This window comes from Balaenoptera borealis (genome assembly GCF_965194805.1).
Source record: "Balaenoptera borealis genome assembly, chromosome: X".
NCBI classification, from domain to species: Eukaryota; Metazoa; Chordata; class Mammalia; order Artiodactyla; family Balaenopteridae; genus Balaenoptera; species Balaenoptera borealis.
In genome coordinates this window covers 57575614-57647335 of record NC_138881.1, presented here as the reverse complement: position 1 = coordinate 57647335, position 71722 = coordinate 57575614, and the positions used below count along the sequence as shown (strand labels likewise).

At 47.9% G+C, this 71722-nt stretch overlaps 1 protein-coding gene across 1 annotated transcript; it reads right to left on the bottom strand.

Annotated features, from left to right (window-relative positions):
- Positions 1 to 23093: 23093 nt before the first annotated feature.
- On the bottom strand, positions 23094 to 49725 carry NALF2 (NALCN channel auxiliary factor 2; the record flags this gene model as incomplete). Its single annotated transcript, XM_082376658.1, has 3 exons — positions 23094 to 25972; positions 26377 to 26548; positions 48868 to 49725. 3 exons carry the CDS (start codon positions 49723 to 49725, stop codon positions 25587 to 25589), a joined length of 1416 nt encoding a protein of 471 aa, XP_082232784.1. The 3' UTR covers positions 23094 to 25586.
- Positions 49726 to 71722: the final 21997 nt, after the last annotated feature.

Genomic DNA, 71722 nt, shown 5'->3' with positions numbered 1-71722 from the left:
TCTCATTTAACCCTTGTAGCATCCCAACTTGGTATCTCTAACTTAAAAATGAGAAAACTGGGGCTCTTTGAGATTTGGGAACATGCACATTCACATATATATTCAAGGTAGGGGCAAAGGTGAAAAAGAGTAAAGAACTGAAACTCCCTAGGGGATAGTCTTTCCTCAAAAGGGCCCCACCCTGAATCCTCATCAGCTCTATCATGCCTTCAGGCCCAAAGCTCTCAAATAGTGTTCTATCTAAAGACCACAGTCATGTACATCCCCTTTCCATGAGGGAAATGTCCGGAAAGGACCTTAATCTCATAGAAATGGTACCTCTCGATCTACCTCGGTTTCATCTTCTCATCCCAAGACCTCAAGTGGCCAATCACAGCCACCTCCATTCCTCCTGTTTGGGAGATTGATCATCTTCCTAGCTGTCTTGACCTGTCTGTGGCCAAATGCCTTTTCACTTGAACTGATCTGAGATCAGATGGGAGTTTGCAAAAGAAATATTTTTCAGCAATTGAGGGGAACACACAAATTTTTAAAAATTCCAGAACCCTAGAAATAAATGAGTTTATAGAAGACATTCCTTTTCCTAATGGAACTCAGATCTTTCCACTGATGGGCTTGGCTGGCACAGTTTATAGGGCACTCAATCCCTATTCCTAGTCTTGGCCTCAATCCTGTCTCAACCACACTACTCAGACTCATTGCCTGGAAAGTTTGGGTTGGTGCCACCATTAGGGCTGATGGGATTCTCTGTCCTTTCCAGGACCTGCTTTGTTAATTTAGCTTTGGACAGGGGGTGAGGTGGGAACATTTCCAGATTATCTCCTGGTCCTAGGAAACTTTATACTTGTCCTGAGTAGCTTTGCTGGCCCCTGAGAGAACTACCCTGGTTCCTGGTCCCATGTATGAAGAAAGCACTTACTTATCGAGCGCTCAAGACGCCTTTCTTGCACTTCAGGGGCCCTTGCAGGGGTTTCTGTAACTCCCCTTAGAGACCTCTATGGCTCTGGTCTCTGAAAAGCCTACCTTCACCCCATCCTGTTTCTCTTGGTCCCTTTTGGTTTTCCTGAAGCATATCTAGGGTAGACACCTCCTGGGGTGGTGATTTGGCTCACAACAACATGCTTGTGACAGTCACTGCTGATTGTCTAGCCAATAGCTATTTCCCCACCTTTTTTTGCTAACAGATGAAAATATGCTGGGTCCTTGATGGTGAATTAACCAATCCCAGCACTCCATATTCCTAGACATGATATTGGTAAAACAATGAATTTTCCTCCTAGCTTAAGTCACTTCTGATGTGTTTTCTATTAATTGCAGCTGAAAGCAACTCTGAGCATGCCCCAATTCACAGGCTTAATAGTCAAATCTGCCCTATGCTATATGACCCTGTCCTCCCTCCATAACTTATTGTTCCAGGGTTTAAAAATTTGTTCCAAGTTGGTCCAATCAACTTCACTCTCTGGGGAGTTTGATAATGGGAGACTCAAAGCAACAAAGCTTGGGTGCCAGTCATTGGAGCTGAGTCTCATGAGTGGCAGTGCTCTTGTGAGGAAGGGTCACAAACTTCTACTGTTTAGGTCTACAGAGATGTCCTGGTTCCTTCCCCTCCTGAGGGCAACTCTTCCTTTTGTTACTTGCAACCAAAGAGCCTTAGATAATGACATCTAACCGATTAGACGTTAGAACTACTTCTACCCTTTTGTGACACACAGCTGTTATTCTAGGCCTGAAATTACAAATTGCTTTCATTTCCATGTCAATTGCTGCCTAGAGTGCTCAGTTTAAGACGGATTTTGAGGTTGAGTCAGCACTGAAGTTGGGGTGCAGTGACCAATTAGTAATGTCCACCATAGGCACAGGAATGGGTATAAGGCACTATATACAATCGTCCCTCTGTATCCATGAGGAACTGGTTTCAGGACCCCCATGAATAGCAAAATCCGTGGATGCTCAAGTTTCTTATATAAAATGGCATAGTATTTGCATATAACCTATGCACATCCTCCCATGTACTTTAAATCATCTCTAGATTACTTATAATACCTAATACAATATAAATGCTATGAAAATAGTTGTAAATACAATGTAAATGCTATGGAAATAGTTGCCAGAGCAAGGCAAATTCAAGTTTTGCCTTTTGGAACTTTCTGAAAAATTAAAAAAATATATTTTCAATCTATGGTTGGTTGAATCCTCAGATGCAGTATCTGCCAACATGGAGGGCCAGCTGTATTTGCAGTGGTTAAGTGGCACCAAGTATTTGCAGACCTTATCTAGGCTAACACCTGGGGCTGTTCTCTCTAGTGGCCTATGTGGCTTCTTTCAGAAGCCCGTCCATCTGCCCAGTTCACTAACACAACTTTGTGACCTTGGCCACATCACTTTCTTTCTCTGAGCTCTAGTTCTGTAAGTGTAAAATTAAGAGGTTGGATCAGATGATCACGAGGTCCTTTCTAGTTCTGTGACTCAGGTCAGGCCCCTTCAAAGGTCAGTAGCAGACTCTCGGTCTCTTCCCATTTCAAAACTCACTCCCCTCCCCCTATTACAGCACTCACTGAGTTTCAGTGTCTTGCCTGAGAAATGCCTCCAGTTCTTAGTCTGTTGGCAGAGGAGAGAGGATTGGCAGGTCTCGAGCCCAATGAATCATCAGGCCTTACCCAGTTCAGGTTATAATCTCCACCTACTTCCCCAGGGTTTCTCTGATGATTCATTCAGGTGTCCCTCTCCTATCCTTGGGAATGACCTTCCAGAATTTTATCTCTCCAGTTTTGCAGTAGAAAAATACTTCACATGCTGAGTTAAGGTAATAGACCATCTTCATAAACAGTAAAAGGGTGATTCTCTCCTGCCCTCCCTCCTCTGCCCCGCCTCCATCATCCACACCATGCCCCACTCTAATCAGGCCTTCACCCCACCCCTTGGCTGCCATTGCACCTCCCCTTCCTCTCTCCCTCCAGACACAGTTCTGCATTCCTGAGGATTTCTTCTCTTATATGCCAACTGCCTGCACCTCTCCCTTTTCCCTACATTAGGCTCTGGCCTTTGGTGGCAACTCAGCCTTTACCTTCTCCCCACCCTGCCACCCGGTTCCAGCCTCATTGCCCCCCTTGAGGGCCTCTCCCACTGCAGCTGTTGCAGTCTGAAGAAGCACAACAAAAAAAAATGACCACATGTATTAAAGTGAAGCTCTTGTTGGACAACTGCAGATTTCCCTGGGCAGGATTTCAGTTCGAGGTTCTCAGGGTTCCTATGCAGCCTGAGTTTCTGCCCAGACCTGCCCCACCCCCACCCCAGATGTCTGGGTCTGTAGGGAACCAGAGCCCTGGCCTGTCCCAGAGGACCAACACCCCAGAATTTCCTTGCCCCCCAGTCAGGGGCCAAAGGAACAGAGAGGGCAGGGGAAAGTCAGCCAAATGGGCCAGGGAGCAGGCAGCTTGCCCTGTAGAGGAGTTTAAGTCAGAACTGGGGGCCTGAGGGCAGGGAGCCAAGCTTCCCCTCACCGAAGCAGAAACCAATCTTGCAAATAAACACATAAACAGATTACCAGTGAGTCAGTAAGGGCTGCTAAAGGGGTTGGAGAGTTGAGCTGTCCCCAGCCCCACCCCCGGCACTTCCCCCAAAGCTTAGGCCCCTGCTTTGCCCAGGAGGGCCTGGAAGAGGGATTGGGTCTCCAAAGCATAGGCCCCACCCAGCCTCTCAGTTGCTGAGGGAAGTCCTGAGCTTGGCCAGGCCTGGGCCTCTCTCCACTGTTGCCCCCTCTCTCCCTGCCTTCTCCTCTTGGAATCCCACTCCAACTTTTTTTTCTTCTCAAGCTTGGACTCCTGCCCATCTCGCTTGTGTGCACTTCTGCTATCTCTTGCCAGTCTTTCCCTGCTCCCAGCCACTTTCCCAATCGCCCTCAAGCACATTTCCCACCATGCGCCTCCCTCTCTGGGTCTCCTTTCCAAATACCCACTATGAACCTTGAAAATGGCCCCAGGTAATGCTCACTTTACCTCCTCTCCCTACGCTTACTGTTCCAGAAGCCCAGGCAATTTCAGTTTGGGCCTCAGTCTGTCCCAGGATGCTGAGACCCCTGCCCAGCCTCCACAAGCTTGCTTAAGGGATGTTGACATGCTATGGTACAGAATTGCGGTGTGCAGGCTCTGAGCCTCAGAGAGATTTTCCCAGCCTGGACCTTTCTGCCACTCTCATCACAACCACTAGGGAATGGCACCAAGCCTTCAGGTGCCCAAGGAGGGCCCAAGGGGATTTTGATAACAGATCAGAAAGCATGCCTCCATTTGGCCAGAGGGAGGGAATACTGCCCTTGGGCTAGGCTGTAAGTTCCATAGCTCTATCTGTGCTGTTCCTGCATCCTCAAGGCCTGGGTGTCTGGCACATAGGAGGCACTCAACAAATAGCTGGGAAAATGCGTGCATACGTATCTAAAAGAATAAAGCTTATAGTAACAAACTTCTAGGGCATGGGATGGTGCTTCCTCATAGGACTAAAACCCCAAGCAGATTAAAACAATACCTATTTATTAGCTCACAGTTCTGTAGGTCAGAAGTTCGGATGGGTTCTACTGGGTTCTCTGCTCGGAGTCTCATAAGACCAAGATCAAGTTTTCGGCTCGCCTAGGCTCTTATCTGGAAGCTTGAGTAAGAATCCATTTCCACGTTGATTTAGGTTGTTGGCAGAATCCACTTCCTTGTGGCTGTAGGCCCTGTTTCCTTGCTGGCTGTCAGTTGGGGGCCCTCACTGCTCTGACAGAGGTCACCAGCATTTCTTCTCATGTGCCCCCCTCCATCTTCAAACGAGCAACAATGTGTCAACTCTGACTTTTCCTTCTGCCTTCTCTTCGGCCACCAGCTGGAGAAAGTTCTCCGCTTTTAAGGGTTCCTGTGATTAGATTAGGCACATCTAGAAAAAACTCTTTCTTATTATGGTTAAAATATACATAACATAAAATATACCATTTTAACCATTTTTAAGTGTACAATTCAGTATCATTGAATACATTTATACTGTTGTGCACCCATCACCACTAATCATCTGCAAAACCCCAAACTGAGACTCTATATCCATTAAACAATAATCCATTCCTTCCTCCTCCAGCCCCTGGAAACCACTATTCTTTCTTTCTCTATGAATTTGACTATTCTAGGTACCTCATATAAATGAAATTATGCAATACTTTTTCTTGGGTGACTGGCTTATTTCATGTAGCATAATGTCTTCAAGATTTATCCATGTTGTAGCATGTATCAGAATTTTCTTCCTTTTTAAGGCTGAATGATCTTCCACTCAGTCTCCCATTTTTTAAGGTCAACTAGGCTATATAACATAACACAAGCATGGGAGTAATATCTTATCACACTTACAGGTTCTGAGAATGAGGACATGGAATCCTGGGGGCCGTTCTTAGAAATTCCACCTACCACAGGCTCCAATTCAGGGATGTTGAGTATTGCTGTCTTCTACCCAGAACAAACAGATCAGTGTGTGTAGTAGTCAGAGCATGCATTGGACCTGGTGAAAGTGGATGGTGTGGGGAATGGGCTGAGAGATCCAGTGAGGAAGGGCACTAATATTTATTGAATACCCACTCACTATGTGCTAGGTGCTGATAGGTGTTTTTACATGCATTTCATTTAACCCTCACAACACCCATGAGAAATATATATTATAGTCTCCATTTGACAGATGAGGAAGCAGGCTCAGCGTGTTTAAATGATTCTCCCAAAGTCTCACAACCAGTAAGAGGAAACACGTGCCTGACACCAAAGTCCATGCTCCTTCCACTATACATACCACTTTCCAATACTTGAAGTGAGAGTGATCAAGCCTATGAGGGCATGATTAGATGGCTTTTGCCCCCACTCCTCTCCCACCTCGCCCACCTGTAGTGGAACAGTATTTGTCAATGCTGGCAGCACAGCAGAAGGTGACTGTTAAGGACTGAATGTTGTGTCTCCCCAAAATTCATATGTTGAAGCCTTAACCACCAATGCAACTGTATTTGGAGGTAGAGCCTGTGTAGAGGTAATAAAGGTTAAATGAGGTCATAAGGGTGGGGCCCTAATCCCACAGGCTGATGTCCTTATAAGAAGAGGAGATGACCCCAGAGCTCTTTCTCTCTTTCCTTTCTCCCCCCCACCCCTCTCTCTGCCATGTGAGGCCATAGTGAGAAGGGCAGCTGTCTGCAAGCCAGAAAGAGAGCCCTTTCCAGGAACCAAATCTGCTGGCACCTTGATCTTGGACTTCCCAGGTTCCAGAACTGTGGGAAAATAAATTTCTGTTGTTTCAGCCACTCAGTCTGTGGTATTTTTTTATGGTAGCCTGAGTAGAGTGAGAGAGTGACCATGGTATTCAGTGGCAAGATCGAAAGAAAGCTCCCAGCCCACTTGTGTAATCCCACTCTATGTCTTTGACCTTTCTGGTATACACTGAGAGCCAGCCTTGGTGTCTTCCCGGCCCTGGCTCTGGGGCCTAGAAGGAAGGGGAAAGGAGCCAGTTTCTGAGGCTCAGGTTGGCTTGATGCAGCTGCCTGTGAACTAGATAGGGCTGCTCATGCAGCTGGGGCCCTGGGTGCGAGGCCACCTCCCCAGGCAGGGCCAGGAATGCTGCAGGAGGAATTAGCTCCAGCTGAAAATCTGCAGCAAGAAGCAGGGCAAGTACATGGTGCCATCAATGTGCAATTCATTTGTGACTGTGAACAGCATATTTGGGATGTGACAGCAGACTGCAGGGTCAAGCAGCCAGCAGAGCTGGGTTGGTTTGGAGGCAGTTCAAGACTCTAAACTGAAAAACCATATTTTTGGGGAAAGACCATGAGCATCTGTTTCAACTCCAAGATTTGCCCCTCCCCACTGATGTTGCTGATCTCTTTTGTCAGAGTGTATAGGTCTCAACTGTGGCCCCTAGAAGAAAAGCTCCCAGTTGTTCAATGGCATCTCACCCTCGAGTCTCTACCTTAGTTATCTTTTGCTGGGTAACAAATTACCACAAACTTAGTGGCTTAAAACAACAACAAATTTATTATCTCATGGTTTCTATGCATCAGAAATCTGGGCAAAGCTTAGCTGAGCCATCTGTCAGGGTTTCACTAGGTTGAAATCAAGGTGTCCACAAGGCTGCAATCTCCTCTAAAGCTTGGAGTTCTCTACCAAGCTCACTAGTTGTTGGCAGAATTTAGTTCCTTGTGATTGTAGGACTTAAGTCTCCATTTTCTTGCTGGCTGTTGGCTGGGGATTACTCTCAGCTCCTAGAGGCCACCCTCGGGTCCTTGCTACATGGCCCTTTCCATAAGCAGTTCATAACATGGTGTTTTACTTCTACAAAGCCAAAAAAGAGCATCTGCTTGGCCCTCTCTGTCTCTCTGTCTCTGTCTCTCCCTCTCTCATTTTTAACTTTTTACTTGGAAATAATTATAAAATTGCAGGAAGTTGTAAATATAGTACAGAGAAGTCCCATGTATCCTTATCCAGTGTTCCTCAGTGGTTACATCTTAAATAATTATAGTACAATGTCCAATCCAGGCAACTGACATTGGTGCAACATATGCATATAGTTCTATGCCATTTTATCGCATGTACAAATTTGTGTAACCACCACTGCAGTCAAGATTCAGAACTATTTCATCACTTCAAAAGTCTCCCTCCTACTACTCCTTTATGGTCACACCCACCCCTTTCCCTCCCACCATCTCTAACTCCTGGCAACTATTAATCTGCTCCCCAACTCTATAATTTTGTCATTTTGAGAATGTTATACAACATACAGTATGTGGCCTTTTGAGACTGGCTTTTTTTCACTCAGCATAATACCCTTGTGATCCATCTAAGCTTTTGCATGTGTCTATTGTTTGTTCCTTTTTATTGCTGAGTAGTATTCCATGGTCTGGATGTACCACAGTTTGTTTAACCACTCACCTGCGAGGGACATCTTGGTTGTTTTCAGTTCTGGCTATTAGAAATAAAGCTGTTATGAACAATTATGTGCAGATTTTTGTGTCAACATAGGTTTTCATTTTCTTGGAATAAATATAAGAGTACAATTGCTGAGTTACTTGGTAAGTGTATGTATAGTTTTTAAAGAAACTACCATAGTCTTTTCAAAAGTGGCTATATTATCTTACATTTCTATCAATACCAGCAGTATATGAGTGATCCAGTTTCTCACCTCCTCACCGGCGTTGGTGTTGTCACTTTTTAAAAAGTTGTTGTTGTTGTTTATTTTAGCCTTTTGGATAGGTGGCTTTAATTAGCAATTTCATAATGGCTGCTGATGTTGAACATTTTTTCATGTGCTTATTTACTATCTGCATATTCTCTTCATGGAAATATCTCTTCATACCTTTTGCTTATTTTCTAATTGGATGGTTTTTTACCATTGAGTTTTGAGAGTTCTTTATACATTCTAGATACCTGTCCTTTATCAGATACATGGTTGCAAATATTTTCTCCCAGTCTGTAGCTTTCTTTTCTTTTTCTTAACAAGATCTTTCACAGAGCAAAAGTTTTAAATTTTGATGACATCAATTTTGTTAATTTTTTTTTCTTTTATGGATCAGGTTTTTCATGTCAAATCTAAGAACACTTCACCAATTCCTAGGTCCCAAAGATTTTCTCCTATGTTTTCTTCTAAAAGTTTTATAGTTTTACATTTTATATTTATATCTACGATCCACTTTAATTTTTATATAAGGTACAAAGTTTATGTCAAGTTTAATATTTTTTTTTTGGCTATGGATATCCAAATGCAGCAGCATTGTTTGTTGAAAACACTTCTTGTCTCCTTTAAGGGCTCACCTGATTCAGTCAGCACTCAGAATAATCTCCCTTTTGACTAACTCAAAGTCAACTGATTATGGACCTTAATAACATCTGGAACATCCTTTTTAAAATATAGTAGCATAGCCCATCATATTTAATAGTCCCACCTACACTCAAGGGGAGGGGATTATATGGATCACTAGTGGGGAGGGGTCATCCTACAAATCTGTCTATCACATGCTGGGAACATCCATTCACACTGATTTTTTTTCTCCCCCTGGGTTTGAGAAAGACTACCTAGCCTTAGTGTCTTGTCTAGGTGAGGTTTGGCTGTTTTGGAAAGTTCTAGAGGGAGCTGAAGGTAGGTAAGGGTGCATGTGTGATGCCAGGACCCAAGAAAAATATGATTTGGCTGTTCCTTCCCAGAGTTAAGGCTGGGTGCTTTCACTCCGCACTAAACAGCTATGATGGTGAGGCGAAGCACGGGATGGGAGAAGGGCACTATTACATGAGCCTTTACTTTGAAAATAGAGCTCGGATTAGCCAACTCAGAGCAGAAGCTTTTCCTAGGCCCAATTAACGTAGGAAATGCCCACTCTCTTGCAATCTATTTTCTAACTTTTACCAGAGTCAGTATTCTGTCTCTGCTCTATTCAGCTAATAAGCGTTCTAGTCAGCTAATCATCAGTGTTTCGGGCCCAAAGGTGAAACTTCTTTTAGCTATGACTTCTTTTAGCCATGGGACTCCTTTTGTCTCTCTGCCCTTCTCTTGGAGACATCTACCACATCTCTTCTGCCTGAAAGAATCAGGTCTGAAGAAGGGAATACCCAATGGGAGCCTTGTGGTAAAAGACTCAACAGCCTCTCTGAAACTGCAGACCAGCCACTACTGTAGAGGGACTGGGTTGACTCTCTGACCTTTGAATGCAAGGTGATGTGGTGAAGTCAGGTCACAATGGTGTTCTTTCAAGCTGGGGCCCACCAGGAAATTGTAAGGAGTAAGTGGCCAAGAAGGTTGAGAAAAATTCAAGAAAAAAGATGCATTGAGAAATGTAAGGGGAAGGCCATTAGAAGAGACCCACCTGAAATGAGTGGGATCCAAAACCTGTTTGTTTATCAGTCCTTCATGAAGCCAAAAACAAACAAACAAACAAAACAAAACTTAAAGCAAGAAGAGTGAGAAGAATCACAGAAGTCTCATCTGGTCACATTCTTTTATTCTCTCCCATACTGCTCTGGACTTTCTTCCTTACCAAGCCCATCATTCCCAATGTGAATGGCATCCCTGGAGCTGAGCAGTGTGGCAGCTCTGATTCCAATGTGTGCTCTGCAAATGCCACTCTAAGGTAAGCAAACTCCCCTACACGTTCAACCTCTTCTCAGAGTGCACCCTGTGCCTCCTGCACTAACTCCTGAAACCAGGCTCTTTGTGGGCACAGTGCTTTCTCTACAACTCAGCTCCTCCTCCCACATCCCACCAGCACATTGCCTCCAAGTAGGGTCAGCGTCACCTAAATCCCTGCAGCTGCTTCCAGACCACTGCCCCCCACTATTGTGTAAAACCTCTTCCTCCTTCAATACTCTTTCCGTCTGATATTATCACCCTCTATCCTCCTCCCTCCACCATCGCTGTTATCCAGTCTCCCACATTCTTAGAGTATTTTGATTCTCTCTGGTTTATATATTCCTTCCTCATTCCAACTCCCATTGTCACACTGGCTGATTTCAAAATCCATGTGGATGATTCTACCTGTTTATGTAGCCCAGTGGTTCTCAACCTGCATTCACTTGGAAAACTTAAAAAATACTGATGCCTGGGACCAACCCAAACCAATGGAATCTGAATGTCTGTGGATGTGGCTTTAGCATAGTTTTATTTTTAGCCCCCAGGTGATTCTAGTGTGCCAGAATTGCAGTGAAGATTAAGATTGCCATTGCAAGCCAGGATTGAGGACTACTGCTCTGGCCTCACAGATCCTTGACATCCTCAATTCTAATGACTTTCATTTCCACTACACTTCAGAAAGCAATTTCATGGTCATATCCTGACCTTGGCATCACCTGGAATCCCACTACCTCTGAATTCTGTCATCCCAAGAGTCCCACTACAATCTTCCAGCTCTCATGCTTCCCTACTCCCATACCTCTTCCATCTCATTACAACTTCTGACCCTTAAACCCACCATTCTAGTTTATTAGCAATCCCCCATCCTTGCTTCTTTCCCTACACATACTGGCTTCCATGACTGATCATCCTCACCAGTATAACTTCACTACACAAGCTCTCTTGCCTATTACACTTACCTTACAAATCCCAAACCCTGATTCAACTGGAAAATCTGCCTCATCTGTTCTTCTGCCAGAACTTCTGGAGAAGAATTGGATGCCAGTCAAATGGGTACCACTACAAATGTGTGATTTCTAATTTTAGTGGTTTTCTGAACACTGTTGATCCTTTGATTTCTATTCAACTCTCTCTCCCATTTCCCTTGGCCACAATTCTAAACCTTTGCCCCTTTTTTGAATAGAGGCCATAGGTATGAGCTCCCCTTCCAGAACTACAAGCTTTTTTGCATCTCCTGGTGTCCTTTTCTCTTTCCTTTTGCTCTCAGAGGAGTGTTCCTTTTCCTGCACAAGGCTGATTCTTCTTTCCATGTTCTGGATCCAATCATCATGCCTCCTTCTTTATTGACTCTTCAATCTCTGCTGGCTTCTTCCCTTGAGACTACACACACACACACACACACACATCAAGTCTCTCTCATCTTCTAAAAACTCTCTCTTGAGCTTGTATTTTCCTTCAGCTACTATCTTCATGTGTTTGGTCTCAGCTAAGCTTCTTGAAAGAGTGGTCTAATTCACTGTCTCCATTTCCTCACCTCTCAGTTACTTCTCAAACCACAGCTACCAGGCTTCTGCTACTACGCTAACTGCATGGGCAACGGTCAGGGCAGAAGCCACAGGGACATTTGCAATCTTTCTTTGATTGGAACGCTTCTCTACACCATCTGTGTTAACTACTTCTGCCTTTTGAAAACCTACCTTGGGTCTCATGATTCTCCCCTACCATGGCTCACCTCCTACCTCTCTGACTGACTGCTTCTTCTCAGTCTTCATTGCTGCATCATCCATAGTCTTTTTTTAATTGAAGTAGAGTTGATTTACAATGTTGTGCTAGTTTCAGGTGTACAGCACAGGGATTCAGTTCTATATATATATGTGTGTGTGTGTGTGTGTGTGTGTATATATATATATTCTTTTTCAGATTCTCTTCCATTATAGGTTATTATAAGATATTGAGTATAGTTCCCTGTGTTATAAGTACTTGTTGTTTATCTATTTTATACATAATAGTGTGTATCTGTTAATCCCAAACTCCTAATTTATCCCCCCATACATAGTCTTTTATATGTATTTTAAAATTTGGCAGATTTGAAGGTCCTGTCCTTAATCCTCATTGCTTCTTTCTATACCTTCTCCCTAGGTAGCTTCATACTAAGGAGTCCTCAAACTCTCAGTCCAGTCAAGCCTCTTGGCTGAGCTCTAGACCTATATATCCAATTGCCTATTGGCTCTCCCTTCTTCCTCCTCCTAGTATTTTACATGTCCCAAACAAGCTCTTTACTTTCCTGAATCCTCTTCCATCAAACTATGAAACCAGAGCCCATTGTTTCTCATCTTTATTGGTGACGCTATTATCCACTAAGTAAGTCTCTCACAACAGAAACCCTGTTGTAGCTATCTAGACTGTCCTCTCTCCCTCAATGCTCACATCCAATTAATCATCAAGTCCTATCGATTCTACTTCCTAAATAGCTGTCCAATGTGTCTACTGCTCTCCATTGCTACCGCCTTCATTCAGGTCTTTATATCTCGCCATAACTAGTGATACAGCTTCCTAACTTGTCACCTTGTCTATAGCCTTGCTCCTCAGTGATTGCTTCACCCAGCAGCCAGAGCGATTAGATATTCAGTAAAGTTTTGTTGAATGAATGGAGGTCCAAATTCTCTCCAAAGTGGTATACAAAGCCTATTCTTACTTTCCAGCCTCATTTCCTCTCTTGCAATTTAGGTTCTAGCTAGTGAGTGCAAGAACAGATCTCACAACAGGACTTCTGATTCCAAGTTTGAGTGCTCTTTCAACTACAGCCCAGCTGCTTCCCTTTCAGCCTTGGAAGTCCTAAAAAACCCTCTACTTCAGAGCATTTGGATACAGTCCCAACTGGAGGCAAGAGGACAGACAATATATGTCCCCTTGTCACTTCCTGTGAGGGAGTGCTATGATGTTAGACGTTCAAGGGAAGGAAGTAGATTCTGTCGAGGCGTAAAGCATGGAAGAATTCAGACCATAATTACTGCATTCATTAACTCATTCACATTCATTTATTCAACAGACATTTACTTTGTGCCAGGCTCTGAGGGTATGATGTGGGTTCTCCTGCCTTCAGGACTATTGATGGACGTGATGGGAAGTTTTTGACATAGTGGGAAACACAAGAGGATGAGCCAGTGGAGCATGACCTTGGTGGTGGTGGGGAGTGAGCACCTCCCATGTCCAGGGGAGAATGGCCAAAGGGCTGCTCCAGGATGTGTCCTGGCCCACTGAGGTACCACGACAAGGTGACATCATGAGATGGTGGGCAGAGAAGGAGTCATGAGTGTGGAGCAAAACATTACTGTTTTAGCTCCTCAATCCTTGCTGTAACCACCTCTTAGAGCAACAATGACCCCCATCTCCCTCGATACCTTGGATGTGGCCAAGTCAACCTTCCAAGATAGGCATCAACTTCCCTGGGGAAATGTTATTGTATGGAACGGAGCATGTCCACCGAGGGACAAGTTGCCCAGAATTCTCAGTCTGAGTTTCCTCCTATAAGCTTCTAGCTCTTCACTGGTGACTGACTCACTCAGGTGTCCCCCAAGGAGGATCTTTTATCCAGAGTTTTAGAACTTCTTGGACAGTGTTTGAAAAACCATTTTATATACCAGACAACTGCTGCCAACATCGTTGGTGGAGAAGGGTTGGCCCATCACACAGTCACTGCTCTGGGAGGACTAGGGCAGGCAGCGGGGATTGAGGCTGCAAAGCTTAGCGGGTGGAGGAATGTCTGTACTGTGACCCTCTGCTTTCTCCTCAGGGGTCTGAGCCAGACCCCTAGGCTGGTCTCCTCTGTGCCCCTCCCCTCAGCCCCCACCCTTTCTGGGCATGGCTGTACCAGACCCAGAAGACACCGCCCCAGGGGCTCATAACCTGAGCGAGACAGTCCAATTATCTTCAGTTTATGGAGCTCAGTTGGAGTGAGTTCAGAAAAGAGCAACCTGAACAATTAAGGGACCAGAGGGCTCAGCTTCTGGGGCAAGATAAAAGGCAGGAGGTCTGAGGCAGCAGTAGTGGTTTCAGGGGGAGTGGTGACTAAGGCGGAGGGCCCATAGGAATGTCTGCCAGCAAGTGAGCGTTGAAGGGGTCCAACACCTGGGAGGAAGGGGGTGGAACGAGCAGGAAAAAGACAAGGGCTGCGAGTCCCCAGGAAGGGTAGGCAAAAGGCTCAGAGCTCAGATCCAGCCTTTGGGAGTCAAGCCATGTTGAGCAAGTAATAAATATCAGCTTTCCTAGTCCAGGCTCTGGCTTGAGGGACTCTCAGGCTGCCCCAGAAAACAGAGCAAGTAGGAGGGTGGTGCCTCTGACAGAAAGAGGCCTAGACCTGGGGCCTGTTGAATGCTCAGGCCCCATAAGAAAGCCATATGATGGAGAAAATGGTGGTTTGCTAGGCTGGTTGAGCTCCAAAGTATCCTGGAGCCAGGATCTGTTCTAGCCATGTTAAGATCCCATAGGGAACGATGCTCTTAATCCAACTCAATTCTTAAATCAGATTTTGTATTCAATACTTAAGAGGTATAGTGGGCATGGCCTAGTACTGGTTGACAGGGGGCCCTGCTTCTGGACCAGACTCTGCTCCTGCCAGGTTGTGACCTTAGGTAAGTCTTTTCCTTACTCTGGGTCTGTTTCCTTTTCTGTCAAACAAGGAGACCCTTCTAAGGCAGCTGAACCCTCCCTTTTCATGAAATCTTAACAGAACTGTACTAAATAAAACAGATCAAAGCAGTGCTTTGTGAATAGAAATGTGTTTATTGAGTTCAAATTTATCTCATTTGCCTTATTAGAAAGTAAATCAAGCAGAATTATGGGGCGATTTTGATCCAATTAGTGATTTGAAATGAAGGGTTATGGCTCTTGGTTGCTGTCTGATAGCTACCAACACATCCAATGTTTGCAGAACACCCGAAGCTCATCTCTAAAGCCCGAGGCCTGCACAGAACTCTGGGCAAAAGCCATCACCTCAGTTATCTCTCCAGATTCTTTCCAACTCAGACGTTTTCAGAATCTGTACTGTGAGTCTCTAGAAGGCAGGTGCTCTGTCTCCTTTACCTTGCTTTCCCCGTACCTCAGGACCTTTACACCGGTCCAGGGCTTCACACAGACTTTTAAAAAACAAAAAGGAAAAAGAAAGAAGTCTGTTGGATCAAATTGGGGACCTTTGGTCAGGTAAAGGAGGGGGGCCTTGGTAGGGAGGGTGCCCTACTCAGATGCAGGCGCCCTGCCCACTTCGAAGCTCCCTCCCAAATGACTGGGAGAAACGCTTTCGGAGAAGGAGGGTTTAAGTCCTGGTCTTCTGGTGCATTTCTCTTGCCAACCCCTTTTTACTTCAGCCGAAATCCCCAGAAGGCTTCACCTCTAGGTGCCAAGGAGGCAGCCCAAACCTGGACTTCGTAGAGGTCTAGTAAAGCCAAGCAGACCAGAGTAGACCAGGTGGCCTGGGCAGGAAGGAGCAGAGTGAAACTGACTTAATTACACTTGGACATGGATGACTGTGGTAGTGACTTCACCAAGTAGTTTACTAAGCAATGGTGCACTCCAGCGGAAGAGGGAAGATTCTGTTCCAGCAGGCAATGGGGGTCCACTAATGCCAGAACCGCTGAATATTTAAGAAGATAGAAATCTGGATTTTATGTGAACTCTCCCTAATCTATATACAATAAAAATAGTAATAGTAATAGCAAGCATGCCTATAGCACTTACTACATGTCAGGCACTGTTCTAGGTGCTTTAGATATCCTAACTCAAAATTCGCTGTAACTCTATGAGGTAGAGGACTACTGTGTAGCTCCATTTCACAGATGAGCAAAGTGAGGCACACAGAGTTTAAGTAACCTTCCCAGGGTCACACAGAACAAGTGGCACAGTCAGGATGCAAACCCGGGCCATGCTCTTAGTGACTATACTCTTACTGAACTTTTATTTAACACTCTTATTAAACCTCTTATTGAGGAAACTGAAGTCAAATTTAAGCACTGCACAGACCAACACTGCCAAGCCAGACAAAATGCTTTTGGAAGCCTCCCGTTGGAGACCTCAGCTTTAGAGGCTACCTGGCAAGAGGATGGCTCTTGCTCTGTTGGTCCTGCAAACCTCAATATTGACTGAGTTCCCCTGCCATCATTCAGACCCAGGCAGGGTGTCAGCACAGCCCAGGATCCAGGTGAAAGCCCTTTCCTCTGTTTCACTCACGCTACCTGCGTTTTCAACTGCTCTTGAGAACAGAGTGACGGTACAGGGCCTGGGCCAGTTGGCTTACCTTTGGGTCCTCAACAGGTCACCAAACTGTGGGTGAAAGGGTACTGGCACTGCTCTTGGAGTTGGAATCTTGGCTTCTAGTCCTGGCCGTTTGCTCTGCGTTTTATTTATGGTTTTCTTTCTCTTTTTTTTTGGTGGTGGGGGCGAAGGTGGGGCTTTTAGCCTCTCTGAGCCTCAGTTTCTTCATCTGTAAACTCAAACTGATAATCCCTATTGCACAGGGTTATGGTGAGGAGCACCAGACGCTGTGTGTACATGTGTGTTGCAAATGGAAGAGGATATTCTTAGCAGTAGAGCTTGTTTAGGGGTCAGGAAGCTGCCATTTCCCCGGGGAAGCTACCCTGAGATGGAGTCAGGGAAGATGAGATGTCTCCTCTTATCCCACCCTTCTCAGGGTTATGTTTTTGATTCCAAGTTCTTTCTTCTATCAGGCCACTCCTAAGACCATGAATGAGCCATATCTAACTCTGGGCACGGATTTCAAGGGTGCAAGGCAGCCTGAAATTAACCATCAGTGCTTTGTTTGCCAATACATCTGCCTTTGCCAATTTTCCTGTTCACTTGTATGCTTTTCCATGTTAATTTCCATGTTTACGTGCTGGGTTCAACAAGGCTAAATTCAATACAGGAGTCTCCAACCTTTCCTCACGAAGAGCTACCTATAGTCTTAGCGTCTGTGAATATTAAGTTACTCAAGAAAAAACTGCTGAAAGTGAGACTCAGCATCACGGAGAAACCTGGTCATGCATGTCATCAACCACTTTGTGAAAGGATGGTGTGCCCTTGATGAGTAAAAGCCTCATGGACCAGCAGGAGGGGCCTAAAGGCGTGGGCAACGTGGATGGGAAAGGGGACAGGGAGATGGCAGGAGAGCAAAACAGATCCAGGGGACAGGGGAGACAAAGGGAGGGGGCAAAGGAATAAACATGGATATGCTCCCATGCTCTAGGGGAGGCAGGTGCTGTGTTCTCTGCATCTCTCCAGCTGTGACAGTGTGATCATGAGTTAAAACTGTTCAAACAGATGCCTATGGATCCCTGTACAGAGTCCCACAGAGCCTCCCACTGTGTTCACTTCCCCTTCCAGCTCCTCTTCTACTCAGGGCAGCTTACCAGCGGCAGGCCTTTTACTCTAGATGTAAGTTGAGGAGAGGCCAAAATAGTGAGGTCAGTGGAGGGTCTTGAATGCCAGCTTCCCATTTTTCCAAACAATGGGACCCATTACAGGGGCAACATGCCAGGCCGGTGTTGCTGGAGGCTCCTGGTCCTGTGCAAGGAAGTCTCGGCTGCAAGCGCAGGAGGCTGGAGGCAGGGAGGCCCGTTGGGAGGTAATGAGGAACTGGGCAGACGACAGCAGTGAGGATGGAGGGATCAGTTTAGGATATAGAATATGCACAGAGATATCGGATACCTGGGCCAACAGTAGAGGAGTAGAAGCGACCAAAGGAGGAATCCCAGATGACTGGCTTCTTGTTTGCTCCAGGGGCCGAGAGGAAAAGCAGAGCTGTTAACACAAACGGGGAATTGGCCCCTTCACGGCTGGGGCCCCTGCTCATCAAAAGGCTGTCCCTGAATCCCTGACATCCCTTTAGTTCGGGCCTGGCTGCACCGGGCGGCCGAGCGGCTCAGGGCGGCGGCCGCGGAAGCTCTCTCTCGTCCCTGGGGTCCAGGGAGGCCTGAGGCCCGAATGGGCTGAGAAGGGAGGGCGCCCCTGGGCCCCACCCGCCCCTGCGCTCCGCCGGGCCCCCGCCTCTGGCCCCACTTTGGCCTGGCGGGTCGGAAAGCCAAGGAGAGCCACAGGGGGAGGAAAGCGGGTCCCACGGGCTGGGGTGGGGGCGGGGACGGGAAGGGCCTGGACGCGGGGCAGCGCGGAGGAGGGAGAACGAGGCGGACTAGGAAGAGCCCACTGGGCAGGCGCCGACGGACCCCCGCGCCAAGGCCCGGTTCGGCGGTTGCGCCTCCGCCTCCCTGGCGCCTCCTGCCCGGGTAGGAGGAGCCACAGCGCCACCCAGCGGCCGGTGGCCGGGAACGGCAGTCAGGGCTCTTGCGTGGCCCCAGAAGAGTGAGGGAGCTGAGTGGACCAGGGCAGCGGAGGAGGACCTAGAGGGGAGCGAGTGCGAAGGTGGGGCACATAGTGGTTGATGGGCTCTTAAACCAGACCCTGCATTCGCTTCGCCCACCAATCCATACGGCACGTGGCACTAGATGACTCTTCCTCCGGGTCAGCTGATAATACTCCTCTTAAGCTCAACCATCTTCCATGGCTTCCCATGGGCCTCGGTGTAAAGCTCAAATTTCCCAGCTTGACCTTCCAGACCTTCCATGTTTTGACCTCAGGCTGTCTTTCAGGCTTCATCTTTTGCCACCCACTCCACGCATCCGACCACCACTCACGCCTGCCCATATGAACCACTGATCCGCATCCACATCCATTCACTTAGCGAACCTTTACTAAGGCACTGGGGAAACAGGGAGCAGACAGAAAGCGCTTGTCTACTCAGAGCTTACATTCACGTGAAGAGAGAGGCAACGAACAAGAAAGACGATGTGTAAACAAGATCATTTCAAATAGTTACCAGCACTAGATCATATAGAAACAAGTGGTATGATAGAGTGTCTGTGGGCAAGAAGGGCACTACCATACCTAGAATAGTCAGGAAAGGCCTTTCGAGAAAGTGGCATGTAAGCTGACATCTGATAATAAGAAGGAGTCAGTCTTGCAAAAATCTAGGGGAAGAACATTTCAGGCTGAGGAAGGGCAGGTACAAAGGTCTTGAGACATGAGTAAGCTGAGTGTATCAGAGGAAAAGAAATAAGGCCAGGTGGCTGAAGGAAACTAAAGGGAGTGTACTGGGCGATTGGAGGTAGGCAAGTGACAGGTCATGTAGGGCCCTGTGGGCCATGGTAAGGGGTTTGGATTTTATTCCGATTAAGCTGGGAAACTATTGGAGGGTTTTGGCAGGGGAGAGACATGATCTGATTTGCATTTTTGAAAGATCACTATGGGTGGACTATGTGTGTGTGTGTGTGTGTGGGGGGGGGATGCAAAATTGGAAGCAGGGAGACCAGTTAGGGTGCCATTGCAGTGGTCCAGGAGAGAGTTGATGGTGGCCTGGTCTAAGTGGTGACAATGGAGGTGGGAGAAATTGTCAGACTCTAGAGGTATTTTTGAGCAATTTCTGTTCATGTGTTTTCTTCCCAACCAACCCAGGAGCTTCTTGAGGGCAGATTCCTTGTCTGAGTGATCTTTGGAGTCCCACTCTACACCCCCAAACAGTTAGTCTAATAGGTGCTCAGTGTTTAGTGACTAGATCTCTGTGACAGGAGGGAATGATAGTAAGATAGAAACTTTGGCCTAGGGCAGAAGTTCTGGGCATCCTTTCTAGTTACTCTGATGCACATCTCCTCTTTCTCCTTCTTTGTCCCTCAGCGTCTTCTAAAAGAATCTAAGAATGTTTTTGGAGGGAAGGAAAATCAAGGGTTATGAATTCCTCCTCTGTGCTAGGAACTGTGCTCAACGCTATCACATATACTACTTCGTTTAAGTTAATTTATTTAATTTTTATAACGACATCTAACCCTATCCTTTTATGTTAGAGATAAGTACATTAAAAACCCCAAAAGGAAACAGGACTTTATGAAAGGCAAAGTCGTCATAGCACAAAGTATTCACTATTTTGAGTCCTACATGTAAGTCCCTTCCCCCCCATTTCACAGCCTAATACAGTTTATCCAAACCCATTATGCTAAGGTCTTTTTCAGCCTCTTGTTAATTGCTAGTATTACACAATGCAAATATATTTCAGAGTGAAACTGAAGGTCTTGAAAAAGATATAGGGTTTCATGAAGTCAATGAAAGTGACGTAGAAGACCATCTCTAACGTCATGTGGAGTCATTGATAAATGGAATTTGGCAGAGAGAGACCAGTTGCCACCAGCAGAAGAGAAAATTGACTTGGGTAATGACAGGATCAAGGCTTCAAAGAGAATGATTCAACTCTCAAAGGATTACACGAGGTCCTTGGGATAATTGAAGAAGCTCTCTAATTCTGGAAAAATAAAACAAAATTCTGTTTACGATTGTGTGGCAAAAGCCAATATTGTGTTGTCATGCACATCAGTCAGGAAAATTGTTATCCCCCAATGCTTGATTCATTCTTTGTTCATTCTAAGAATTAGTGCATATTTGCAATTATTTACACATTTTAAATTTAAACAAAAATTTTTTCACCTTTCCAATTTTACTTTCCAAGATAAAGTCCCAGTCAAACCCTTTCCTCCTTTTCCCCCACTCTATTGTGAAATGTTGGTCCCCACTTCAAATGGACTCATTGTAAGTGGCCTTTTTCTAGCACCACTTATCTGAGAATAACAAGGACTTCACATAGCCCCAGCCACCTCTTCATCCCATGATTGGCAAGCCTGGCTGCACATTAGAATCTCCTGTGGAGTTTGTTAAACAATACTGAAGCTGGGATCCCAACCTGGGCTAATTCAATTCGAATCTCTGCTGGTGGGACCAGAGCGGAAACTCTCCAGGTGATTCTGTTGCATGGCCAGGGGTGTGAGTCACTGCTGCCGCCCCTCCTGCACATGCTGAGGCTGGAAGAGACTGAGGCTGCCTGCAGTTGGACTGCCCTGAAGGGAGAGCACCAGGGCCTAGGCCCAGCGCGTGAAGGAGTCGCTCAGAGGAGCAGCTGCAGGGCAAAATCCAGGAGTCAAAGGGCAACGTGTAGGGTCGCTTCCTTGGCATAGCCATTGTGCCCTTTACTCCCTTAGCACTGTGAGTATATAGCCTCCTCCAGTCCCTTGCCTCTCTTTCCTATGCTCAAGGCCAAGAGAGTCTGGCTCCCTCATGGACATGTGGTGAGACAAAAACTTGAACGTTATAGTAAGCATATGATGGTTGCTGAACACATGACATCATGTTATCTTGTGGACCTATAACGTGTCTGTATTTTACTGCTATTCCCAGCACCCAGCATAGTGCTTGACTTATAGTAATTGCTCGATAGGTATGTTTTGAATGAATGAATAAGCCGAATACAGGCAGGATGTGATAAGTACCATGATTAAGGTACACAGTGTTACAGAAGTACAGAAGAGGACAAGAGAGTGTTCAGCTTGGGAGAGGGGGAATGTGCAAGTTTTCACAGCAGAGGTGGCATTTGAACTGGACTTTGAAAGGCAGTGATGGAAGAGATGGAGAGAGGACATCCCGGGGAAAAGAAACCATGTGAGCCAAGGGCAGGAGGTGAGAAGGTGCAGAGCTCATTCAGTGAAAGGTGGGATGGGAGTGTGTGACAGCCTCAGACTGGTAGGATGGGATAGGAGTCCAAAGAGCCTTGAAAGTCATGCTGAGAAGTTTACACTTGACGCTACAGGCAATGTGGAACCATCTGATGTTTCTGATCACGGGTGTAATATGTTCCCGTTGGGAAGGTTAGGTGTGTGCTTTATGGCAGCAGTTCTTTCACAAAATATTTATGGTGTGCCTCCTAAGTGCCGAAGTGTGCGGTGCTGGGGAAGATGGATCGAAATTGGAGTAATTGAACAAGAGATTAGTTGGGAGGTATTGTAGTAGTCCAGGCAAAAGCTGCTGAGGGCCTGAAGCGGCTGAGAGGGAGCGGGTGGAAAGGAGGGGAAGGATTTGACACATTTTACACAGGGAGAATTGACGGAACTTGGTGACTGTTTTAGGTGGAAGTCAAGGAAAGAGAAGAAAGACCGGGTGACCGATGACAATAATAATGATCAATAGTTGAGCGGCTCCTTCATGCCAGCTGTTGGGCGAAGCGCTTTATGTCCATCATCTAACTCTCACAATAACCCTTTTGCTAGATGGGGACACTAAGGCTCAAGAAAGTCAAGGAACTCACGCCAAGTCGTGAACTCATTCACTCGGGCTCCAGAGACCACGCCCTAAACTCCGTGCTCTGCTGCTTTCTGGGGAGTTGAGGGACTTGGGTTTTCTCAGTGAAGGAATTCGGCAGCTCAGTGAGGACACCAGATTCCCTCCCAGCTCATGCTCTCCCCTCTCCTGGGTATGTGAGAAGGTGGCAGTGGTGGAGGGCTCTGTCTGTCCCCTCTCCTGTGCTCCCCAAGCGCCTTCCTGCCTGGGATAGGAAGATGGGCCTGGTGAGGCAGAGTGCGAGAGATGAGGCTGGGAGACTAGAAGCAAAGGCCGTGACGAAGGTGAAAAACTGCTAATCCCCAGGCCATGTGGGGTCTGCAGACATATTTAGTCCACACAGAGGTATGTGGGATCTTTTTTTATACTTGAGCCAACATTTTGAAATTAGAGGCTTCACGTAAAAACCTCGAGTCCTGATGTCCCTTGAAGAATGAGAAGACCTGGCAACGCTGGGCCCACATTCCCACAAGTCAACCCTGGGCTTGAGCTGCCCCTGTAGACACCCACACCCTGCACTTGTCACCACTTCCAGCCTTGGCGTCCATACTTCAGCCCAGCCCAGCACACTTCCTTCACTCACACTTATCTGCCTGATCCCTGCAGGGGGTTGAGTTTGGACTTCCTTCTCTAGAATGGCCTACTACAGAGTTCCCCCTTTTTTTCTGAGACTTGAGCCAACAAGCGGTGGCACAGAGGTTCAGCGTCCTCTGGTCCCGCCTCCTCCCCAAGCCATAGGCTTTTTCCTTGGGCAATTTTTGACGCCACAGAACAAAACCATGAAGGGAAGGTTATCATCAAGTCTTACCATTTATTTCTTTATGGGGTTAAACAAGAGCAGAGAGGCTTCTGCCCCACAATGCAACAAAACAGAAAGCAGTACACATACAGAGACACTCACTGAAACACAGAGGCAGGGGAAGGGCGACAACTGAACCATAGCCAGGTGAGGGAGGAAGGGACGGGGACTACTAGGAATCCAGCTTGGAGACTCAGTCATAGGAACTAGTGCAAGAAAGTCCTACTCATGAAGCACAGTGTAGAAAATGGCGTAAGAAAGCTGCCCAGCTCTGCTGCCTGTGACGAATGGCAGGGGCAGCTGGAGGGGTGGTGGAAGATCTGGGCAGTGGGGTGGATGGGGACAGTCAAATGACTTCGAGGTGGAGTGAGGTGCCCCTTTCCCCTGCCACTGGGCAAGGCCCTGGGCTGGTCTGAGCCAGGGGTCTCCTGGGCACTTGGTGAGGGGGAAGAGGGGATGGGAGTCTCCAAGGGTCCATTCCCTGGGGTCCTAAGGTCCCCCTTTACATCCCAGTCCCTTTTCCCCTCCTGAGGATGCAGGAGTTACAAGGCAGTACATAGGGTCTCTCACATCTACAGAAGCATCTCTGGAAAGGAGCCAGCACCTCTTCCCCTCCCCAGCTGAAAAGAGCACTCTAGGGATGGGGTATGTGGCTAGGCCTGAAATGCTGAAGGCCAAATATGGAGTGTGTGGGCAGGGCACAGGGCTCGGCGGGGGGAGGGGAACACGCTGTGAGAAATGAGAAAACTGGCAGGGAAGGACTCCCCGGTCTCACAAAGCCTATTTGGGGACCCAGCTGAGGCCCTTGAATGATTCCCTCTCTACTAGTGAGGTTTCCCATTTATCCCCCAGCCAGCCGATTCCAGCTGTCCCCTCCCCCTCCCCCTTTTGGTTTCCCCTAATGCAGCTCCAAGCCCACCCCTCCCCTTAACTCACTGGCATTGCATCCCAGGACACAGGCCCTTCTGGCACTGAAAGCCGCTTGGCCTGTCCCAGGAACACAGTTGTGGCTTCCTTTCTCGTCTGCTCCTATTGGCTTGTAGATGTCCCAGGCCATGTGGCCTCCCACTCCTAGGAGATCAGCACAAGGCTAATGGCCCCCAAGGGGCTCTCCAGGCCTCTTCTCTCGTGCAGCTCTCTAGCCTGACTAAACACTTCAAGTCTCTCAACCAAGGGACCACAGCGCATCGTCTTTATTTAGCGGGTCCTCTTGCCAGTTTCTGGACTTTCTCCAGCTAGGGGCAGGGGTGGCTGGATTAGGGGACCTGCTACAGGGTGAGGAGCAGTCTGGTGGTTCCACAATTGGGATAGTAACCCATGGGGTCAGGGATGAGAAGGGATGAATACTCTTTGGTAGGCTGGGGACGGGGACAGGCTGGGGATGGGGGAGGCTCATCTCTGGAAAGCTCTGGGGCAACGCCACCAAGGTTTCCTTCATGGAGGCCTGGGCTAGGACGAGATGGGGGAGTCTGGGGACCCAGGCCAGGCCTGACCCTCTTGGGCTTAAGTCCCTCCTCCCCATGGAGATCAGAAATGGAAACATCTTTGGCCCCAAGGCCAAGATCTCCAGGGCAAGAGTGGCCCTTGGGAGTATGTGCACCTTCTGTAAGATATGGCCCTTCGGACAGCGGCAGTCCCTGTGCTCCTTCTCCAGAGGGCTCCTTACGCAACCCTTTCTGATTTGGGGACGTGTCCTCGAGCCTGCCTCAACACTGATCATCTGCCTCCCCAAAGCCAGGTGGTGACAGCCCATTCAGCCATCTCTCTAAGCCCTCTGCCCACCTCTCTCCTCTCCTCTCCCTCTTCCCTATCATCTCCACTCTCTCCCGCCACTCATTCTGCACCCCGTTCCTATACCTCATCGCCTAGGGTGCTGGGGCACAGCTTAACTGGGGCCCTGACCTAGCTGCAACTGTGTACACCTCATGTCCCAGCCTGGCCCTTCCCTGTGGCGGCCCCACATGGGACAAGGTGCGCTGGAGCGGGAGGAGGGCCGCTGCATCGTCTGCCGTTGCCTGTAGGGGTATGGGCAGGAGGGAATTAAGGATCGTGGCAACAAAAGGAATGCGGAGGGGGGAAAGAGCTTCTCCCCTCTGTGCCCCCCAACATTCCCTGAAGGGCCAAGGCTGGGTAAGCAGCCTCCTTCCTTGGGGTCAGGGCTCTCAGTGGCGGTGGGCATTTCCACCCCCCACCCTCCCCCTTTTTTTTTGGCTAAGCCCCATAGATGGGGGCCTGGGAGGGGGGCACCTGCTGCTCCTGCCTTTTTCTCCCAGTGAGTTTTGCAGCTCCCTGAGGCCCTCTGGCGGTTCTGTTGGAGCTGCTTTTGGAGTGGGGGTTGGTAGGGGGCGATGTGTGATTGCCCCATTTCCCCCGCCCCCCACCTGGTCCTACACCTCCCACGGGAGGGGCCCCCTCCCCCTCCCCCTGAGGGGGGCGCTGGAGCTGATGTCGGTGTGTGGTGGAGGTCTGATCTCCCTCCTTGCTGTCACTCTTCCCGAGTCAGGCCCTCGTCTAGGGCAGGCAGTGCCTCCAGGCCCGGTCCCCCACCACCCTGGCCGCTGGAGAAGGACACCATGGTATGGAGGAGCATGAGAACAAGGACGTAGAGCCGGATCCTGCTGGGACTGAGGCGGGAGCCCCCAGAGACCGGCAGCAGGGAGGACTTGTGGCTGAGGCGGCCTGGGGGGTCGTGGCGGGGGTGGTAGTGGGGGTACTGTTGGTGGTAGTGGTGGAAGTAAGAGTGGTGGAATTGCTGGTGGTGGGTTTTGGGGGCTTCAGACTCCTTGAACTTCTTCTTCTCCGACTCACAGGAGACCCACTGCACGTCACAGCACTTGGCTTCCGGCCGCTTTGGCGAAGTATCCAGCAACCCTGCCAATGGATAAGCAAGGCGGGGTGGGGTGCTAAGGGGGCTGCTGGCTATGCCTTTCTCAGAGAGGTGATTGTCAAAGCTGGGGCTGCTCTGGTAGTCCTGCCCAAGACTCTTCCCCCTGCCCCTTAGCACCACCCCTTTCTGGACACATCTTCCAGGGACCCCAGACAGTTTCTCTGGGATAACTCCCTGGCCAGGTATGTTTTGGATACAGATGGCCACTCTGCTCTCTCCCCCTATTCCACTTTGCCCCATCCCAACCTGGGGCCTCACTACCTAATCCTGCAGCCACTAACCTTCTCCTGACCCAACTTCCTTGTTGTCCTCCCTGCTCCCACAGCCCCGACCTGGTGCCTGCTCTGGGCCCCTGGCCTCCTCCCTCCTCCCAGGGCCCTGCCTTTACCTGTACAGATAAAGCCAGGGAGCCCTCCGTACACCATTTCCTCATTGTCAGGGAGGATAAAGGGGCACCGGGTCTGCACCTCCAGGCAGTATTGCTTGCAGGGCACCCAGCGCTGGCATTCCTGCTGGGTCACGCTGAAGTATTCTGAGCACAGCCAGGCCTTGTAGACAGCCTGTAGGGAGAGGAAAAAGCATCAGCCCAGGCGCCAGCCCCTTTCTGCCTCAGAGGAGAGGGATGAGGAGGGGTGTAACTGTACTCTATAGGGGGAGGGTACGGTGTGCTCACCAACCCAACCCCAGGATCCAGGGGGTGGGGAAGAAGGGTTTGGGTCAAGACCACTACCTCCTACCCTAAAATCTCCCATTTCATAGCCAGAACTCCCAAGTCCCCAATCTGCAGTCATCCAAGACTTTGAATTTGTTCATTGGTAAAATCACAAAATGACTCCTAAATCAGAGCTGGCAGAGGCCCATCCAACCATACCATTTTATAGCTGGTCCCAAGAGATGTCCTGACTTGTCTGAGGTCACCTATATGGAGGTAAATTTCACTTCCATTCAATTCAGCAAACATTTCTTTGGCTGATGGTGTTAAGTTTCTAAACTCAAGAAAAGAGATGGAGAGGATAATCTTTGCTTTACCTCATTAGGGTGTTGTGTAGATCAAATAATATGACACATATGAAAATGTTTTGTAAATTCTATAGTGCAATACAAATGTGAGGGGTTATTTTTAATAAAAACAGGAATCTGCCTTACCAAGCACCACATGTGCCTTCAAGCTCTACTTAACCCATGCTCTGTTCTGTTGGCGTCCACCCTGGAGTGGAGCAGACACCACATTTCATTTGGAAACTTTGCTTAGCCGTTTCACTTCATGGGTATACTTCCTGCCCCTCATCTAGCCCATTTCCACCAGGCACTTGGTCCTGGCTAAGAAAGGTTCCCTGCTCTATACTCTTTGGCTATCATCAAGACCAGAGTTCCTCAACGGCGACACTACTGACATTTTGGACTGGATGATTCTTTGTAGTGGGGGCTGTCCTGTGCATTATAGAATATTGAGAAGCATTCCTTGCCTCTACCCAGTAGTTGCCAGTCACATCCTCCCCCTCCTCATTGTGACAACCAAGAAATGTCTCTGGCCATTGCCAAATATCCCCTGGGTGGGGGGCAAAATCATCTCCCATTGAGAACCACTGATCTAACTCCTTGCTACTGAAAGTGTGGACCTGGACCAGCAACATCACCATCACTTGGAGCTTGTGAAAAGTGCATAATCCCAGGCCCTGCCCAAGACTTGACAAGTCACACCTGCATTTTAACAGGATACCCAGAGCCCTGCCCACATCCATTCTTCATATTTTCAGGGGCACCTTCCCATAGTTGCTCCTTGTAGCGATGGTTCTCCGACTTCAGTGTGCCTCAGAATCCCCTGGGACACTTGTTAAAAAGGCAGATGGCCCCCTCCAATTCAGCTTCAAGAGGACTGAGGTGGGCTCAGGAATCTGCCTTTGGAACAAGGGTCCAGGTCATTCTGCGGCCAGAGGCCTTTCAACCACACTCTGAGCAACGTGGTCAGGGCTTCTTACACAGACTTTAAACATTTACACTCAAATACAAATAACTCCACTGTGAACATGGACTTGGGCAATGTAATCCCACACTGGCCTTTTCCAAAGTGGGGGCAGGGGCATGGTGATGGGTGGTAGTGGTGGGTGGTAGTGGGTTGTGGTGCAAGTTACCCCCCTGAGGAACACAGATTTGATATCTCACTGGCTTCTCAAATTTAACATGCTCTAAATCTTAAAATTCAGTTCTTGTTTTTTTTACTCCAAATCTGCCCACACCCCTGAGTCTTGACCACTTAGGTTAAGTGCCATGACCATCCACCTGGGTATTCAATCCAGAAACTTAGGTGTCAGCCATCACTCCTCTCTTTGCCAGCATCCCCACACGCAGTCCATCAGCAAGGCATGCCAATTCTACCTCTACTTCCACGACTCTGTGCAGGCACTGTCACTTGTCACCTGGACAACAGTCTCCTATGTGGCCTCCCCGCCTCCACTCTTGCTCTTTCCAATGCACTGTTTACACAGGAGTAAGAGCGATCTCAAAATGACATTCGATCATGTTACTCCCTTGCTTCAAACGCTTCAATGCATTTAGAATAAAACCCAAACTTTCGACCACAGACTTCAAACCCCTGCATAACTTGGCCCCTGTCTGTCTCTCCAACCTCATTTTCTACCTCTCCCATACGGCTCATAACGCTCCACACGCTGAGGTTTTCTTTCTTTTCCTTGAACATGCCCTACTTCTTCCCACCTTGGGGCCTTGGCACACACTGTTCTCTTGGCCTGATATGCTCTTCCCCCTGCCCCCTCCCCCACTTTCGGCCTGGCTAGGTCCTTCTCAACTTTGAAGCCTCAGTTCAAAAGTCACCTCCTCAGAGAGGGTCTCCCTGACCACTCTAGTTAGAGAATGCCCCCTCATTATTCTTTTTCTTAAATGTTTCTTCACCACAGTATGAGTTTGTCTGCATCCTTGTTTTGTTTTTCTCTGTCATCCTCACTAAAATGTAAGACACGTGAAAGCAGACGTGGGTCGGTCTTATTGACCATATTGAGTACTCAGCACAATATATGTAAAAAAACAAGTCTGTTGATGGAATGAACCAGATGAGTAAATGAGGACATGTCCCTACTCTCAAAGAAATTTCAGTTTCATGGATAGACAGATCTAACTTGAAACTATGGCACATTTTCTATACTATAAGAGAAGTTAAACCACTGGCCACTGGAGTGAAGCAAATAGAAAAGCCGGGAAAGATTTCAGTGAGGGTATGAGTTGAGCTGGGGGAGTTCCCTGGTGGTCCAGTGGTTAGGAATCCACCTTCCAATGCAGGGGGCGCGGGTTCGATTCCTGGTCGGGGAACTAAGATCCCACATGCCATGGGGCAACTAAGCCCGAGGGCCGCAACTACTGAGCCCACGTGCTCTGGAGCTCACGCGCCACAACTAGAGAGAAGCCTGCGTGTTGCAACGAAGAGCCCGCACACCACAACGAAAGATCCCGCGTGCCACAACTAAGACCCGAGACAGCCAAAAATAAATAAATAAATATTAAAAAAAAAAAAGAGTTAAGTTGGGACTCAAAGTAGGATTTTAGATGGGATGGGCAGAGATGAGACAAAAGGGCATTCTGGACTGAGGCAACAGCTTAAGGAAAGGTACAGATGTGAGCACACGCATGGTGTGCTAAAAGAATGGAGAATGGTTTCATATGAATGAAGTGCAAAGGATACCAATCTCCCGTGGATGGACATTTAAATTACTTCCAGGTTTCCACTATCACAAACAATGCTTCGGTGAGTAGGTCTGTACACACCTCTCTTGAACACTTGTGTTATATTTTATTTATATAAACTCTTAAGAGTGAAATTATTGGGATAAAAGGTATGTGCAATGGAGTGAGAAGGGAGTGGAAGGAGGTGGAAAGGAACAAGTAAAGGTAAGAGGCAGGGGAAGAGGGAGCTAGAGGGGTAGGAGAGGGGCTCAGGGGTTGGATAGAGTGGCAGTGGAGTCCGGGGGCACAAGGGAGGAGGGGAGGAAGAAAGAGAGGGTAAGAAAGAGTAGGGAGTTGGAGGGTGAGAAATAGTGGTAATAGTGGGGGTAGGAAAAAACAGCGTTGGGGAGGAAGCAGGGGAATAAGAGATGGAGGGTGTAAGGGAGGTAAAGGGGTACAGTGAGGGTGAGAGAAGATGAAGGGTAAGAAAGAGCAGGGGATAACAGGGTGGGGGACAGGAGATGTGGAAGACGGGCTGTGAAGAGGAGGGGTAAGGAAGACGGAGGAAGAAAGAGGAGGGTTCAAGAGCCAGCAGGGGAATAAAGGGGGGTAAAGAAGATGGGAACAGAGGAAAGCCGAGATGAGAAAGTGGGATAAGAGAGCAGAAGGAGATGGGGGAGACGGAAAGAAAAGTAAGACAGGAAACAAAAAGGATATCCCTAACGCTAAGGGCCCCAGTACCTTGGAGACCCCCCCCTCCATCTTGTGGGTCCCAGGGTGCCAAGAGGCGGCTCTGCCCACAGCCTCTGCCCCAACCTCTGCAGCCTGGACCCAGAGTCCACCTCCACTCTCACGCTGAATTGTGTGGAACAGCCCAGTCCTCCACTGCTGGGGTTCAGAGGCCCCTGCGGGATTCTCCCTGGGCTCTTCCGGTTCAATATTCCTGCTCCCAGGTGAGGCTGCAGTGGAGGGCCGGCCCTCCTCCCAGGCAACTGCAATTAGCCTAATAGCAGGCGCTGGTGGCCGGGCACACCCCGCCTCTGCTCTGGGAGAGAGAGAGGGAGTTGAGGGAGGAGGGGCTGGGAGAGGGGTGGCCTGACAGTGGGAGGGAGGCCTTTCTCCTTAGCTAGACGGCCCTCCCTCAAGCCCCACGGCCCCAGAGTCACCATGGCAACAAGTGGGCGAGCAGGTTGCCAGAGGAGGACACCAGGCCTGTGGGTGGCAAGACAGTGAGAGGAATGGAGGAAGTAGAGTGACAAGGGGCTGAGAGGTAATCCAATTCCTTAGCCCCACATATGGCCAGCTGAGGTCATTGCTGGCCCACGTGCTTTAAAAAGGGGCTGGGGTCTTTCTCAGATGAAAAGTCTGGCTCTCAGGGCTACCACCTGGACAGCAAGCCTGCCTTAGTCTCTGTAGCCCTCTTCCCTAGGCAGGCCTAAGTCACTTGCCCCATCTCATCAGTGTTAGGACTGAGCCAGAGGGGACCGGGTTGCTTGGGCAGTTGCAGGGGACCTGGGCACTCAGCCACAAGGATGGGGAAGAGCCAGGAGAGCTGCGTTCGGAGAGCTGCGGGGCTGGCTGGAGGCGGGGCATGCGGGGCAAAGGAAGAAATGTCTCAGAACCAGACAACAGTCAGTTGGGAGACCCTCGCAGGTCTTTTGCTCTAGTTCCTCAATTCTGGCTGCATATTACAATCACTCAGAGAGTCTTTTAAAAATGCTTCTGCTTGGCCCACATTGCACTCCAGACCAAGTCAGTCAGAATCCCTGTGGGTGGGGCCCACACATCTAGAGTTTTTCAAAACACCTCAGTTAATTTTAATATGCAGATAACTTAGCCCTGCTTCATTTTATAGCTGAGGAAACTGAGGCCCAGAAAAGGGGAGGAAGGACTTGTCTACAGTCACATAAAGTAGTGGCAGAGGGAGGAACTTGAAACCCAGTTTCTCGACTCGAACTCCAGGGTTCTTCCTACTGGACCATCCTACCAGTGGCTGCATTCCAAACTCAGGGGGCAGGACACAGAAGCGTGGGGAGGGGAGGAGAGCTGAGGAGAACCAGGCCTGCTCTTGGCTTTCAGGCTCTTCAAACTCCAGCCCTGGCAGGAAAGCCTTCTTCATCATGCCCTGTCCTCTGAGCTTAACCATCCTGGACCCTCAAGGTAGCAGCAGATGATGGGTGGGGTGGAAAGCCTTGACCTGACAGTGCCCTCCTTTCCCTACAGAATCCCCTTCCCCACCTCCAGCAGGCCGCCGCTGGGCTCAATCAAGTTCTGGCTGCTACAGCCAAGTTGCTATGGGAACTGGGAGGGGAAGGAAGCAGGGAGTAACTAGAGGGAACACCAATTAACCCAAAAAGGAAGCTGAGAAGGCTATCCCACCCCTCCTCCCGGCTGGGCTGTTAAACCACTCTTTTTTTGTTTTTGTTTTTTTATAATGTCTTTTAAAAAAATATTTATTGATTGATTTTGGCTGCACCAGGTCTTAGTTGCGGCACACGGGATCTTTAGTTGCAGTATGTGGGCTTCTTAGTTGCGGCATGCCTGCGGGATCTAGTTCCCCGACCAGGGATCAAACCCAGGCCTCCTGCACTGGGAGCACAGAGTCTTACCCACTGGACCACCAGGGAAGTCCCTTAAACCACTCTTGAAATGGGAGCAGGTAAGACGAGGGGCATCCCCACCCATCCTGGGCTCTGCAGCTGCTAGTTTAGGGAGGAGTGGGAGGACCTGGAGAGCCTTACCTTCCTGCTCCCCGGCTTGCAGCCTTGGCCAGGGCATTCTCATCCCTACGCTCCTCTGGGAAGAAGCATGTGACTTCTCCTGGCCCCCAGGGTGCTACGGGAATGCATACAAGTGCGTACCTACAAACACAGCCCACAGCCAAGACTCAGGGCCAGAGGGTTTAGAAAGAGGAGGCCATCCTGGACTCCTCGGTTAGGGGGCGGGAAGACCCTCCAGAGAGGAGAGCTTCAGTTCCTGCCAACCAGGAAGTCGGCAGTTTTCTTCTTGGATTCCAACTTGCTTCCCTCCCTAGGGCCTATTTCCCCATCCAAATCCTCCCTACAGACCTCTTCATCGCTGTTTGTTTTCCTAATGCACTCCTGGGACACTTGGCCAGGAGCTGCAGCTGCAGAGACCGTGGAGGCAGAGTGGCAATCTGGGCTGGGCTTGAGAATGAAACCCACTGTCCACAGCACACAAATAACCACCCTGCCCCTAGGTTTCGCCTAGGTGGAAACTGAGGCTCAGAAAAGGGATTTGGTTCAGCCAAGTCATAAACATGCAAGAAATCAACTATAAAGCCAGGATTAGAAGGGAGGTACTCTGGTGACTAATCCCACGTCTCTCTGTGCTGCATCCATCAATACACATAGCACTGTGTGAAGGACCTCCTTGGGCAGGTCTGAAAAGAGCCACATGCTCCTATTCCTGATTCTGGGCTTTCAGAGAGTTGGATCAGAACAGGGTAAGGTCAAAGTCAATCTCTCCAACCCAGGGGAGGGACATCTTGGACGTAACTCTGGGAGTAGTTCCTTGGGATTGGCAGAGTCAGACTGAGATTAGAGGCATTACAGGGCAAATGCAGGTGGATGACATGGCTTTACTTAAGTGGCTGTAAAAATAAGCAACAGCTTTCCTGCTGCTGAGAATGAGCAGTCATGAGTCAGAGTGGCCTGGCCTGGCCTGGCCTGGAGGAAAGGCGGGGGAGATGGCTTGAGAGGTGGATAAGAACCCAGAGCCACTGCAGTTCCAGAGGGTCCAGTCACCTCCAAGCCTCTTAGGCCACCTGCTCCAAGGCCAGGGGCAGCCTGGTTAGTGGAGAAGTGGCGTCCCTAGTGCAGGAGCAGTTCTCTGAAGGAGCCTAGATGACCCATATCAATCAGGTGAGCAGAGGAGGCAGGTTCTTGGAAAAAATGGGTAGAAGTTCACTGGGTGGAATAGGGCAGGAATAAGTGCACTTAAAGCAAAGGAATAAGCAGGTATAAAGGCCTGGAGGTGTGAAACAGTGCCGGATTCAGGCACTGTCGGTAGTTTAGCATAGTTAGAGGGTACAAAGGGGGCCATGATGGGAGATGAGGCTACGGAGGAAGGCCATGCCCATATTATGGTATGTTCTGCATGCTAAGGAGGAGCCAGGCTTCATCCTATAGGCAACGGACAGCCTTTAGTGGATTTTAAATAACTGCTTTTTAAAAGATTGCTTATCACTTCTAAGTCAGTGAAAAGTTAGTCTTATCACTGACTAACTTTTCAGACTTATGTTCTGAAAGTGTGGACGATGGAGCATAGGCATCAAGACTGGAGGTAGGGAGACCAGTTAGGAGCCTATTGCAACAATCTGAATGAGAGATGATGGGGATACCAGGTTTCTGGCTTGGGTGGCAGGATGAATAGTCGTTTCATTCATTAAAGAAGGGAAACCAGGAGGAGGAGTAGATTTGGGGGTGAAGAAGATGAATTCAGCTTTTGGTCATGCTGACTTTGAAACATAGGTCAGTATACACTAGGCTAGGTAGAAATGTCAAGGAGGCAGTTGGACACAATGGTTTGAGCTCAGAAGGAGGGTCTGGGCTAGAAATAAAGGTTTGGTCTGAGCTCAGAAGGAGGGTCTGGGCTAGAAATAAAGGTTTGGGAGTCATCAAGGGTTAAGGAGTTAATCATCAGGAACATAGTAGGACTATACTTTCCCACACCCTTTGAAATTAGGCATGGCCATAAGACTTACTTTGGCCAATGAAATGTGAGTTGAAGTGACATGGATCCCTTCTGGGGAGAAGCTTTAAGAGCTGGAGTACGATTTGCCTCTGCTGCTGACTGTGGAAGTGGTGTTGAAATGGACCTTTTACTAGCCTGGGTCTCTTGGTGACTATCATGAACAGATGCTCCCTGCTGACCTATTTTGGACATGTATTATGAGCAAGAAATAACTGTTTGTTGTGTTAAGCCTCTGATATTTGGGAATTGTTTGCTACTACAGCGTAACCTGGCTCACTCTGACTGATAAAGCAATAGTGGAAGCCAAGGAAGTAGAGGATATTGCCTAGGGGAAATTAACGCACAGAGAAAAGGACCAACAGTGGATCCCTGGAAAACACTAACATTTAAGGGGCAGGTAGAAGAAGGGAATCTGATGAAGATGCGGGAGTGGTTTAAGAGCTTGGAGAAGAAACAGAAGAGAGTGGCATTCTATAAATTAGGGGAGAAGAGTTTCAAAGAATAAGAGTGGTCAGCAGACGAGGACATGCTGGCAGTCTCATCATGGTGAGATCAGTTTCAGTGGAGCAGTGGGGGCAGAAACCAAATTGAAGCCAATTTAAAAGGGAATGTGAGGGAAGAAAAATGGAGAGAGCTATGTGTAGACTACTCTTCCAAGAAGCCAAACTAGTTTTTCAACTGTTTTTTGGGATGTGGTTTCCAGTTCTCTGTTCTACCCTGGTTGTTCCTATTCAGACAAGTTCCTATTTTTCTATGTCCCTTGCAACTGAATGCAATCCCCAGACAGAGTTTATCAACACAGAGTCAAGTAGAAGTATCAGCCCTCCTATGCTAGAAGCTCTGTTTCTTTTAATGCAGCCTAAGACCACATTTGCTCTCTGGGAGACTGTATTGTATTCCTTTGGTAATTCAGTGGAGATGGAGAGGGGAATTTCTGCCTGGAGTGTGGGATCAAAGACACAGCCTAGATCAAAGTCCCTGGAAGGAGCTCAAGCCTTCTGGCAAGATATCTGAATGAATTAAACATCCTTGAGATGGTAGGCTCTCTGAGGACAGGGACTGTGTCTTATCTGTGTATTTCCCTCAGGACTTCACATGGAATTAGGTATACAGAAGAGATGCCTGCTAAGTACTTGAAATCCAAGCACTTGAAAACTAAGCCTCCAGCAACTAGCTCAGACTGGAGTAAGGTGGAGATCTCCAAGAAAAGGGTGAAAGTAATGGGTTATGTAATGTGTTGCATGAATTTTACAGCTTTGATGGAGAAATTGGGGATGCATTAGCAAAAAAAAAAAAAAAATCATAGAAAACTAAGCAAATAGAAAAAAAAAAAGAGGCAATTATTAACTCCAGGAAAACAAGTTGGCCAAGGAAGAAAATGTAATCACAGTATTCTACATGACTCAGCTGTGAACAATATTTATAATCCTTATAATGTAAATATGGAATACTGTTAAAACCAGAAATTGTGATATGACAATATTCGATATATGAGGGGAGTGCACATACAGTGCTGCTGGTAGTAAGAGAGCTAAATCCCACTCTAAAAAAATAAAAAGGCAGTACATATTTAAGTCAGAAAAAAAATCAAGAAATGACAGTATTGGTATATCATTTAGAGATGTGGAGGTAAATATTAGAAGAAACAGCTAAGAGGTTTAGAAGTATTTGACTTCTGAGTGAAGCTTAGGGTTGGAGCAGAGGGCTTCTGTTTTAATCATAAGCAATGAGCTCTATATTTATCATTTAAAAGATATTACATTATATATCATTTAAAAGACAGATGCTACAAGAATATATATCTATATATGGAATAGATATACATATGTGTATACATGTATATATATGTATATGTGTGTATCTTTGTGTGCACAAAGATATTTCAAACAGAAAAGTCAAGAAATAGCAGTATTGGCACACCATTAAAAATGTGACAATAAATATCAGAAGAAAAAGCTAAGAGAGTTTCAAGTGTTTAACTCTGAAGAGTGACTATATATATGTAGCTTATATGTCTTTTAAAATTATGAACATATATTACTTTGATAAAATGAAAATAAAATAAATATATAAACTGATATGCAGCCATGAACCTCAAAAACAACAAAACAAAATCCCTAAGACTTGACCTGACCAACCTTGCCAGACTCAGCCACAAAACCCCAGGCCCTATTGCCCAGTCATGGATCGTCTACTCCATCACCACTGTCTGGGGCATGGGCTTAGGTCAGGTCAGCTTAACAGGCCAGCAGAATTAATGAGTGGCCCCATAGCCAAAGAGAACTAATATGAGAGGAGGGGAACTTTAAGGGCCTCTGTGCCCAACAGCTGTGCAGGCCACCCACCATAGAAATGGTGCCAGTGTGACATGACAACCATAGCTTCATTTGAGCTGCACACAAATGTGTTTGGTATAAAATCCCGCTGCCCCCTCCCAGGGGGCACACACTGCTAGTCTGGGCCCAGGCCCAGGCAGAAATCTCCAGCTTCCTGCAGGGATCATTGTGAAACCAGCTCCTTGCCCCTACCTTACTTCTGTCCCCAAACACAGTACCTTGCTAAACAGATGAGAGGCTGGGGAGAGACCTAATAAAAGGACCTGTTAGTTGTGCTTGGTCTCTGGGGGTGAGGTAAATCAAGGCTTTGGAGTCCTTCCATCTCTGGCTCTTCCCTCCCCTACCTGAGCATATCTCTGTGCTCTCATTCACTAGAATCTCTCCAGTTGCCTTCTGGCTCCTAATCTTCCACCTCCACACTAGACACTTCACCTGCTGCTCCCAAATTACCTTTCCCTTCTCCTAAGGGAAAGTGTTGTCAATCTCAATTGAGTATTAAGCAGTCATTTAGATCAAACACATCTAATTAAGGTGACAATAATAATAGCTACCATTTTTTAAGTGCTTACCATACGCCAGGCTCTGTTCTAAGCAGCTGACCTTTATTAACTCATTGAATCCTCACAACCACCCCCTGAGATGGAGATACATTTACAGGTGAGGACAGGAAGGACCAGAGTTAAAATAGCTTGTCCAGGACTTCCCTGGTGGCACAGTGGTTAAGAATTCGCCTGCCAATGCAGGGGACACGGGTTCGAGCCCTGGTCCGGGAAGATCCCACATGCCGTGTAGCAACTAAGTCCGTGCGCCACAACTACTGAGCCTGTGCTCTAGAGCCTGTGAGCCACAACTACTGAGCCCACACACCGCAACAACTGAAGCCTGCGCACTTTAGGGCCCGCATGCTGCAACTACTGAGGCTGCGTGCTGCAACTACTGAAGTCCATGTGCCTAGAGCCTGTGCTCCGCAACAAGAGAAGCCACCGCAATGAGAAGCCCGTGCACCGCAACAAAGAGTAGCCCCTACTCGCCACAACTGGAGAAAGCCCACGCACAGCAACGAAGACCCAACGCAGCCAAAAATAAATTAAAAAAAAAAAGCTCGTCCAAGGCCACACAGCCAATAATAATATATGGTGGCTACCATTTCCCGAGCACTTTCCATCTCACAGACACTGTGCTCTTAAGAGATTAGCATGTTATATGTCATTGAAGCCTAATAATGACCCTATTTCTTAGTTTTGAATTCAAAGAAAATGAGGTTCCAAGAGAGATGAAAGGTCTCAACAACTGTTTTATGGAGAAGACAGATTTCAAGCTGGAATGTGAAGTCAAGTTTACCTGGGCTTCAGTTCCCAAGCTTATACACCATATTGCCCCTAGGATGGTCCCTCCATTTCACTATCACCATTGAAGTAATTAGCTTGTTACTTAAACAAATCTTTTTGATGGAATTTCAAGTCAAGTTGGGGAGAGATTTCTAGGACTGGATGGGAGAGTGATTTTCTAAAATCAGTGTATTCAGCTCATTCCCAATATGAGTAAAGTTTTCTTTGTAAGGGAGTGTCGGGGGAAGAATACTTGGGTACTAGGGGCTACAAATGACCATTTCCATTCCCCCATCAAAGCACTCTCTTTCCTCTTTCCTCTAAATGCATGCATGTGCGCACGCATGGGAGCACACCACACACACACACACACACACACACACACACACACACACACACACACACACACCCTGGGAGTGTTGAAAAGAGGCAACTGTTCCTGCTCTGATCTTTGGCAACTGGTGATGGGAAGGCAGCTGTCTCCTTGTAGAAAGGTCTTCTTGCCTTTGGACATGAGTTCTCCTGTTCTAGGTCTTGTCACGTAGGGGCTCCTGGAACTGCCTTGCCCTGGAAGACTCCAATACTAGAGTCCATTCCTTCAGAAAGGTTTCAGGGCAGTCACAACACTCTACCTAATTGCTCCTTCTCCCCAGCTTGCTCCATAAATGTTCTTCCTCGAAAAGCCTTTGCTCCAGTCAGGTGGAGAGTTAGCCAGAGCTGGGTTCAGATTCTGGCTCTGCCACTAACTGGATGTATGAACTTGGACAAGTCATCTGTAAGGAGGCAGGGACTGAGTCACTAATTTGCTATGTGACTGTAAGCAAAGTACTCTCTCTCTCTGAGTCTCAATTTGGATCCGAGAAGATGGTCCCTAGGGAGGCAGCATATATGGGGAGAAGACAGGGTCAAACATCTTTAACCTCAAACAGTCCTGTGGTCAAATCCCAGGTTTGCTCTCACCAGTTATGAAAACTCAAACAAATTACTTAAATTCCCTGATCTATACTTTCCTTGTCTGCAAAATGGAGATAATAAAAGCACATATCCTTAACCTTTCTGTAAATGATGTCTGTAAAGCAACTAGCACAAAGCTTTACCTATAGTAAAATTACACTGGTACAGATTGGGTACCCTGGATTTGACCGGGATTCAAATCCCAGCTCCAACTCTTATTAGCTGGATGACCTTGAGCCAGTTACTTAACCTCTCTGAGCCTCTCTTCTCCTAAGTAAAATGGGGATAAATATATATGCACTTCACAAGACAGATGTAAGAATTAAGTGAGATAAAGTATACAAAAAGTGCCTGGGATAGTTCCTTTCCTTCCCATGCCCTCCTTTCAAGCTCTAAGATTCAAATAATAAATGGAAAAAAAAAAACAACTGCCACAAATGTAATCAGAAAAAAATCATTAATACATATAAAAGAATACATACAAATCAATAATAAAAACACAAGACATGGACAGACAATTCACAAAACAGGCAATACAAATGACCCATAAACAAGAAAAACAAAATTTGACCTAAGGAATGCAAATTACAAGCCAATGCTATAACACTTTTCAGCTCCAAATTAGTAAAGTTTAAAAAAATATGATAATCAATATTAGACAAGGGTGGTAAATTAGTCTCACATTTTTGGCGAGGGTATAAACTAGAAGCAGCCTTCTGGAAAGAAATTTGGTAAGAAAGAAATTTGTATGTCAAAAGCCTTAGAAAGGTTAATACTCTTTGATTCTGTAAGACTAGTTCCAAATGTTCATCCTGAAGAATTAATGTATATGCTTCCATTTGTATGCAAAACAAGGGAAAGAAAAAGTCATTTTGTGTGCAAATGTTGATGTAAGCTCAGAGAGGGATGGAAGCATACACACCAAATTGTTAACATCAGTGACCTCAGGGCAGTGGGACTGGGAGGGGAGGGAACAGGAAGATTACTAAGTGGAATACAGAGGTTTCTTTATAAACCTCTGTATTGTTAGATTTGGTACAATGAAGGTGCATTATTTTGTGATTTAAGAAACTCAGCAAAGTAGAGAAATAAGAAAAAAATGATTGAGATACTATTTATTAGAAAAAAAAGGAATCATAGATCTGACAAAGATTTATGGACAAAGATATCCATCACAGCATTATTTACAATAGTAAAAGTTGAAAGTAAATATCCAACAATAGGGTACTAGGTAACTAAATTGCACTAAATTCATGGGATGGGATATTGCATGCTCATCAAGAATGATGTTTGTGGGAATTCCCTGGCGGTCCAGTGGTTAGAACTCCATGCTTTCACTACCAAGGGCCCAGGTTCAATCCCTGCTAGGGGAACTAATCCTGCAAGCCATGTGGCACAGCCAAATAAAAAAGAGGTTTGTGAATATCTAATTACATGGAAAGATATCCAGTGTAACTTTAGCAATAAGTTAAAAAGAGCAGGGTAAAAAACCTGGATGATTTCAACTATGTAAAAATATATAGTCACATCTATTAGGGTGGCTATTATCAAAAAAAAAAGGAAAAGTATAAATGTTGATGAGAATGTGGAGAAACTGGTACCCTGTGCATTGCTCATAAGAATATAAAATGGTGCAGCACTGTAGAGAACAGTATGGAGGTTCCTCAGAAAGTTAAATATAGAATTACCACGTGATCCAGCAAGTCCATATCCGGGTATATAACCAAAAGAATTGAAAGCAGGGATTCAAACAGATACTTGTATACCAGTGTTCATAACAACATTATTCACAATAGCCAAAATGTGGAAGGAAATGAAAATATAGGTCCACACAAAAACTTGTCTATGAACGTTCATAGCAGCTTTATTCATAATTGTCCAAAGGTGGAACCAACCCAAGTGTCCACAGAGATGAATGAATTTAAAAAATGTGGTACATCCAGACAATGGAATATTATTCAACCATAAAAAAGAATGAAGTACTGATACATGCCACAACACGGATGAACCTTGAAAACATTATGTTTAATGAAATAAGCCAGACACGAAAGGACAAAAACTGTATGATTCCACTTATATGAATTACTCAGAATAGTCAAATTCATAGAGATGGGAAATAGAATAGAGGTTACCAGGGGCTGGGGGGAGGGAGGAATGGAGAGTTATTGTTTAATGGGTAAAGAGTTTCTGTTTAGGAGAATAAAAACATTTTAGGAATGAATAGCGGAGATGGTTGTACAACATTGCAAATATACTTAATGCCACTGAATTGTACACCTAAAAATGATTAGAATGGTAAATTTGATGTTATGTATATTTTACCACAATAAAAAACTATGCCACAAAAAGACATATTAGGAGGAAATACACTATAACATTAAGAGCATCTCTGGGACCTTTTTTCTGTTATATTTCTATTTTCCAAAATTTCTCAGAGACCATTGTTTTGGCAACTGGAAAAAAAGGTATTTTTAAAAGATTCTGAGTCTATAATAGCTCTGAAGGATTAACCTGGCTGGAAGTTTTAGTTGAGTTCAACACTAAGCAGATACGCTCACCTTTCACAGATCAGCCAGGTAGCCATGCTATCTGCTGGAAACCAAATACAAAGACAGGAAACAATGGTAACACCCACCACCACCACTCGTCCTTCTCCGGGCAGAGCCTGGTGAGTTGGCACTTCCTTCTACCTCCAAGAGAAGCCTAGCCATCCCAGGCCAGGGCTCACCAAAAGCCTGGCGTGGGAACTGGGTGTCCAAAGCCCAAGCCAGGCCTCCACAGGCTCTGGGGTGACAAGGTCTCACGGTTTCCCCTCCCAGCTCTCCCAGCAGCTGCTGGGCAGGGCTCAGGCCTGCACTAGGTCTGTCTAGGAGACCTACTCCTCTCCTGCCCTGGTTGATCCTTCCAGCAGACTGGGGCTGAGAATCTAACAGATACCTTCCTTCCAGGCAAGAGGAGCCCAGCTCCTCCCATCTCCTTGGTAGAGCCTGCAGAAAAAGGAGGGAGCAAACACCTCCTTTCCTCACGCCCATCCTCTGTCACAATCTCAAGAGGATACTGGTGATTATCACTGGCGCTCAAGGGCAAGAGACTGGGGTATTGAACAAGGAGGATGTTGGTGGGTCCCCACTTTGGATCTGAGCCACTCCAGGGGGTCCCTACAAGTTGCCAGTAGGTGCTGCTGGATTTCCCTTGCAGTTCGTCAGCTTCTCACTCCAGCCTCTCAAGAGCCAGCTGGGCATTGCCTCTGACAGCTGGGGGAGTTTATTAAGATTTTCTTTATACATGTGTGCACTGGGGAAAGAACAGACAGACCTGGGTTTGTGTGGCAGTTCTCCCACCTTTTAGCTATGTGGCCTGGATGGGTCGGTCACTTTCCTTCACTGAACCTCAGTTGTCACATTTGTAAAAAGGGAATAATGAGAGTACCTGCCTGCTAGGATGACTATCAGGATTAAATGAGTTCATGGACACACATAAAGCCACTGGCATCTCCCAGGCACTTGAAAGCTGGCAGTTTTCTTTTCCCCTTTCCCTTTGTTCTTTGGCACCAGCCTGCCTTCACCTTCTGGCCCAGAGACTTGTGGCTCAGGTTCCAGCTCCTTTTTCCAGAATCCATTCAAACAGGAGCTTTGGTCCTGGCAGCTCCTGTCACTCCATGGTAACTCCTTCCTTCACCAGGGCCAGCTGCAACTCACCTGGTGCCCTTGCTCTCCTCTCTAAGCACCTGCCTGGCTTGAGGTATCAAAAATTCAGGCTTTTCTGAACACCCTCATATGCCCAGGGAGAAAAGTCTGGTCCAGCGTCCCTGCACACACCCTGGTCTGTGCGCCTGTAACCACAGGAACACAACACACCTATTCCCCAGAGGCCTCCCGGCTCAGCATTGGGGAATGGTGCTCCTGGAGGCCCACATTTGTCTAAACCCCCTCAGAAGCTGCCCCTGGTTTTCCAGCAAACACCTGCAGCTGGAATCCACATGTGGCTGAGACGTGAGCTGGGGATGGGGGAGTAGGGGTGGGGGCAGGTCTGATGCCCAGTCTGCAAGGGCACACAGCAGGTAAACAGCCTCACAGGGTGGGAACATAAAAGAACTGCCCTGAGGGAGAAGTTTTTCTAGGGCAAACTCCCACCCTCGAGCCTAAGGTGTCGTCCTACATATGCACCCACACACTGAAGGGTGGGTGTGCCCTTTCCCTGAGACACCGATGCCTGGGGAGGAGACCAACACGCACCCACATGGCTTAGAGGCACCCTCTCATGCTTGTGATGTGTTCGGAGATCCCTGACTCTCCTTTAATCTCAGCCCCACCCACTGTCTTCCCTTTCCTCACCCTTACCTCCACTGTGTTCAGCAGACTCTTCCAGTCAGACCATGAGACTGGGTGGGAGGCTGCTGGGCTCCCTCCCTCCACTTAACTCCCCTCTGCCCCCACCTTCAGGAGATACCAGTTTATCCTTCATGGAGGTTCCCGTTGCTATGGTGACTATAGTAGTCAGGCACCAGCCTGTGGGAAGTCGCCATGAAGAAGATTGTGTCTGTGTGTGTGTCTATGTGTCTAAGCATGTGTGCATGCACACACACACACACGTCCACACTGAGTGGGGAGGAGAGAAGGCAGGAAGGAGAAAAAGAGCAGAGAGGGAGAAAGGGGACAGGAGAAGAGGGGACCAGAAGATGAAAGGGGGGGCAGCAGGAGGGATGGGGATCAGAGAGGCGAAGTGTGAGTGGGGTGTGAGGGATGCGAGGGGTGAGGGGGCATGCAGGAGGCAAGGGCAAGAGGTGCAGTGCCGGGACGGGGGTTAGGGATGAGGCCAGAAGATGGTCAGGACGCAGGGTAAAGGTTGGTGGAGTGTGAGGTAGAGGTGAGAGATGAGGGGAGTGGAGCTGGATGGGAGATGGGAGAGGGCTGGCCGTTAGAAGGAGCAGGGAGGGGCGTGGGGGGAAGGGGAGGGGTGGGAGCAGGTGGGGGTAACTGTGGGGAGAAGTGGGCGTTGGAGGAGTGAGGTGTGGGTGCGGTTTGGGAAGGGTCTAGTAGAAGGTTGGGAAGGCTGTGGGGTCATTGGTATGTGGGGGGTGTTGGCTGTGGGGCAAAATTGGGAGGAATATGGGGATTGGTAGTGGGGTGGGTCAGGGTAGGGGTGAGGGGATCCGGAGAGGTGTGGGCAGCACGAGGCCACGTTCCCACTCTCACGTTTAAGCCCCTGTACCCTGTCTGAGCTACAAACATTGCCTTTTCCCTGTCCCCGGCCCTTCCCAGAAGCCCGGTGCTCACGTTCATGGCCAGCGAGCTTCGGTGGATCCGGACACCCCTCCTCACGGGAGCCTTTGCCATGGTCCTGGGAGGCTGCTTCTTGACTGCCTCCCCCTTCCTCCACCCCCAAGTGGGGACTAGGGTACTCTCTCTGCCCTCACGAACCCTGGGTCAGGGAGGCTGACTGTGGGGCACTGCTCCGTGCCTGAAAGCTTGGGTGACAACAGGGACCACTTGCCAACTTGGGGCTCCTGCCCTTTGCCCAGTGCCCCGAGCTTCCTGCTCTCGGCACCAGCGTTAGCCTGGGAATCCTGCTTGGCAGGAAAACTGTGGCAGGTGGGAGGAGAGAGGAAGGCAGCGAGGCAGAAACAGCTGCCAGCCGGAGTGGAGGAAGAGCAGGTCCCCAACGGGTACGGGCAGAAGGCGAGGTGCTGGCTCTGGCAGCCCCCTCCCCTGGGTGTGGGTGTTGGGCCTCCTTCCCTGGCCTTGCCCATCCAATGCTGCTGTTGAGGGAGCAGGCTCTGCTCACTGGCCTGAACTCTGAGCTGACACAGACCTCAGAGGTCAGCTGGTCCAACCTGCCCTAGACTCCGGAGTCAGAGTCATCTCCACAGCATTTCCCCCAGGGCTCTGTCTGAATCAGGCTAGACCTTTCCCCTGGGAGCAGGAACTCACCTCCTCTCAAGGCACTCTGTTCCCTCTTTGGAAGGAAAAAACTGTTAACTGAACAACTGATATGCCAGGCCTAGGTACTGTGCAGACTTCTCATTAATAATGAGCTCATAGGGCTGTTCTGATGAATTACCTCCATTTTACAGATGAGAAAAGTGAGGCTGAGAGAGCTGAAGTCCCTAGCTCAAGGTCACACAGGTAATACATAAAAAAGCTGGGTCTGAACCCAGGACTTTCTAACCATGAAGTCCCTCTGGGGTTAAGCAGGACATGCCTCTTCTTTTGCACCCTGACAACTCCTCTGAGGTCTGAAGTTGGAGACCACACCTTCCTGAGTCTCCTCTTCTTCAGGTGAAACAGCTCCTTCAACTCTGTCCAGGAGAACTTGAGTTTTAGCCTCCTCCTAAACTGCTCAGTGTGAGACCCAGAACCAAACACACAATATGCCAGGTGGGTGTGGGCCAGTCCCGAAGAGAACAGAACTATCGCATCCTTCCTTGGCACTAACCTTTACGGTTGTGGCCCTACGGCTAGTGAGAGAACTGAGAACTGGCCTTCTCTTGGGCTTCTATCCCCTCTTGGATCAGAGCTATGAGAGAAGAGGCCAGGGTTTTGTTCCCATCTCCACCACTGCCCCCCCACCCCCCATCAGGCTATCCTCAATTTAGAATAGGGAAGGGGCAGAGGTGGAGGAAAAGGCAATCACAACCAGGCGGGGCCTGGCAGGGCTGGGAGATGGAGAGGGCTGGAGGAGTGAGGGGGTGGTCCAGTAACCACAGGCAGGGCCAGAAGGGCCAAGCAGAGCAGGAGGCAAGGGCTGAGGGGATGCGTGCACAGGGAGGTAAGGGAGGGGTGGAGTGGGGCCCCAGGGGTTGGGAGAGGCCAGCGTGAGAATGGGCATTGGCCTTCCTAAGTTATCATCGCCCTGCTGTGTGAGAGGAAGTCAGTCACACATTAAGGAAATGTCGCAGCTGGTACTAAATTGGGAGGTGTCACAGGCAGCAGTGAGGACAGGTATGATGTGTGGGGCCCTGTGTGGCCCGAAACAGGGGCAGATATTGCAAAGGGAGAGAACAGGGTTTCTGGGGCTGCCCGGGAAAGATCTAACTGAAATACTGGGGACAGGCCCCCGGGGATGGAGGTCACCTGGCCCTGGAGCAAAGGCTCCAGGTTTGGTTTCCAGCAGCAGAGGAAGCCTCCTCACCCTGGCCTGGGGTGGTGGGCTCTCCACCCTGGAGAAGCTTGGAGGATGTGGTATTATCTCCAAGGGATCCCATTTGGGAGAGGGGCTGGACAGCAGGGCTTGAAGCTGGGGGGCAGGCTCGGGGATCTGCAAAAAAGGCCTGGGATAGAGGTGGGGCACTGGGGTGAAGACAGAGGGGCTGCAGGAAGGAGGAGAGCAGGGCTGTCTTTTCCTGTAGGGCCTGTAATACAGCTGGAATCTAGAGGCCTGTGGGTGTAGGCCTCAGTGAAGGGAGAACACGTTGGAGAGGGTGGGAAAGACAGGAAGAAAGCTGTGGAGCTGACACTGCCCTTCTCCCAGCACAGCAGGCAGCAAGAGAGCAGGCGGAGTTCACTTGAGAGGGAGAGAGAGAGAGTGAGAATGTGAAAGCGACAAGGAGACAAAGGAGAGCAGGGAGGGCCCCGGCCATTGCGAACCTGATGAGAGGCCATGGCCAAAGCGTGAGCTTAGCACCGACGCCACGCGGGTTGGAGGCCTGGCACTCCTGCTCCTTAGCCGAGTGGCCTTCGGGCAAACTGCTTGAGCCCGCTGCACCTCAGTTTCCCCATCTGTAAAATGGGGCTTATGATGCTGGTATTACCAGCCGCCCCAGGCAGTTGTGATCTCATAATACACGTGAAAGAGGCTACAAACCCTAAGCAGGACATCACTGTCAGGTGTTCTATTATTCTTACAAAATACTATCAGCTACCTCTTCCCACTTCAATCTCACAAAAGACTCAGGATGTGGGCAGAGCCAGGATTATTATCCTTGTTTTACGAATGAGGAAACAAAAGCTTAGAAAAGTGAAGTGACGTGCCCAAGGTCACCCTACGAACAAGTGGTAGAGATGATCAGGCCTCCTGAATCCAAGAGATCAGTTGTCTTTCTCCTCCATCAAACTGCTCGGTAAAAATAATCAACATGAGGGATTATTATTTAGTGCCGGATCAGACAGAGCCTGAAGCCAACTATGACCCGGAGAAAACCCCACGGGAAAGTTGTAGCATGGTCTCTTTTTCATCCTGGAGATTGTGGGAAAGAAAAAGTCGGGGCCACGGGGTTGGAGGGAAGGCCACAAAAGACAGACATCCTTTATTCCGTCTGCTAGTGGCCCGTGTCCCTCTGCTCGCACTGACATCAAGGGTGTGTGTCTCTATCTCTATATGACAAAATGTGTCCTTTTTCATGTGACAGTACTTCTGCCTGTGTGTCTCTGACATCCTGGGGAGATGTGCATGTGTATGACACCTTGTCTGCTTCTGTGGCACCGTTTGTGGGTGTGACGACCTCTCTCTACCTCTGTGTGACTTTGCCCGGGGTGGTGGTGGTGCTGTTTGGCAGTGTGTGTGTGTCTATCTGTCTGTACACCTTTAAGAAGTGGAATATCTCATTTGGTAGTGTGAGTGAGGCAGTGAGTCAGCTGAGGCTGAGGGAGGCGGGAGGGAGACTGCTAGGTTACGAGAACAGGAAAAAGGAGAATGAGAAAGTGAAGTCAGGAGCAAGGAGCTACCCCTTTCCTCCCCAACCCCCTGCCCAAATCCCTAAGGAGCCCACCAAGAGCGTGGAACCGTGCAGAAGTCCGCAGGGGTCACGTCAGATGGAAAGGGGCACTTTCTGTCCCTCCCCAAAGCCTCGGAGGGAGACAAGCTAGGCTAGGAGGCAACTGTCTCCCTCTCCAGCTCTAAGCCCCCAGCTTGAGGATGGGTGAGACCAGCACCCCACCTGGTCTCCGCTTCACTTGACCCTTTGACCTTGCTGTTCTCTTTCCTCTCAGAGGCAGGCCACCTGGCCAGGCTGCACAAACAGAGCAGTAGCACCATGTCCCAAATGTTTACAGCCCCCATACACCCACTGTCCAGAACGACCCTGCTCAGGGTCAAGAAGTTTCTCAACACTCAGCTCTGCCCTAGGCAGGCCCATTCTGCAGGGGCCCCGCCTCTCCTCTGGATGCCCGTCCCCAACAGCCAGTAAGCCAGCTTTCCCTCCACTGCCACCCCAGGGCACTGGGAAAGCACTGGGACTTCTGTAATGCACCAGCCTCCAGTGGTCCTCCCACAAGCTGCTGTGCCCCGCTCCCAGCTCCTTCTCTTGTCAGGGGAGAGGAGCTGGCAGGTACCCTCCTCGGGAGAAAACAGGCACCCTGGGGCTCCACCTGCTTAGACTCTGACCAGCCACCTCAGGTCACATAAGGTCAACAGTGTGCTGTGCCCCACAACCAAGTGCCCCTCCTCTCACCCACTGGCAGGGGCCAAAGGGTCAGGGTTAGGTTGCCAAATATTCTTCCCCCGCCTTTGGCCTTCCCCCTTCACCAGCCAGTCCCAGGACTTTCCATTCCAGCCAAGGAAAGGAAAGGGGCACCGCTAGGTGAGGACGGGGGCTAGGGGAGCCAGAGCCCTCTTTCCATCCCTTTGCCAACCGGGGGGCCCCCGGACCCCTCCCTCCTCATGCGGGGGGCGGGGCGGGAGAAAGCCCCAGTCATATGGTGCCCAAAGCCAGAATCAATAGAAGTTGGCCAGGTGGTTACCTGACTTGAATCCCTGAGGCCCTGCTTGCCGGGAGGGTCCCAAGGTAGCACTACCCGTGCCCCACTGAGAACGGTGGGGGTGATGGGGGGAGGTGAGGTGGGTAGAGGGGGAAACCTTTTTTCTCCCGGTCCCACCGCCACGGCTCCCGCCGCCGAAGCGGCAGCCGTTGTGGCCGCGGACGCCAGTCCCTACCTTACAGCCTTTCGTGCAGGACCGGATTGAGTACTCTTCTGCCTGTAAGTATTTATGCAGCACGAGGTCGAACTCGTCATATTTTTCCTGAGCATGTCGGTCGAGCCGCTGGTACGCCTCGATACAGTTGCTACACACCTCCCAGGCCCCGGAGCCCGGGCTAGCCACCACGGCCAGCAGGTCCCCCAGCAGGGTGTCCAGGCTGCAGTCCAGGCTGTCGGGGCGGTCCATGCCCAGCAGCAAGTCCCAGACCGTGTAGGTGTCGCAAAAGGAAAGAGTGAAGTTCCGAAAGTGGCCTTTGAGCAAGTTTTTTTTGGCGGTGGGGAACTCGGCCGGGGCACGGGAAGGGGAGTCGGGGGGCCGTAGAGGGGGCGCTGGGGTGGTCGGTTCGAAAAGTCTCTGCAAAGATTGCAATTTGGTGCAAGCTGCGTCCAGCCCCGTGGGTTCTGGGACGCCGCCGCAGTCCGGCCCGGGACCGGCGGCGGGGGCGGCTTTGGTCAGGTTGCTGTATCGCGGGCCGCAGGTGCCTGGGGGCGCGCTGGGCTGGCCGGGCGGCTGCGGCGGCGGCGGCAGCACCGCGCGAGGAGGCACCGGCTGCCGCTCCCGGCCGGCCCCCCAGGGCGGCCGCATGGCGCTGCTCAGCTCCCTGGCCCGGGGCCGGGCCCCCGCGCACAGCCACAGATGGTCAGCGAGCAGCACGGTGAAGAAGAGCAGGGACGCCAGGGACAGTCGCCATCGCTGCGCCCGCTCGGAGTCGGCGCAAGGTTTGTCGCTCGGCCTGGGAGCCCAGCAGCAGCAGCAGCAGATAGTCAGCGCGGCGGCGTCTTTCCCGGGCCACATCCAAGCGCCCCTGAACATATTTCAGGGGGGTCCGGGCTGGAGGGAAAAGGCGGGCGCGAGGCCGGACGGCCGTCTCGGGCTGGCGGGCGGGCAAGCCGGCTGCGCGCCGCTCCGCGCTCCTCGGCGCCGTCCAGGCTCTACCTCGGGGGCTGCATGGCGAGGCAGGCCGGCCGGCCCGGGGCCCCGCTCAGGCCGGAGTGGCGGGGCGCTCTCGCGCCGTCCCCGCGCCCCTCCCGCGCTCCCTCGCTCGCCGCCCGGGCGCGGCCGCCCGGCCCGCTAGGCGCTGCCCGGCGTCCCGGCGGGGGGCGGTGCGGGGCACTGGGGCGGTGGCGGCTGCGGCGGCGGCGCCGCACTCCTCATAGTGTCGGGCCGCTCAGCTGCCCCGGGCTCAGCGCCACTCCACTCCGCGCCGGCTGCCGCCCGGCTAGCACTCCGCTCCGGCCGTCTCGGCTCGGCGCAGCTCTGCGCCCCTCAGCGCCGCCGTGCGGGCCCGGCCGCCGCGCTCCGCTCCGCTCCGCTCGCTCGCCCCGCGCCGCGCTGCTCAGCTCCCGCCCGCCCGTCCGCCTGCCCGCCGGCCGCCCTCTCTGCGCCGCTCCCAGCCTCGCTCGCGCCCTCCTAGGCCCGCCGGCCGGCCCGCTGCTCGGCCCTTCGGGCTTCGCTCGCGCTCTGGCCGTTGGCCGGGGCCGGTCCCGGGTCAGCTCCGCTCCGGCTCCGCGCCCGCCGCTCCCGGAGTTCCGGCTCGGGCGGGCCACCTGGCTCCCGGCGGCGCCACAGGCGCCGGACGCCGACGCGGGGCTTTACTTAGTGCGCCTCTCGCTTCCGCCTCGCGTTCGCACCGCTGTGGCGGCCGCCGAGCGGCACGGCCCCTTGGCTCCCGCTGGCCATGCCCCCTCAGTCTGTCGCCATCTTCCGCTGTGCAGAGAACACCTTGAGAGCCCGTGTGCGAGTGTGTTTGGGGGGGAGTGGGGGCGGAGAAAGAGCCACGAAGAGGAGGAGGGAGCGGGACTGGGGCCCCGACTGCGCCTGCGCCTCAGGACTCCCCCCCCCCCGCCCCCCCGCCCCCCCAGCCGGCCGCAGCCTGTGCTGTTTGGGGACGTTTCCAGTCCACCCCCAACTCCATTCACTTCAGCGCCTCCGTTCATCCGCCCGCTCCCCGCGTGCACTCGCCGCACGCTGAGTCCCAGGCCCGGCGCTCCCCCTCCCCCGCCGACCCGGGCGCCCGCCTCCCTCCCCGAAGCAGCCGGTCGCTCCCCCTGAGGGCTAGGGGACTTCTGAGGGTGATTGTTAGAGGCAGAAGGCAGGAGGCACCTCCGTAGCGTCTCGCTGCCACCCTGGGTCGCCGCCCCCGTCCCCGTGACTAGGCGACGCTGGAGCCGGCTGCGGATCGGACCAGTCCCGTGTCCCTAACTCCGCTGTCGCCCTCACTGTCCTGCCCCAGGCCAAGGCGGCCCCTGGTGCTGAAGGACAGCTCCCGGCTTAGCTGCTGCAGAGGACAGAGCTTAGAGAGCGTCCTGGAGGGGGCAAGACAGTGGGCTAAGATGGGTAGTAGCGATGGGGTGTCGTTTCTGCCCTTAGTAAGATTTCCAGCAGCCTCTCCCCCGTCCTAGCTTCCTGGCTCCCCCTACAGGCTGCTGAGAATAGCTGAGCGAGAGTTAGGGAAGCTGCGCCGCCAGGATGGAACCATGTGCTTGGGGCCCTCACAGAGTCACATGGCACTAGGAACTCAGAGGTACAAACGTCCTGCTGCACCACTAACCTTGTTTGGATTCCACCAAATCTCAGACTGATCCGATCGCTTGCTTCCTTTTCCCATTCCCTCCCACCCCAGTAAGTCCCACCTCTAATTTTTGTTAATATTAAGAATACCAACAATAAAGTAGCCTTTGTTGAGCATATACTAGGTGCTAGATACTGCTCTAGGCACTTTACATTCATTATTTCATTTAATCTTCACAACAGCCTATTTACATAGGCACTGCTGTTATCTTCATTTACATATGAGGAAGCTGAGGTTTAGGGTGGTTAGGTTGCCTAAAGTCACACAGCTAATAACCAATGAGGCCAAGAGAGAAACGCAGGCAGTCTGGCTCTAGAGCTTTCCACACTCCAGTCAAGCCCTGGGAAGATGAATGGGTGGAAAATAGTCCTGCCTTCTAGGAAATTGTAGTCTTCATGAGGAATATACAGATGAGGCACATATGTTGGCTACTGGGAGAACTCGTGGACTGGAGACTTGGGTTCAGGTAATAGTTCTACCACTGCACATGCTTTGTGCCCTTGAGAGAGTCCTTTCTCTCTCTGAGTCTTGGTTTTCCCCTGAGTAACACGAGGGGATGCCCAGGGCTGTATGAGATCGGTGGGCATTGTTAGCATTACTCAGAGGTGGGCTGGGGTGGATGCATGAAAGCTCTCTGGAAGAAGGAGAATTTGAGCTGTTTCCTAAAGAAGTAGCAGAATTTGAGTGGGTGGGTGGGTGGGAAGGGCATTTCAGGTAATAGGATTGCAGGTGAAAAGTTTCAGGGATGAGGAGGAGCTTTGTATGGTTGCAAAGCCACGAGTGTGACAGTTTGGCTGTATTGGTGGTGAGAATTTGTGGGGAAGAGTAGAGGGATTTGAGACAAGGGACAAAACTGTCAGGCATTTGGGAGGCTTATTCATTATATTCCAAGCACTATGCTGGGGACTAGGTAGGAGCCTGAGGTGGATCAGACATGGTGCTGCCCTTGAGATGCTCACAGTTGAATTAGGGAGGCAGATATTTTAGAGAAGGAATTGTAACCCAGTATAGTAAGGATGATATGCAAGGGAGGAGAGGTCTCCCTCCGTAGAGAGAGGGACTGATCAACTCTGCCAGCGTCCCTCAGAGATGATTTTGCACATAGCCAACTGAGTTGGGGGCATTCATTCATTTATTTAGCAAACATCTACTGAGGACCTGTTATGTTCCAGACACTGTACTAGGCATCAGAGATATAGACATGAGTGAAATACATGTCTTGGGCTGCGGGAGTTTAGTCGAAGTCTTAAGAAATGAGTAAGAATTGGCTAGACAGATGGGAGAGAAGGTGGTGTGTGAAGGATGTCCCAGGCAGAGGGAATGTCATGTGTAAAGTCCCAGGAGCAAAGCCAAGAATGGCATGCTCAGAAACCTGCAAAGTAGTTCATTGTGACTACGTGTGAAATGGGAGCACTACCAAAAATGAGACTGACGATTTGGCAGGAGCCAAATCATGAAGGGCCCTGGGTGCCGTGCTAAGTAGTTTGGACTTTATCCCAAGGGTACTAAGAGCCATGGGAGAGGTTGAAAGGTTTTCAGCAGGAGGTGACACAATCAGATTTGTATTTTTAGAAGATTGATTTGGCTGCAGGATGGAGATTGTGTTGGGTGGGGCAGGGGGTGGGTCCGGGGGACTCGAGGCAGGGAAACTGGTTAGGAGACTGGTTAGTAGTCCAGGTAAGAGTTATTGAGGGCTGAACAAGGCCAGCAGCAGCAGGGGAGGAGAGAAGAAATGCACATGGAGGGAAATAACAGGGGTAGAACTGAAAGAAGCTAGGACAGGCCTAGATGTAAGGAATCAAGGAGTGACAGGGCCTGAAGAAGGAGGATGAAACTAAAGGGTTCAAATTAGTGACATGGGCACGACTGCCCCTGTGCACCTAGGAACCGTCTTTCCAGAGCCATTCTTTGTTTAGTCCTTGGAGGGTTCAGTGTTCTGTTTAACAAAGAAGGCTAATCGCCTACAGATACCTAGTTCACAGCTGATTGGCAGGACCACAGTGATTGACACCCTTGAGTGCCAATGAAAGAGCAGCCTGCCAGGCCTAGGCTATCAGCTCTGAGCACCTCTGGAGCTTTCTGTGAGAAGTCACTCAGGCAAGACTCCCTCCCTTCTCCCCAGCACAGACAGGGTGAAAAAGTGTCTCACAAAGGTCCATTTATCACAGGAACACAATATAACAATAACTTACCCACGCAGTACCCGCTGCACACAAAGGAGAAGTGGTAGCACACCAGGGGTCAGAGGAAGTTCTCTTTCTCCCGCTCTAGATGACACAGGAAATTGGGATGAGGGAAGGGAAAGCACTGGCCTCTAATTGGGCCCCAGGAACAGAATAGCCAGGTGGGGAGGGGGCTGCTGCTTCGCAGAGCTGGTGGACCCTGGCCAGCCTTCTTCCCAGCCCTTCCTCTCTACCTGCTCCCAGATCAGCAGGGGCTAAAGCCAGAGGGTAAAGGTGGGTCACTTCCGAGGGGACCCAGACTGCCCAAGAAGAGTGAGAGAGTGCTCTCAAACCAGGCAGCGGGGACGACAAGTTGGAGTAGAGGGAGGGAAAGGGTTTTTCCACAGTGAAATTCCGACAATTAGGCAGAAGTAAAAGTGGGATCCATTTAAAGAGACCAATGTGGTGACACAGGGAGCTTTCTGTTAAGCTCAGATCTTAAAAGGTCATGGGCAAAAGATGGAAATGAGAGCCCGTAATTAAGGGTGAATTTACATACCCGTAAGAAGAGTGTCAGGATGGCTAAAGCACAGCTTGAGCTGAAGCTTGTCAGGTTTTGCCAGATCCCACCCTCTGTCCCTTTCCTCCCTCCATAGTTGGAGTAATTTTCCTCCCAACTGCAGGCTATACCTGTCCTAAGGCGGGAAGGATTGAAGTCACCCCACCCTGCACACTAGAACTCAGGATCTAGTAGTCCCTTTGCCACAGGTCTGAGTCTGATCTCAAGTTTCCACTGAGGCTGTCTCATTGTTCAGTCCTGATCCCTGGCCTTGTCTCATGTTCTGTGTCTGAGTCCCCCAGTCAGAGACCCGGCCTGACCACCAGTCACCTGTCAAGGCCTAGGCCCAGTCATGCTCTTTTAGTACACCATCTAGGGAGAGAGTCCTGACCCCAAGCCCCGACCCAGTTGCTGAGGCCTGATGTCTTACTGATGGACTCCTCTGATCCTGCTGCCCACTTGTATTTATAAATGTTTAGATGCCTCTAGTCATGTTTGCCCTCCATTTGGATCCCCAGTTTTCCTATATTATAACCCTATGTCAGTTAGGTGTGCTTTGGGCTGCAAATAATAGACAACTCTACAACCACAGCTTAAATAGATAGATGTTTCTTTGTCTTATGCAACAAAAGTTCCCTGAGTACATGGTCCAGGGATGGAAGAACAGTTCAACAATGCCATCAAGACCCTGGCTTATCATCTCCACCATCCTTAGGGTCAGCTTTCATCTATTTGCTTTTAGCCTCATGTTCACAAGACGGCTGCTGCAGCTCTGGGCCTCCTGTCTGTATTATAGACAGAAAGAAGGGGAAACAGCCACAGGGCAAGATGGCTAAGGACAATGGACCTTCTAGAGAGACTTTGCTTTTTTAGTCAGAATGGAACACTTTCCCCAGTGATATCTACCTGCATCTCTTTGACTAGAACTGTGTCATATGGACACTCTTAGCTACAGAGGAAGCTGGGAAATCCAATACTTTTAGCTGGCAAATTGCTGCTCTGAGCAAAGTTGGGATTCTGTAAGTGAGCAAGAAAGAGAGATCCTTACTAAGCAGGCAACTGGAAGCATCTGCCATGAACCCCAACCACCAGCTGGTTGCCTGGACTACATTTCCTTTATTACTAAACCCTGCAGATACTTGGCTTTGACTGCTGGACTTGACTTCCTCACAGCAACTACAGCTGGTTTGTTCCACTAGCACAGGATAGAAGAGACCTGCCTGGTTTAACAATAGCACATGTGAGAAAGACCTTGATTTGATTGTAAAGTCAATGCGAGCCAACAGAGTGATGATACTGCCAAAAGAGGTAATTCGATTTTAGGCTGCATTAATAGAAGTATAGAACCAGAACAAGAGAAAAGGTGGTTCTGCCCTTCTCTACACTTGTCACATCCCACCTGGAGCACTGTGCTCCATCCTGGACATCCCATTTAAATAAGGATACAATGACAAAGTGCAAGGTGTCCAAAGGTGAGTCACTAGGCTGGTGCATCAGCAGCCACATCATGTGAGGAACACTTGAAAGACCTGGGCTTATTTGGTCTGGAGGTAAACAGGCCCAGAGAAGGAAGGGTCGGAAGTAATTATTCAAGTTAGCGTTCAGAGCCAGGGATATTACAGCAAGCAGGGTAGTATCAAGTGATTAAGTGGGAGAGAGAATCAATAACAATAAAAACAAACATTTATATAGTGCTTGGTATGTACCAGGTACTGTTCTAAGCGTTTACATATATTAAGTCACTTAATCCTCTAGGACAGCGAGATAGGAACTGTTATTGTCTCCATTTTTCCAGATGAAGACAGACAGGTTAAGTCACTTGCCTAAGGTCACACAGTTAGCAAGTGGCTGAGGTAGAATTTGAACACAGATATTCATGCTCACCTTACCTCCTCTTGGAAGAGGGTTGGCGATTCTGGGTAATTGCCTAGATTTGAACACCAGAGAGCATTTGCAGCTTGCTTGATTGTTCAGCTGTGGTGAGTAAGTTGGCACAGATGGGGCAGAGAGATATAGGGCCCCATTTTAAGACCTCTAACTCAGGGGATTCCTCTTAGATACTTTGATACCTTCTCAGTCCAAACCAAGAGAAGTAAATGTTCACATCTTAGCCCACCTTGGGCTTTCCCTCTCGCTTCCAATTTCTAGTGTGAGGAATCCAACCTCAATCCTAGGTAACTGACAGAGTGACCTCACCCTAGACTCTTCCACTCTAGGCTGAAAATGTAGAGATGGCCAGCCACCTCTGGGGTCACCACTACCCTAGGGCCTGCAGCTCTTGCAGCTGCTACCAACCCAGGCCAAGAGAGCTGGTTTTCTGGCCACCAGGCCCAGAGTCTGATAACTCCTCAAAGATACTAGGACTAAATCCACCCTGACCCACATTTCCCAAAGTCATCAGTTCACTCCCACAGTGTAAGCCTCACCTCCACCCTCCCACTGATTTTCACATTGCTATCAGAGTAGTGATAGTACTACTATCCAATCCATCCTTCCAGTTTTTCTCCACCTTCCCGAGTCTTCCACCAGAGCCCTCTTGACCAGCTGCTCCCTAATCAGCATTCTCAACTTCTTTTACCTAACAGAAACCTAGTTCTACCCAGAGGGCTCTGTTTCCCCTGCTGCCTTCTTATGTGAAGGCTGCTTGTTTTCTTGTCCAGTATTTTAGGGTCAGGAGGTAGGGTAGGTGTCTTCCTTGCTCCCCACTACTACTTCTAGACCATTTGTCTTCCTCCCTCTTGCAAAAACTACAGCTCTTTTGAGACTCACATCATATTGATATATCACTCAATCCTGTTCATTGCTGTCATGTACAGACCTCCTGGTCATATCCTCCATAGTGAGTTGAAGTCCTAACCCCCATTACCTGTGAAGGTGACCTTATTTGGAAATAGGACCTTTGTAAATGTAATAAAGTTAAGAGAAGGTCATACTGGATTAGGGTGGGTCCCTGACTGGTGTCCTTATAAGACAAGGGACATTTGGACACAGAGACAGGCACAGAGGGAAGACGGCCATGTGATGACACAGGCAGATAGTGGAGTGATGGGTCTACAGGGCAAGTCAAAGGATGCCAAGGATTGTTGACAATCACCAGAAACTAGGAGAGGTGCATGGGATAGATCCCCCTTAGGGCCCCTGGAAGGAATCAACTCTTCCAACACCTTGATTTAGCACTTCTGGCCTCCAGAACTATTAGAGAATAAATTTCTGTTGTTTTAAGCAAACCATTTTGTGGTAATTTGTTAGAGCAGCCCTAGGAAATGAATACATGCTCTTTCTCAATGACGACTTTGGTTTCTGTCTCACTGGCTTTCATTCTCCCCACTGCAAGTCCTGCCATCATCCTAAGAGACTTCAGTGTCCATGTCGATGATTCAGCCATCACTTGGACCTCCTGCTTCCTAAACATCCTCATCTCTTTCACTCCACCTGAGCCACCTACCTCCATTGTCACAAACTGGATCTGCTCCACTATAAATCAGCAATCTCAGTTGAGCCTTCAATACTGTTTCATAATCCTACTAGGTACTAAATTGTTTTAGTATCTCTCACTCTCCAGAATGACAATTTCAAATCTTCTCCACTCTTTTCTTAAACCTCCAAACCTTGTGTCTCCTCTCTCTCTCTCCCATAGCAGATGACTATGAGAGATAACCTCATCATTTACTTTATCAAAAGATTGAAGCATCAGGCAGGGCCTCTACTTCCCACATTACCTCATCAACATCCTCTGTAGGACTTTCCTCCTGTAATGGTGGGGGAGGTGTCTCTTTTTCTCAGAGGGCAATTCCTTCCACTGGTGTTTGTAGCCTATCCCCTCCCTCCTTCTCACACTATTAACAATCCCTTTTCTCTCCTATGTATTCAACCTCTTTCTCTCAACTACACCCTATCAGTAGCAGGTAAAACAGTCTCTACCATCTTAAAAATAATGTCACCCTCAACTCCACACCCTCCTGCAATTATCAGTCATTCTTCTCCCCTGCCAAAATAAACTCAAAAGAGTTGTCTACATTAACTCCTCAGTCTACTCCAAACATGCTTCCTCCCCATCACTACCCTGAAAGTGCTTTCACTCAGGTCACCAATGACCTTCATGACATTAAATTCAAAGAATTCTTTCAATCATTATCTTACTTGACATCTCAGTGGCATTTGACATTATTGACTGCTTCCTCTTTATTGAGACATTTTCTTCCGTTAGCCTCTTTGTTCTTCTCCTACCTCTCTGAGAATGCCTTATTAGTTTCCTTTGGGGGCTCATTTTTCTCTAACTGGCTTTTCAATGTTGGAGTTCCTCAAATTGCATTATCTTCTCCCCTTATACTCTTTCACTAGGAAATCTTGTCTATGATCATGTTATGTATCCCATATTTATATCTCTACTGAGATGACTGAAACACAACTCAAGTTCAATACACCGAAGACCAAACCTAGGATCTCCTCCTTGAGATCTGGTTCTTTACCAGTGTCCCCTTTTTTGCAGTGAATGGAATCTCCAACTATCCAGTTATGCAATTCAGAAACCTAGGAGTTATTCTCAGCAACCCCTCTCCCTCATATCCAATCCATCACTAAGTTCTGTTTTACCTCTTAAAAGTTTCTTAGTCCATCCACATCTTTCCAATGACAGTGCCAGCCACCACCCTTGTCTACTTTGCAGTCATCTCTCATTTTATCTATTACAGTAGACTGTTCTTCACATATCCATGCTGGCTTCTCTCCAACCCAGAGTGATGTTTTCAAAAGTTAAATCTGATTGTGTTATCATCTTGTATAACAATTCTCCAATAATTTCCTATGACTCCTAAAAGAATAAAGAACTATTTTTTTTAAATTGTTATTTTATTTTATTTATTTGTTTATTTTTAATTTTTGGCTGTGTTGGGTCTTCGTTTCTGTGTGAGGGCTTTCTCTAGTTGCGGCGAGCAGGGGCCACTCTTCATCACGGTGCGCGGGCCTCTCACTATCGCGGCCTCTCTTGTTGCGGAGCACAGACTCCAGACGCGCAGGCTCAGCAGTTGTGGCTCATGGGCCCAGTTGCTCCGCGGCATGTGGGATCTTCCCAGACCAGGGCTTGAACCCGTGTCCCCTGCATTGGCAGGCATGTGGGATCTTCCCAGACCAGGGCTTGAACCCGTGTCCCCTGCATTGGCAGGCGGATTCTCAACCACTGTGCCACCAGGGAAGCCCAAGAATAAAGAACTGTTAATGTGGCCTATGAGATCCTGTAAGATCTTGTCTAAACTTACATCTCTAGCCTCAGCTCACATCACTTTCTCCCTCATGCTCTATGCTCCAGCCATGGTGGCCTTCTTTTAGTTCCAAATATACCATTCATTGTTGGCCACAGGGCCTTTGCACATGCTTTTTCCACTTACTGGAACACTCTCTCTACTTCCCACCTCCATCTGTTTTGCTTGGCTAATCCTACTTAATACTCAGATCTTAGTTCTAGCATTACTTCCTCAAGGAAGGTTTTCTAGACCAGTCCATCTAGGATAGGTCAGGTTCCTTTGTTATATCTCTCAAAGAAATGTCTTCCTTTCTTCACAGTACTTATCTCAGTTGGGCTTCACCCTTATTTGTATGATTCCTTGGTTTATTACTGTCTCAACCACTACACTCCAAACTTCATCAGAGCAGGAGCCATGTCTGTTTTTTTTCTCCCTGTTTATCTAGCAGCAAGTGTAGTGCTTAACATATAGATGGTCAGTATTTGTTGAATGAATGAATGAATGAATGAGTAAGCAAGTGGATGAATAGACACTTCAAGTGAGACCATCCCCTCCCCATTACAGGGATGTGGCCTTGCTCTAACAGATCTGCTAGCATGACTGTGTTTTAATACCAAACATGAACCACACAATGTAGAAACAGAGGGTCTTTCCCTTGTAGTTGCCTCCAGAGGTACTAAATTCTCCTCAGTGAAGGTATCTAAGCAGAAGCTGAATGACTTTCTTGTAGTTAAATAGCTATAAGAAGGCTAGATGACATAAAATTTTTGCCATCCAGGGCTTTATGATTCTAGGGTTTGGTACACAGAAAGGGTAGCTTGAACAAAGAGGATTCAGACACCCTCTGGGATGGAAAAAGGAAAAGACATGGAAGAAACCACTTTAGGATCCTAGCCCCATTGACACCACATTCATTTCCTTCCCTCTCCAAAGAAGTTCTCTTCTAGTCCATATTTGGGAGGACCAGCATTTTTTTCTACATTGAGGATTGCTATGGGCAGTGGATAGAGATTCTTTAACTTCCAAGGCTCTCCCAGTTCTGTCATTCGCTGGCAACCTTGCTTCCAATTTTCATCTTTCCTGCTTAAATTTAAAGCTATTTCCTCATGCTTCTCATAGTAAGGATGGAAGTACACTGTCCCAGCTATATCCAAAGAGTTCTTAATAAAGGTTATTGTTTTGGGCTGGATATAAGTCCCCACATTTCACAGTACAGAGAATTGAGGTGCCATCTGTTATACTGTATGTGGGCTATTCTTGTTATTCGGATGTTAAGGGCCTTGTAAGGTTGAGCTGTTGTTAGACTGTAGGGGTCAAAGCCATGCCTCTCAGTGTAGGGGACTGGCTCTCACCTAAACTGTGGGTTAATAAATGGTATCAATCATAACCTTGAGGATCACCTGAGAAAGAAGTATATTTGTCAGAGAGGGAACCAGGGCTGAGGAGGAGGTCTCTAGGACGTCTGGGAATCAGGTTTCTGTAATATTGGCTGGGAGGGAACCTAGCCCTCAAATACTTCCTCACTGAAGTTGCAGGTGAGAAGTGACCACCCTGTGAACACAGGCCAGGGATAGAGAGGGAAGGGACCAGGCCTCTGACCCTTTGGAGCCTGGATGTAGTACAGACAGTGTGTCAGTCCCAGAGAAGGGTTAGCCATGGTTGGCTCAGAGATGTTGCTGTGGAAGCTGAGCTATTTGGGTTTCTGTCATCGCCCCATGCTTCCCCCAGAGTGCTTCAGGAAGCTCTTTGTGCAAATGCTTCCTGCTGCCTCTGCCGTGCCCAGGAAAAACCAAAGATTGGCTTCGTTGCCCTCATAGGCCAGAGTGTTAAAAAGAGAGTGGCACATGCCTGGAGCTGGGTATGTGGCAGTAGGGTCAATAAGAAAGAGGCAGAGCCCTACCATGGGGCCCACTATAAGGGTCCTGGGAGTGAGAACTTCCCTCCTGCATACTCTCCTTCCCAAGGTCTTCTTTGCTCCAGTCTGAGAGACTCCATGTTCTATTTTGCTAAAGGAGTGACAGTGGTAAGGTCAGAGTGAGACCTAGGGCCCTAAGGAGAAAGGGGAGATTTAATAGACCAGAGTTGGGAGGCAACCACAGCCTCTTCCCTATGGAGATTCTCTTTTCAGTACAATGGGTTTCCCATAATGAGGGAAGTGGTTTCTTTATTCACTGGGTAGTTTCTCATGGGTCAACAAGAAACCTATCTATAGAGACAGAAGTAGATTTTCCAGTTGGCATTGGGCAGATGGGGTCCGTCCAGCACTGCTCTTTAGATCTTCTCTGGAGCCAGCCCCCTAGGCTGGGCAAGGCCTTGGTCAAAAGAAAGGCTCCTGGTCTGGGATCTGGTGTAGATTGCTTGTGAAGACCAGAAAGCCCCTCTTTGCAGCTTCCTGCCTCATCAAGCCATAGGGAGCTGCCTAGTGAAGGTGGTGAAAGGCAGGCCCAGGGAGCAAGGAAGGGCCTCCATCCTCCACAACTCAATACCAAGTTACTGTCTGCCTCACCTTCTGCCACCAGCAGAGCTGAATATAGAAGGGAACTGAGTGGAGGTGGTAAAGCAGCAGAACTGGGCTGAGCAGTAGAGTCCAAGTTTCCCTGGATGCTGGTCCATCCGTGATCTGGAGCTCTGATGGAAGGAAGGCCTGGGTTTCCTAGACTTGGGCTTCCCCCTCAGTCCCTCCCACAACCTGCTCCTGTACCGCTTCTGGCTAGGGGCCCACACCCTGGCATATGCTGCACTTTGGCTCTGTAGCTGTCCTGTCCCCTGGAGGGTCTGTGATTCTCCTCCTTAGTTTTGGGGCATGGTACGGTGATCTAAAAGTTGCCTCTTTCAGCTGGCCTTGTGGGCTCTAGTCTATGGCTCCCACCTTCTTTGGGAAGCAGCACTTTGGTAGTAAAAACAGTACAGACACTGGAGTCAGGCAGGCCTGGTTTTGCCTCCCAGCCCAGTACAAGCCATCAGAGCCTATCAGTTTCCCTATCAGCAAAATGGGAAAAATAGCTACTTCATAAGGTTGTTGTGTAGATAAAATGTCATGATGGCTCTAAAGTGTCTGCTACATGGCCCTTAGTATGTATTAGTCCACCTTGAACTGTTCCTTGTAGGACAAGGTAGGCGTTCCCTTTTCGTCTCTCATCGTGTCTTTATTCTGTTGCTTGAGACACATTCACTAGCAGGTTATTAAGTCTGGTCCTCAGCTAACAAGAAATTCTCAGAGGGAACAATTTCTGTGTATAGCAGAGGCTTGTGGGCTGGGTGCTTGTCTTTATGCCCCTCAGGGCAAACATCCTCCGAGATCCAGAGAAAGGGAGTCTCCGTGCCCTTGCTGCTCAGGTATGAGTGGGACAAATGTGTGTGAGGGGGTGTTAGGGGGAAGTGATTCCCACCCTCAGGATAAAGAATGCAGAGGGAGAAAGCCCCACAGACCTTCTAGTGGCTATCTCAGAAAGGAGTCAGGAGATAGAGCCCAACATCTTCATTCTCAATCTCCTCAATCTGGGAACTTTGGAAGATGGAAGCTTCGCCATTTTATGTTCGTTCCACTGTAACAATTCACCAAACCTAGGATGTGCAACGTGTTGCTTTTGTTACTTCTTTTCTGTTTTGCCTTGGTGGTAGTCGACAGAGCTCTCTACCTGAGGGTTATCTTTGGATTTAGTTTTGGGGGAGTGCCAGGATGACTTTATCTCACTCTTTAGCCAGCCCAAAGGAGAGTTGTGCCCCACCTAAAGGGATGAGTGCCAATGGCAGCTTTACAGAGGAAAGGAAAGGAGGCTGAATCCCTATGTCTTCAGGAAGGAAGCCAGTGGATCTCTTGGAGTTGGTATGAACTTCACACATGGTCTGGGAGCTTAGGAGGAAAAGCACGTGAGGCTTCTGCAAGGTATCCCTCAGGGAAGCTCAGTGCTTTCACAGGTTGATCTAAACTCACATCTGGGCCTGTTTATTCTATCAGCTATGTAGCCTCTTGAGTGGATGCCCTTTGAGGCTCTGATATGTCAGTTATCAGTCTCTCTCTTCCTGTTCTGAAGTCTGAGCTCACCTCTAGACTCTTCCAATAAGGACCTATTTTTCAAGGAGTGCTTCTGGCTTTCAGCTCATTTGTGGGATGTGGATGGCCAATGTCTTCTGAGTTTAGTAACTAATTAAGACTCACCCTCTTCCCCAAGAAATCACTGATGATTCACCCTTTTGGTGTACCCAAGGGGAGGGTGAAACTCTTCTCAGAGTCCCTAAATTGCCTTCTTATAATATCTGGGTACCTTAAATTTATGGACCATAAAAGTAAAAAGATGGCTTTTCCGAGCCAGAGAAACCAACGTGGTAGACATGGAGAAAAGCCATTGCTACAGTGATCTGGGGGTGAAGTTGAGGCAGCTGTTCTGAGCAAGAGTTCTTCTAGGCTGGCAAAGCTCAGCCTAGAGTATCAAAAGTGGGAGAATGTTTCTATGTGTGAGTCAGTTAGGGAGGGAAAGATTTCTGTGCACAGACATAGTAAGGACTGAACTAAATTATATGCAAAGAACGGTCCTCCTCCTTTACTATGCTTTGAACTTCTCTATTGTGGTATTTTGGGTCCCCAAGCCTGTTCCAGTGTTCTGGAGCCTTTCATCTTCTCTGACTTCTCTGGTTGCTCTTTGGACCGCCTCCACCCTCTACATTGGGTTTCATATGAATTGGGCTTCAGGGAGGTAATGCTGCCTAGGACTGAGCTGCCTCGGATTGAGCTGACCCAGCATGACTCCGTGCACAGGAGCAAACAGATTCTAACCCAGGAGTTCTGAGTCTAGGCTAAGGGTTCTGTAAATTGGCCTCTGCTGCCCACCCCCCATGGTAACTGAGGTTACTTTTCCTCACCTGAGGTGACTTGTGAAAAAAGGCTGTCAGACCTCCAAATTACTGGCCACTTTCCCCAGCCCCTTATAGCTACCTCGACCCTCTCTGCAGTGTTGTCATGAATATAGCTCTCTCTTGGGACAGGGGAAAGACACAACTTGGTCAAGTCCTGAGACTGGTAAGGTTCAGGCCATCACTGAGAGGGGCTGCTGCCCACTTTGGCCTGTATCCAGACCCCCCCCACACACATCAGGGCTCTTTTAGGGATGTGGGAAGTGAATGGAGAAAGAAGGTGTTCAAGACACTGGGAATGGGATACTTTCTCTCAGAGCATGCTCAGTCTCAAAATCACCAGCCTGAAGGCCCCTAAGATCCCTGAGCACCCATCTCAAAGTCTAAGAGCATGAGTCTTCCCAAGTATGCCTTGAAGTTAACTCAGGAGCCATGACTTAGCTTCTATCGTTCTTTGCCAGGTAGCTCTGGCAGGTCAGACATGGCCCAGAGCCCAGCTGGCCCACCTTTCACCCTCTGGGCTATGCACACCTTTGGACATTAGGGCGTGGATGGAAGAGGAAGCAGGCTCTTGATCTGATGCAAAAGATGTAGGCTTCTCTGTGGACCCCAGGGAAACGTCCCATTGCTCTCAGAGAGAGTACTACTCTACCTACTGAGCCAGAAAATGAGTTCAAGGCCAAGCCTGACCAGCCAGACAAGTTTGGAGGGTTTATGCCTCTCTGATTATGAGCTGGCAGAGTAAGGATACCACTGGCATCCCACCTCCCAGCTTAAGAATTAGGTGGGGAGAGGGCTCCTAGAAATAGATCTAGCAACTTTCATCCTGGGCTCTAAGGCCATCCCTCAGCATGCTGGGAAACCGCTGCTCATCTTCACTTCTGGCTCCTTCCTTCAGGTATTCCTTATACAAATCCTTCCTGTATCCAAGACCCTTAACCCCATCCCAGAGGCAGAGCTTGACCTATCTAGGGGCAAAGTTAGAAATCTGAAGTCATAATAATAAAGACCTCTAGATGCTTTATATGTATTATTTCATTAATCCTCATAAAAACCTTGTGAAAGAGGAATCATAATTCTTTTATACAGATCCATAAACCAAGGCTCGGAGAGGTGAGATTGCCAGAGTCTCACAGACAGGTCTTGGCGGACTATCTGGCTTTTAAGCCAGGATTCTTATAGAATATCACTCTGCCACCTTTTGTTATTTTAGATCCCTTCCTCTTCCTTACTCTTTATATCCTACTAAATGCCAAATTTATAGATTCTACTTTATAAATAGCTTCTATATCTGCTCCCTCCCCTCTCCCTTTCTCTCCCTCCTCTCTTCCTTTCTCTTGTTTCCTATATTCTCTCTTGTAATTGAAATAAAATTTGCATACAGTGAAATGCACATATCTCAAATGTTATAACTCAGTAAGTTTTTATGAATGTGTACATTGTATTTTTACCACTTTAAATCAAAATATAAAACATTTTTATCACACTTGAAAGTTCTCTAATTTGCACTTTCAGTTAATCCTTGATCCCCATAGGCAACCATGGATATATTTTGTTAGTATTCTAGAATTTCATATAATGGAATAACACAGTATACACTTTTTAGGATTCTACTTATTTTGGTCATATAATGTTTTTATATTCTACACGTTGTGTGTATCAGATATTGATACTTTATCCCCCCCCTTTTTTGGTAACAGCTTTATTGAGATATAATTCACATACTATACAGTTTACCCATAGAACTGTTCACTGGTTTTTAGCATATTTTAAGTATATTCACAGTCATGCAACCATCACCACATCGATTTTAGAACATTTTCATTAATCCAAAAAGAAACCCCAAATCCCTTTGCCATCACCCTTCAGCTCCCCCCACCCCTGCCCCCAGCCCTAAACAACCATTAATCTATTCTGTGTCTCTATAGATTTGCCTATTATGAACATTTCATACAAATGGAATAATATGTTTTTATTGTGACTGACATCTTTCACTTAGCATAATGTTTTCAAGGCTCATTCATGTTTAGCATGTATCAGTAAGTACTTCATTTCTTTTTATGGCCAAATAATATTTCATTGTATGGATATACAACATTTTGTTCATCCTTTCTTCAACTGATGGACATTGGGTTTGTTCCCACCCTTTGGCTAACATGAATAATGCTGCTATGAATATGCATGTACAAGTCTTTGTGTGGACATGTTTTCATTTTTCTTGTTTCATATGGTAACCCCATGTTTACATTTAGAGTAACTGCCAAACTGGGAATGTCTTAATTTTTCCTTCATTTTTGAAAAATAGTTTTGCCATGTATGTTTCTTGGTTGATAATTTTTGTTTCTTTCAGCACTTTGAATATGTCATCCCCACTGCCTTATAGTCTTCATTGTTGTTGATTAGAAGTTAGCTGCTAATCTTATTAGGGCCCCTAGCATGTGATGATTTGTTTTTCTCTTGCTGCTTTCAAGATTTTCTCCTTGTCTTTGTCATTCAACATTTTGACTATGATGTATCTGGGTGTGGCTCTCTTTGTCTTTATTGTACTTGGAGTTTATCAAGCTTTTCAGTGTGTAAGTTAATGTTTTTCATCAAATTTGGGAATTTTTCAGTCATTACCTCTTTGAGTATTTTTCTGTGCTTTTCTCTCTGTCCTTTCCTTCTGGTAGTCCCATTACCTGTATGTTGCTGTATTTAATGATGTCTCACACTTCTCTGAGGCCCTGTTAATTTTTTCTTCTTCCTTTTTTCTCTCTGTTTTTCAGATTGTATAATCTCTAATGATTTATCTTCAAGTTCACAGATTTTTTCTACCAGCTCTAATTACTCTTAAACCCCTGTAGTGAATTTTAAAGTTCCAGTTATTATATTTTTAGCTCCAGGATTTCCATTTGGTTCTCTTAAAAAATAATTCCTATCTCTTTATTGATATTTTCTATTTGATGAGACATTGCCATCATAGCTTACTTTACTTTTTAAATCTTAGTTTCCTTTAGTTCTTTGAACATATCTATAATAGCTGTTTTAAAATCTGTCTGCTAAGTCTGACATCTGGGCTTCTCTACAGGCAGTTTGTATTGCCTACTTTATTTCCTGTTTATGGGTCACACTTTCCTGTTGTTTGCACATCTTGTATTTTTTTTGAAAACTGAATATTTTAGATAATATATTGTAGCAACCCTGGATACTGATTCCCCTGGTCCCTTGGGGGCTCGTTTTTATTGTTGTTTGCTTGTTTTCTTGGTTATGGTTTAGTGACTTGGCTGGACTATTTCAGTGATATCTGTTTCACCCACAGTATGCTGCCTATTCTGTCACTCCTCAGAGGCACAGCCTTGGGCAAGTGCATAGTCTCCTTGAATGCCTGGGCTGGTCTTCCTCTGCCGGTATCCCACCCAGTTGTTAGCCTCAACTAATTGCTAGCTGATTTGTCTGTTGTTTGTGATGATGGCCTGGGGGTATGAATCACTCCATGGTCTAATCTGATTAAAGTAGATTCCCTTTGTAGAAACAGAGTGTTAACCAATGTTTGGGGCTGCTCAGATCCCACATAGGCTCTGTGTCTTTCTGTTAAACTTCTAGGTGGTATACCATTTTGCTTGTTGCTTTGAGTATTCTGGAGCTACTAACCTCCTTTTAATTGTTCACAATCAAGGTCTCCATTGTTTTGAACAACACTCTCAGGCGTGAACTTCCCCATACTCTATTCCAAATAATGTCAGTTCCTTTGAAGAGGGCTACAGAGCTCTCTGTTTAAAAAAATTTTTTTTCTTTCAGTTTTAGTGAGATATAATTGACATGCAGCACTATATAAGTTTAAGGTATACAACATAACGATTTGATTTACATGCATCATAAAATTATTACCACAATAAGTTTAGTGAACATTCATCACCTCATATAGATACAAAAATAAGAAATAAAAAAAGATGTTTTCCTTGTGATTAGAACTGTTAGGATTAACTCTCTTAACAACTTTCAACTATAATATACAGCAGTGCTAATTATATTTATCATATTGTACACTACATCCCTAGTACTCATTTATCTTATAACTAGGAGTTTGTACCTTTGGACTGCCTTCATCCAATTTCCTGTCTCCCCACTCCCTGCATCTGGTAACCACAAATCTGATCTCTTTTTCTACGAGTTTTTTTGTTTGTTTTTGAAGTATAATTGACCTATAACATTGTTTGTTCCTGTTATGCAACATAGTTATTTGATATTTCTGTACATTTCAAAATGATCACCATGATAAATCTAGTTAGCATATATCATTATACAAAGATATTACATATTTATTGACTATATTCCCACACTATATATTTCATACCTGTGACTCATTTATTTTGCAGTTGGAAGTTTGTACCTCTTAATCTCCCTCACTTTTTTCTCTCCTCTTCTCACTGCCCTCCCCTCTAGCAACCACCTGTTTGTTCTCTGAATCTATGACTCTGTTTCTGTTTTGTTATGTTTGTTCATTTGTTTTGTTTATTAGATTCCACATATAAGTGAAATCATACAGTATTTGTCTTTGTCTGATTTATTTAACTTAGCATAATACCCTTTAGGTCCATCCATGTTGTTGCAAATGGCAAGATTTCATTTTTTTGTGACTGAGTAATATTCCATTGTGTGTATATCTACCTATCTATTTATCTATCTCACATCTTTATCCATTCATCTATTGATGGGCACTTAGGTCGCTTCCAATATCTTGGCTATTATAAATAATGCTGCAATGAACATAGGGGTGCGTATATCTTTTCTAATTAGTGGTTTCATTTTCTTCACATAAATACCCAGGAATGGAATTGCTGGATTGTATGGTAGCTCTATTTTTAACTTTTATGAGGAACCTTCATACTATTTTCCATGGTGGCTGCACCAATTTACATTCCCACCAACAGTGTACGAAGGTTCCCTTTTCTCCACATTCTTGCCAACGTTTGTTATTTGTTGTCTTTTTGATGACAGCCATTCTGACAGGTATGACATGATATCTTATTGTGGTTTTGATTTGCACTTCCCTGATGATTAGTGATGTTGAGCATCTTTTCATGTGCCTGTTGGCTAGCTATATGAATTCTTAGGGTTTTTTTCCTTTGCGTTTTTAAAAAAATGTATTTATTTTATTTTTTTTAAATGTATTTATTTTATTTTTTTGGCTGTGTTGGGTCTTAGTTGCGGCATGTGGGATCTTCGTTGTGGCATGTGGGATCTTTCATTGTGGTGCACGGGCAAGCTTCTCTCTAGTTGTGGCATGCAGGCTTAGTTGCCCTGCGGCATGTGGGATCTTAGTTCCCCAACAAGGGATCAAACCCACGTCCTCTGCATTGGAAGGCGGATTCTTAACCACTGGACCACTAGGGAAGTCCCCCTATGAATTCTTTGGAAAAATATCTGTTCAGGTCTTCTGTCCGTTTTTTAACCAGGCTATTTGCTTCTTTGATGTTGAGTTGTTGTATGAGTTCTTTGTATATTTTGGATATTAACCCCTTATCAGATTTATCATTTGAAATGATTTTCTCCCATTCAGTAGGTGGCCTTTTCATTTTGTTGATAGTTTTCTTCACTGTGCAAAAGCTTTTTAGTTTGATATAGTCCCATTTGTTTATTTTTGCTTTTGTTTCCCTTCCCTGAGGAGACATATGCCCCAAAATATTACTAAGACCAGTGTCAAAGAGCATACTGCCTATGTTTTCTTCTAGAAGTTTTATGGTTTCAGGTCTTACAGTTAAGTCCTCAATCCATTTTGAGTTTATTTTTGTGCATAGTGTGAGAGAGTAGTCCAGTTTGATTCTTTTGCATTTAGCTGTCCAGTTTTCCCAACACCATTTATTGAAGAGGCTGTCTTTTCCCCATTGTATATTCTTGACTGCTTTGTTGTAGATTAATTTCCCATGTAAGTGTGAGTTCTCTGTTCTTATGGTCTGTCTCTCTCTTGGGCAGAAACTCTGTGTCCTTATACAGGAGTTAGGGGTGTGGGCACTGGCCTGATTCTTCTGCTACTGTGACACTACTACTCTATGAGCAGGGCTCACAGCTGAGACAGTAGTCCCTTTTGAACTTGCCCCTTTACCCTGTAAACAAGCTGGAACAAGGGCATTTGAGACCGAACTTTCTCAGCCTGTCATGCCTGGAGTCAAGCTTCTGCCTTATCAATGGAGATTGGGTTGGGGAAAGGAGACTGGTCCTCTTGGCAGTGTTTGCCCAAAGTAGAGCTTCTGAAATATGAATCTTGGAGGAATGAGAGATGCTGTTGACTTGCCCCTCCAAAGATGAAACCATAGTGCCAGACTGGGAGCTAGATGAAGAGAGAGGCTTGTCTTCTTGGACACACGTGACTGGTGTAGGAGCTGGGGTGTTGATAAGGAAGTGTGTCATGACTCAAAGGCCACAGACTCTGTCACACCTTTTTTCGAATAGATGTTTCTCCATTTGGTGTATACCTTTAGAACAGTTTCCAGAGACTTTAAATGGTTGTTTTAAAAATAATTTTCATCATTGAGATTGTTGTTTCTCTGGGGAGAGAGCTCGCAGCATTCCTCATGCTGCAATTCTGGAAGTTGATATCCTTTATTCCTTTTTATTGCTGAATAATATTCCATAATATTATCATGTACCCTCTACCCAGTTTTCCCCAAGGGTGACAGCTTGCTAAACTATAGTACAACATCATAACCATGGTATTAACATTGTTATAACCCACCAATTTTCTTCAGCTTTCCTCAGTTTTGCTTGTATTCATGTGTGTGTGTGTGTGTCTGTCTGTCTGTCTGTATGTGTATGTGTTTAATTCTATGCTGTTTTATCACACGTGTAGGTTCATGTATTCACCTCCAAAGTTAAGACATGGAACAGTTCCATTACCATGAGGATCTCTTATGTTTTCCTTTTATAAACATACCCACCACCCTCCTACTTCCATGCCTCTCCCTAATTCCTGATGACCACTAATCTGTTTTTTAACTCAATAATTTCATCATTTCAAAAGTGCTATATAGATGGAATCCTACAGTAAGTAACCTTGCAGGGTTAACTTTCTTTTCACTCAACATAATTCCTGCAGATTTATCTAAGTAGTTGTTTTTATCAATAGTTTGTTTCTTTTTATTGTTCCACAATATGGGTGTACCACAGTCTGTTTACCCATTCACCTGACGAAGGATATCTAGATTGTTTCTAGTTTTTGGCTACTATGATATTATGAACATTTGTGTACAGGTTTTTGTGTAAACATAAGTTTTCATTTCTCTTGGGTTAATGCCCAAGAGTGCAATTGCTGGGTCATGTGGTCATTGTATGCTTAATTTAAAAAAGAAACTACCAGTCTACTTTCCAGGGTGGTTTTGCTATTTTACATTTCCATCAGCAATATATGAGTGATCCAGTTTCTCTGCATCCTTGCTAGCATTTGGTGTTT